At 35.8% G+C, this 72089-nt stretch overlaps 2 protein-coding genes and 1 long non-coding RNA gene across 4 annotated transcripts; all 3 read left to right on the plus strand.

Moving 5' to 3' along the window:
* The first annotated feature begins 13134 nt into the window (after window positions 1-13134).
* Window positions 13135-20327, plus strand: LOC123527911 (coadhesin-like). 2 transcript variants are annotated; one of them, XM_053522772.1, is made up of 9 exons: window positions 13135-13680; window positions 14485-14564; window positions 14875-14943; window positions 15232-15370; window positions 16168-16290; window positions 16580-16750; window positions 17177-17347; window positions 19078-19242; window positions 19611-20327. In XM_053522772.1, the coding sequence occupies exons 4-9, from the start codon at window positions 15277-15279 to the stop codon at window positions 20015-20017; spliced, it is 1131 nt and encodes a 376-aa protein (XP_053378747.1). In that variant the 5' UTR covers window positions 13135-13680; window positions 14485-14564; window positions 14875-14943; window positions 15232-15276; the 3' UTR covers window positions 20018-20327. The 2 variants fall into 2 exon arrangements, with proteins under 2 accessions (XP_053378747.1, XP_045163580.2); XM_045307645.2 differs by having other exon boundaries at window positions 15241-15370.
* Window positions 20328-27325: 6998 nt separating this feature from the next.
* LOC128548289 (uncharacterized) lies at window positions 27326-34177 on the plus strand. Its single transcript, XR_008366920.1, has 3 exons — window positions 27326-27458; window positions 30843-30893; window positions 33862-34177. It is a non-coding gene; the product is annotated as an uncharacterized LOC128548289 (long non-coding RNA).
* Window positions 34178-34351: 174 nt separating this feature from the next.
* Window positions 34352-39632, plus strand: LOC123527910 (coadhesin-like). Its single transcript, XM_053522651.1, has 8 exons — window positions 34352-34479; window positions 34747-34869; window positions 35561-35731; window positions 36169-36339; window positions 37256-37420; window positions 37767-38123; window positions 38845-38907; window positions 39520-39632. Exons 3-8 carry the CDS (start codon window positions 35569-35571, stop codon window positions 39630-39632), a joined length of 1032 nt encoding a protein of 343 aa, XP_053378626.1. The 5' UTR covers window positions 34352-34479; window positions 34747-34869; window positions 35561-35568.
* The last annotated feature ends 32457 nt before the right edge of the window (window positions 39633-72089 follow it).

The raw sequence follows: 72089 nt of genomic DNA on the forward strand, positions 1-72089 counted from the left end.
GATTTCATAATACTAATGAAAATCTTTTTCCAATAACATTTATTGATGTGATACCTCTATAATTCGAAGGTATATCCTTATCACCCTTCTAAGAGAACATATTGTTTATTTTAACTTCTTATACAGAAATGGCTCTATCAAGATATTCCACATTTACAGCTTAATCACGTCCTGCATGAAATCTTTCATGAACGTATTTTGAGTATCATTTTATATATTGTGAAAATGATTTTTAAAGTCATCAAGGCTAACATTAGAATTGAAACCATTAGCAGATCTAAATTTTTGATATATTTCCGAAAATTGTGAGGAGATGTATGCTAATATTAGCTATCTTTACTTTTTCTCTATTAAAGAACGTCTTTTAGCCAATCTGTTTACTTTAATGAATTGTTTTCTACAATTTAGCATGAATAATTTATTTTCCTTCAATTTTATACCAACAAAACGTCTCCTCGAATCATAGATCAACTTTTTAGCATATTCACACTCATCATTAAACCATAGCGACCTTCGCTTCTTTTGTGTACGACGATTATCATATGTTTTATTATAACATGAAATGAAATATCATAAACAGTATCAGAAAAGCATTGCATACACTGATCAATATCGTATACACCTGAGCAATTAATGAACAAAAATGTTTTGAGACTGTTGCCGTCTTCTTTTCTTGAGTTGAATTACCTCTTCTCCTTAAGGGATTAATTAGTAAAAAGGTTTCAAAGTACTTTCTGTTCGGTGGTTGTTTGTGACTATTATAGGAAAAAACATGTAATAAATTATAGAGACAAATGTTCTCAAAACTGATAGCCACTTTAGAGTGGATTGTATGCTAATTTCCAGTCAGCAATATGCGGGTCTCCTATATATGAAATGTTGTAACATCCTTTATTAGGAATGTGGATGCATTGTATTATATAGGTTGCCAGCACGTTTGGCTTAGTCGAAGTTGCCGTATTCCCAGGGTGCTGGGAGTGTACATACACTGTACACGTTATGTGTACGCTTATTATGCACAAAGAAAAGGCGTATTCTTCCAAAAAACTCGAAGTCAGACGCTCTGTGCACGTGCCGGAAGGACACACTTTTTAATGCAATCGTATTCATCTCATTCGGTACATCGCAGGTTACCGTAGAGGGGTCAATACTGTTGCAACGAAAATCGCTAGCATCGATTCCCTAATAAAAGGTATTCAAAATTGATAGCCACTTCATTGTGTAGTGTATGCATACGGGTCTCCAATATATGCGAGATGTTAATACATCCCTTTATTTGGATGTTGATGTGGATGCATTATATTATGTAGGCTGTCAGCAAGGTTGGCTTAGAAGAAGGTGCAGTATTCTCACTGTTCCGTTGTGGAAAAACTTCGCAAGAATGTTTAATGCAAGGTTTAGAACAGTAAACTGGGTCTTTCGGTTTCAGCTGCATCATTTAGCAGAATAATAAAGATCGTCTCGATTTAAGGATGTTTTGGTGTCAGAAGTTCAAAGGGACACGTTCTACTTGTAAGTATAAGCAAATAATAAATTCTTGTGTATGTTTTCACGTCTACATATGATGGTTCACAAAAAAAAATCTTCATCGGGCCTAAATCGATTTAATATGAAATTGAAAATTTTGCACATGTCATGCACACAAACAAAGTTGCACTGTTTATAAAATCAAAGTTTTTATAATATATTTACAGGAAGGGTACCAATGTATATATATGAATGAATATATTAATATTTGTTTATAAATTCTATTTTCACAAATGCATACAATTACACATAATTTAACAAACTTGCAGTTCAATATGTCATTTCAATAGCACAATATGTCAATTAAGCAGTTTGTCAGCAATATAGTTCTTAGTAGTATAGGCGTCGGTTTGGGGGTAAACAAACGGGCGCCATCTTGGATGACCTAGTTACTATATAATGTAACTCATTTGCATATAAGAAACGAATTCACTGCACATGCGCAGCGGCCATTTTGAATTCTATGTTTAGAATGACATCATCTTTCTATTTTAAGAATGACCTCACTCTGCTATTTATATCTCCCAGAAGTATATAGAGCTGACTTATATACCTATCTAGGGCATGTTCGCGCACATTTTCTTGTTTATAATCGTATACCTCTATGGAACCCATTTTGCATGATGAAAGGTAAAGCACGCCAATCCTTCTTACAACGTTCATTCATCATCATCCGATTCTTCATCGTCATCACTTTCTTTATTATCATCCATTGAATATTCTTCTTTGCTTTTATGATCGGGTCACAACTCATCAAATAGGTCTTTTCTAAGGGCAATGGCTTGCCGAACAGATTCTTTGACAGTCATGCCGTGCTGACTTCTTAGTTTCTTAGCCGACTGTAGAATCTGCTGCTGAGTAGGGTCGTTTTGTAGCTCATAAAAGTCAATTAGAAATCGGGCATAATTTTGTCTCAGTCTCTTTCTTAATTGAGGCAATTCATCATTAGCAGTGCGACGGTACGCTTCTTTAAAAGAGAGCCCTTGTTCTGTATAGTTGTTAACTTTAGCTTTAAATTGTTCTTTAATAGATTGTCTGAGAGGATCCTGAAAACGCTTATCCCATATCTCACGGCGTGATCGCTCTTCTATAATCTCAACTTTTCTACGTTTACCTGGAGGTCCCTTGATCAAAGATTGTTTCTTTACAAAAGTATCATTATTTCTATTTTCTGTTTCATCATCACTATCATCATCATCATGATCATCAGAATCTTCCTCCTCATCTTCAACTTTGTCATCATTTTTATCAGATAAGTATCCTTCACCATTGAAATAGTCTTCTTGTTTATATTCATCATCTGTTCGTTTTCTCTTTTCTGGAGTGTTTGCCTCGAAAATGTTTTCACGTAAACGGTGTTGTTCTGGGGTGCTTGATTTTAAGTCTATTACCAAATAACCGTGAGGTCTTGATGTCGCTCGTTCAAACCGTTTCATAAAGATGTTACTAGACGAAGGATATATTCTTCTTGCCAATGTAGCCACTTGCTGTCTATCAATAGGATTATTAAATAGCACCAGATACTGCGTATTCAAGCGATATCTCTGCAGGCTTTACCTTGAGGAAACAAATTTTGGGTGAGATATACGACAGATATGTTCCTGTGGTGACTGCCCTTGGTAAAGAGATCAGCAATTCGTTGATCGCATTTAGCTTCAGTCATCAAGTCGTCAAAGACCAGCAGGTTCCTTTGACTAATATTTATATATTGGGAATCATTCAAGTAGTCTGGAATACCGTGTACAAATTCGACACCGGGGATTTCACGCTGAAGTTCATCATACAATGGTTGCCATTGTCCAAAACACCATATGATACGCTGAGGCTGAAGTCTTACAAGATTTGATGATAGCAGTTTCCTTGTCCATTCAGTTTTTCCACTACCACTTGGTCCAGAAACGACCATAGAAAATGGATGTTGAAACGTCGTCTCTCTTGAAGTGTTCAATATTTGAAATGATGGTGAATAGTTCCCAGTGTGGTCGTCACTCCAATGCTTATTACGTTGATGTCTCAGCATGGCGTCGCGCCTAGAGAATGACTGGTGACATAGAGGGCACTTATTCATTTGTGAAGAAGATGTAAAATTATTTTCATACAACAAGACACTTCTTTGTATTCTTACAAGTTTTAAATGTCATTCTTACGCTTTTAAAACATATTTTGCTGTCAGAATTATTGTCAGTAATGGTGGTGGTGGTGGAGGAGGTGGTGGAGGTGGTGGTGGTGATGGTGGTGGTGGAGGAGGTGGTTGTGGTGGTGGAGGAGGTGGTGGTGGTGGTGGTGGTGGTGGTGGTTGTGGAGGTGGTGGTGGTGGTGGTGATAGTGGAGGAGGTGGTGATGGTGGAGGTGGTGGTGGTGGTGGTGGTGGTGGAGGTGGTGGTTGTGGAAGTGGTGGTGGTGGTGGTGATGGTGGAGGAGGTGCTGGTGGTGGAGGTGCTGGTGGAGGAGGTGGTGGTGGTGGAGGTGGTGGTGCAATGATTGTTGTTATAGTATATCTAGCCTTTGTGTCGATATGTAATATTCTGAATGCTTTGTGCTTCGATGATGGCTGCGTCGATTTTAGGAAGAAGTTGTATGATTGATTTCCACTGCTTAAGGTAAAGTTGTATTCCAATGATACTTGCGGTGTGATTTATGAAACGTCTCAAATCCACTAGGATTTCACTATCTCTGTTGCAGACAGTAATATATACGTTTTGCTGTATATCGAACTGTTTCATATAGTGGCAGGCAGTCTGGTTTTCATTCACTTTAATTTCATAATCTACGTGTGTAGTTGAATTCTTAGTCGCAAACGCTAAAGCGAAAGGCAAGGTAAATATAACAATAAGTATAATCGTGCATAAGATGATTGCTTTTTGTCGTTTGATGTTGACATTTAAATGGCGAGAGTTTTCCATACTGTAAGCGTTGACGTCTAAAGTCAGACTGATTTGACTAACTAAAAGCATGCTCTAATATACACGTTTCGAAGGGACTCATTTTCAAAGCAAGGCTTATGTAGAAAGGGGAGCAATTTCATTGGCTGGTTAAAAATAGAAATTGTAGTCAGGAACAGCTTTGAACCAAGCTATCGCATAAATGACAAGTTTAAACATGTAAGCTAGCCATCCTTTGAGAATTTAAACCAATCAGAATGCGTCATATCGCTAGCCAATCAGAGCATTGCTATAAGTTATACTGACTAATCAGAACGTTGCTTTGGCTCTATTTATTTTACTTTACCCCGTGAATTCGTTCACTGTCATTTTTGATCTCAAAGTGTAAGGATCAGGTAAGCTTACTTTGACGCATTTTACGCGTGAGTGACCTCATATTCTTTTAGTGCAAACAATGTAATAGTACTAGTCAAAACCTTTCGTAGGATACCAAACACAGATATAGTCAGTTGAGTAATAAAGGAGAAAATCGATATTTTACGCATGAGTGATTTCATTTCCGGTTGTATGCTACCAACACTTAGTTCTCGTCAAGCGTTTTGATCTGACACCAAGATCATTAAAATAAGTCCTCAAATAGAGGAGAAATTACATTTTGAAAATTTTGGTTGCGAAATTTGAATTTACCGCTCAAATACGTTTGCAATGACGTCACTTCAATCTTTAAAAGCCAATATCTTGAGAACGGATCTAGATAGTAACTGTCTATACATTTTCTGAACCTATACGAGGAGATCTTTCCAATGCTACCTGTTTCAAGACTTTATTGCAAAGTTTAAGAAAGAAGGTTTAAAAATCGCTGTTACGTCATAACTCGATAACGGTTGAAAATCGAATCGAGAAAGGGGGATGTAAATGAAAGATTTTTATGAATTCTATCACATGAAATTAACATCTCAGAATTAATGAATAGAAAGTGTGTCACAAAATGGGGAAAACTGATTGTTCAATGTAAACTGTATTTCTGTTCATTGAAAATCTTGACGATTTCCTAGAATGGTCGAAATAGGCTTTCTAGAACCTATCTGTACTTAAGACAGTATCCTAAAGGACTATAAAAGTTTTATAACACAAAATATTCGTTTCTATAAGTTTCTCCTAAAAGTCATAAAAATGACCGAAATTTAATCCGCTTTTACAGTTTCCAAAGTATTAGTGTCAACATTGGCCAGTTCTCTTTCATACATTATCTTAAGCCGATCTCAAGTCAAAAAAAAGTATTAATACTTAATATCCGCTGAAGGTTGAATTTCATGCATAGACTTGTACGATTATATTGAAGTGTATACTCTGTTAATTCAAAATTCTGGAAAAATGTTCCAAATTATATATATGAAATATTGTGTGATGTGTTGGAGTATCTACACCGTAGTGGAACTGGCATGTTCAATTTCGGAGACTATGATGTTGTTGTAATAACTGTAGATGACAAATGTAATGTTACAAAGATATTATTGTGATACCTGTTAATGAAGTTGCAGACACAATCTGTGTACTAGGGTAATAGGCCCGAATGATTTTGATAATTTTGAATATTTTGATGATGTTACATATATTGTTTAATGGCGCGTACATGTGTGCGTGCGTGCATGTGTGTGTGTGTGTGTATGTGTGTGTGTGCGCGCGCGTGTGTGTGTATGCGCGTGTGCGTGTGTGTGTGTGTACTTGTGTGTGCGCGTGTGCGCGTGTGTGTGTGTGTGTGTGTCTGTGTGTGTGTGTGCGTGTGCGTGTGTGTGTGTGTATGTGTGTGTGTGTGTGTCGAATCGTCTTGTAAAGACCTTTCCAACGGTACCTTACTTGACCAGGTTCGAGTCTAGGGACGTGCAGAAAGTGTGAATTTTATGCGTGATTGATTTCACTTCCGGTTTGAGTGTACCAACTTATAGTACTAGTCGAGACATTCGGTTAGATACCCAACATGCCTAGGTTATCTTTAATAATAAAGGCACGAAGCCGGGTGTTTCCGGATGAATGATTCTGGTTTAAACCTCAATATCTGAAAAACGGATAGAGATAGACCCGTAATTGTACATATTTTCTGAATCTACTCGGAAAGATCTTTCTAACGGTACCGGTCCCGAGTCTGTACGATGACTTTGAAATTTTAATGACTTCATTTCCGGTTGGCACATAGTTTATGGTAAAGTACACCCTTTGGGCTTTTCAGAAATGTCAGATACCCAAAATGTAAAAATGGACCCTAAAACGTCTTATTTTGATGATTTAGCAACCTTCTTAAAAAGCCCTTTACTGGTTTTAAAACTCTGGATGGTCATTAAAAATGTTGGCAATTGTTTAAGAAAAATGTTCTTTAACATCATATCATTGATGGTATGAAAGAGGCACTTCGGTCCATATGCGACCCAGACCTGATGTCACCTCCCTTCCCGTACTCAATACACGGATTAACTTGGACAGATCAATAGGCTGTAGTTAACGCATCCGCTCTTAAATAAATACACGCCAGACTTCGTGGCGCATTTAAAGGGATTAAATTTGACAATTGAATAGGCTATTGTTAACGCATCCGCTCTTAAATAAATACACGCCAGACATTGTGGTGACTTTAAAGGGATTAACTTTGACATGTTTACTTTTTATTGTCCGTCTATCCGGCCTTAAATCAACACACGCTAGACATTCTGACCATGATCACGTTTGATGCACTCATGACCTTATCTAAATATAGCTTATGAAGTCATTATGAAAAATAGGTCCGAGCATGCGCATTTAGGGATAATACGCTTATGATTGCAGTCATTTTGTCAGTAGACGCCATGTAGCAAACATCGTTGACAGAAATGTAGTATTTTATTTTCAGTAAATTATACTTCTAACGTGACTTTTTGAAAGAAAGCTTAATGTTTCAAATCTTTTTTGAAATAAAGCTTAATGGTTTTAATTACAAATATAATAAATATTTTACATTAAATTATTTTTAATAAGCTCTTTGTTTACCGTACAATGTATTTATTCATTTAGGTTATAAAAAATTTATATGATTATTAATTAAACATTATTAATAAATAGTTTTTGTTTTCATGTTATCTCCCCGTCTAAGGCTGAGCACCTGACCCTCAATGTGCGCGAACACGCCCTAGGTAGGTATATAAGTCAGCTCTATATACTTCTGGGAGATATAAATAGCAGAGTGAGGATATTCTTAAAATAGAAAGATGATGTCATTCTAAACATAGAATTCAAAATGGCCGCTGCGCATGTGCAGTGAATTCGTTTCTTATATAGAAATGAGTTACTATATATAGTAACTAGGTCATCCAAGATTGCGACCGTTTGTTTACCCCCAAACCTACGCCTATACTACTGTTCTTAAATGTAAATCTATGTGTTTGTTTGTTTTGTTTGTTTGTTTTGGGTTTAACGCCGTTTTTCAAGAGTATTTCAGTCATATAACGGCGGGCAGTTAACCTAACCAGTGTTCCTGGATTCTGTACCAGTACAAACCTGTTCTCCGCAAGTAACTGCCAACTTCCCCACATGAATTATCAGAGGTGGAGGACTAATGATTTCAGACACAATGTCGTTTATCAAATAGTCACGGAGAACATACGCCCCGCCCGAGGATCGAACTCGCGACCTCGCGATCCGTAGACCAACGCTCTTACCAAATCTATGTGTACCTGTCTGCATGTTTTTAACAAAAGGGAGAGAATAGAGCAAGGAAGTTTGAAAGATAGGAAACGGAGGGTGATAAGAGTTATGTCCTATTGGAAACTAGAAAGTGTCTGTAGGACACAGGGTGTGCCGCGCACACCCGCCCCCCCCCCCCCCCCCCACCCCCACTGGTACATTTGTCAAAAATAAGGGGAAATCATTCAAATGTTTGCTGTCTTAATGGGGTATAGCCTAAAAATTATGATACTGATTCATTATTCTATACCATATACTTTTTTAGCTATGAGCATCACAAACAATCAAAATCCACTATTTTGACTATTTCAAGGGCCATAACTCTGTAATAAACGTTAAATTCTCAAGAAGAATGCCAAGTGTGCAAGGTCACATTACGATAAAGACTCAAGCAAGGTTTCATGAATTTACATTTATTTAAATACTTTTTGAGTGAGGCACATAATCAGGTGAAAATGTGCATTTTTGACTATTTCACGGGCCATAACTCTAGAAATAGGGGGGCGGACCCAGATGAAAAATAGGAGGTGCGCAAGCTCATATCATGATAAAGCTTCGTGCAAGGTTTCATCAATTTGTATCAAATACTTTTTATCTAGGCGTGTCAAAAGGCGAAAATGTGCATTTTTGACTATTTCAGGGGCCATAAAATAGAGAAAAGTGGAAATTTAACAGCTCGCTCAGCACGACAAAAACGAAAATGTTGCAGGCTCGGTTTGAGATTGGGCCTTTTCATGGACGGTAGTGGAAATGCATGCTACCGTCCACGCCCTCTAGCCCCGGGTTGAGCAGAACTCAACATTTACACATGCTAAAAGTATAAAAAAATTAGAAAAAAACAATTTAGAGACATCCGCAGACACGTGTTGAGGCGTGTAATTTCATGAAGAGCGGCATTTGGTCCCCAGGGAAAGTAAAGGGTTTGTCCCAAACGAATAAACAATGGGAAGAACTAAACAAACTGGAATTTAGATAGGGGATCTGAGGTTATGGAGCCTGCGTATCACAGGAACTGTCAAAAGATGAAATTAAAAAGCAGGGAACATATCCAAGGGGTGATTAAACAATACCCAATGCTATAAAAGAAGAAGTATTGGAACCACCCATGCCGAAATTGTAAGTTTAGAAACTAAACAGTACCAATAACACGATATGAAAGTCATGCTGAACGATCTGAGAAGATCGATATATAACAGCCCATATTGGATGTACAGGGAGACTTTCTACGGCCGCCACACGACACAAACAACGCTGCTGTGATAATAGAATAGAGAAAAGTGGAAACTTCACAGGTCGCTCATCACGACAAAAACGAAAATGTTGCATGCTCAGTTTGATTGAGCCTGTTCATGGACGGTAGTGGAATGCATGCTACCGTTCAAGAACTCAACATTTACACATGATAAAAGTACAAAAAAATGTTTAGAGACATCCGCCGATGTACTCAAACGGCGGTGAACATGGAATCTTCAATGATACACGTGTTGAGGCGTGTAATTCCATGAAGAGCGGCAATTGGTCACCAGATAAAGTAAAGGGTTTGCCCCAAACGAGAAAACAATGTGCTAAACAAACTGGAATTTAGATAGGGGATCTGAGGATATGGAGTCTGCGTATCACAGGAACTGTCAAAAGACAAAATTAAAAAACAGGGACCATATCCAAGAGGTGATTAAACAATACCCAAGGCTATGAAAGCGGAGGTATTGGAACCACCCAGGCCGAAATGGTCATGTTGAGAAACTAAACATAGCTCTAAAAATAAGGGGGGGGGGGGGGGGGCAAATGAAAAATAGGAGATGCGCAAGTTCATATCATGATAAGGACTCATGCAAGGTTTCATGAAAATCTATATCAAATATTTTTTGAGCTAGCCGTGTCACAAGGTGAAAATGTGCGTTTTTGACTATTTCAGGGACCATAACTCTAAAAATAAGAGGCGGAGCCAGGCGAAAAAAATAGGAGGTGCGCACTTCTGGTTTCATCAATTTATATCAAATACTGTTTGAGCTAGGCGTGTCACAAGGTAAAGTTGTCAATTATGTCTATTTCCGGGGCCATAACTCTAGAAGTAGGGGGCGGATCAAAATGAAAAATAATAGGTGCACAAGTACATATCATGATTAAGACCTATGCAATGTTTTATGAATCTATATCAAATACTTAACTAGGCGTGTCACAAGGTGTAAATGTACATTTTTGACTCTTTCAGATGCTATAACTCTAAAATTAGGGGGCGGAGCCAGACAAAAAATAAAAGGTGCGCAAGTTCATATCATGATAAAGACTCAGGGAAGGTTTCATTAATTTATATCAAATATTTTTTGAGCTAGGCGTGTCACGAACTTCGGACGGACGCACGTACGCACGGATGCACTCAAGAGCATATCTATATGCCTCCACCACTCATGGGTGGCACAAAAAGGTTAAGCTATTTTTCTCATTTATTCTGTAATGTTCCTTAGATTAATGAAATAAAGAAGAGAAGAAAAGTAAATAGAAGAAAAACAAATAAAAAAAATGTAAATATTCATAACATCTTCTGGGACAGCTGATTTATTTGTTTTTAACATAAAAATTAAAGCTTTAATAACGCTTAGCCTGCTGGCAGCAAGTGGTTTTGCCTTTGCGACCAGTGCAGCCTGCATATTTATTCAGTCTGATCACGATCTGCACTGTTCCCTATTTAGTCATTATATTTTTAGCGAACATCCATCTGAGTAATAACTGATACTGCCCAAATTAAGTAATGGACCAGTCCATTTCAGAAATTAAGCAGAGTATGGCTTAACACTGAACAAAGCTCAATTTATAAATGCTACTTCAAAATCTACAGAAAGTGAAGTTTGCATTGAGATAAATCAAACACTATCATAATTAATTAAAAAATAATCTGTAACATTACCACATAATCTCTATGATCAAGGATATCCTATTGGTATGTAAGATTTATTTTCTAACTTAAAACTGCAACTTATGTAAAATATTCTCTGTCCACGAAAAAAAAAACAATAACATTTTTACCAGATTACCATGGAAATTGATTAGAAGTTTCATGGATCTATAAAATATCAATGAAAAATATCTGAGAACTGATATCAGTAAAAGCTAAATTATAGTAAATTTTGCATATATGGAGTGCCACCTTGCCTTTGATGTTATAATTCATAGCAGTTATTTTGTTATGCTGATGATATTATTCCGGTGCTTCTCGGCGGGTTTCATTAATGCTATGATTTTAGTTGAAAACAACGAAAAAGACCTAATCTTTCGAATCCCATGTACGTTTTTACCTTGCTTTCTGTGCGAGCGATGGCAAATGCATCGGCAAGCTGAGAACCAGCTACTGTAATATATAAACCAAAAGAGAGTATTTCTAAATGAAAGTAATTTCCTTTCTTTCGTAACTGGCCAAAGGTACACTAGTATATGTACATCATGGATCTTACAGTCTCAGTTTAGTTTTAGTTGAACATTAGCGTCAAACGAGCCACTGAGTAGCTTTTAAAAACGCTAACCTTGAAATTAGTGTGAGATGATTTGGGCACGAATAAAAATCATATGACAGTTTCCTTATATGATAACATGTAGTCATGTCCATTGAGATAACGCATGCATTAGGAAACCGCTCCTTTTCATAGAGATCTCAATTACGTCTTAAAGTGCTGTACACTCTTTCAAACATGTGGCAAATGCAATATGTTTCTCACTCTGAAAGTGAGATTGACATTTTTGGACTGTATTCGATAATATATAGAATGGTTATTGTGCCTTGTTATCATTTACTGCCAGCTTTTGCTTTGTATTTGTACTATTTAATCTTATATAAATAATATTTAACATATGTTTTCCTCCTTTATTATGATTTATTTACTAGTATGTGAGTTGATTATTACTGAGGAAGCTGTTCTCGTGCCAGCTTTGCACCGCACAGTGTGTGCATAAAAACATACTTGATGCGTGTACAGCCTCTTTGAATGTATATATATCTGAGCTAGACACTGCCTTTACAACACTTTAACATGTACATGTACAAATGTAACATATATACATCAGTAAAAATGTATGTGCAGATATTGTAAAAGAAGTCACATTTGTTTTGACCTCTAATAGGAACATCAACCTAACGGCTGGGGTCCAATATCTTACATAGCACAGTGCTATGGTTTTTCAATTTTCAAGATATTTTGCACAAATACACACATTACCGAGTTTGAAATTACCTCATTTATTAAAACGCTATAGTATAAAACTATTAATATTTCATCTGTCAAGTGGTTGGGTTTATGGTGTCCAACTGTCAAACTAAAATACTAGCATATGGCGGCGTTTGTCAGTCGACGTTTTATTTCATCTAGTCTTCAAGATAAAAATTGCAGCGTGAAAGAACTGTAAATTATTATCAAAACGATTTCACACAAAGAAAGTATAAAATAGCTCAAGATAGCTACACAATGCGTAATACTATCCTGATATAGACCACGGAAAATAAACGTTTGAACGTAAGAATTGTTTTATTGCATCAATGAACTGCATTCATAGGCAACGTACGGAAACGTTTTGCGCACATGGCAATGCTTCCTTTGCTAAATCGTTATAATTCTCTACTTAAAAGAGACATTTACTGTAACGAGATAAACATGAAATGGGCTAGGTCATCGGGAAGGGTCATGGATTGTACATATCAAATGTCTGTCACATTTTCATTACAAATACGGCAAATTTTTCATTATCTTGTCTCGCAGAGCGGCAGCCATCAGCAGACAGGATGATACAATATAGGCTTTTTAACTTTCGAAAGTTGTTCTGAAATTGTTTTTAGTAAAACCTCTTTTGAGTGAACAAAGCTAGGAAGACTGGGATATGTTTGTTGTAAAGAGTTTAATTTACTGAACATTTCAGCTATAAGCAGAGGAAATACATGTTTTGATAGTGAGAATTTGCTAACCAGAGGTTTTCTTATTAGAAGTTACAAGTATTGATATCCGACAGGATTAAAAAAAATATATGGAAACGTTTTATTATCATTTTACTTTATTAATTAATTGTGGACTCTTTAATAAATGAACACGCGTAAACGAAGATATTTTCGTATTTGAGAATTATATGATTTTATTATTTCTTGCTCTTAAATCGCAGGCGCGCTGGACAATGCCCAGCTATGCAGACAGTATTATTACTCGCTTTTATTCTAAATGTATATATTTATAGGCTTTTAAAAAACATACGGTTTGTTCTAAAAGTGCCTTGATCTGAGACGCATCCGTCTTGCACGCCCCGTGTGAGAAAGGCTGAAGCGAATCAATCTGCTGATATAACCACGCTATTTTATCTGATTGCAAGATCTGTGGAATTTTGTATAATGCCAAAATTATGACCAGCGTACATAGAAATCCAAGACAAACCCCATTCGGTACAAGCAGATTGACTTTACAACTTTTCAGTGTATTATATATTTTTTCCATCGTAGACTAAATTCTAGTTGATTACTGATTGCCATTGACGCTATTTTCAGCTTTGCTGGTATGCTGTTTCATACTTTCAAATTCAAAATACGCAGGTTTGTATTGAATTCTAACATATTGGTCTTTTGTTGTTGTTTCTTTTTCAGTGTAGTACCTCTGTTTACATTGTAGCCCAAATCTGTGACTCATATTGGAATGATTATGATAAACTTGCTTTTCTATTTAAAGGCCTTTTTAACATCAACACTTCAAAGCATACCGAAATAGTAAAGTTTTTGTATTCGCCAAAATAGAACACTGATTCTGTCATTTTATCAATACTTAGACGAATGATGGAACAAAATTCATAGTACTGAATACCGACAACAGACCAGAACGTAATAACTGTGGCGTTGTGTACATGTCATAAACTTTAAATATGTACAGGGATATATTTGACATGTTCTTTTTAGTCTGATGTCAGTGGTACCGAAGTCTTTACCAAAGCACCAAAGCACTAGAGGGAAATAAAGCATAAAAGAGTATTTAAAAGGATCCTGGTGCATAAAACTATGCTAAATACGTATTTACCATTATAGGGAGTATTCAAGCTGAACGCATCTGATCTTTGGGCATCTATTCAAACATATTTTTATGTTTCATTTTCCATTTAATTTAATAGTTTAGATAAATGGAACCCAATTAAAAGACCATGTTCCAATCAATATGAAAATGTGGTAAAAGAATTACCTTCCCAAATTTATCAGTAGTGTTTCGATCGAATGAACTGGATTAAATTACAGAAATATGAGTTAAAATCAAAATGCATCGTATACTCGCAGAAAACTACCTAGCGCTATATACATTCTGTCCAATAAAACATGAGGGGAAATCATTACCTTATAGTTTTCTGTTTGCAGCTTCACTTGAGTGTTACAGTTGTTCCAATATTGAGGATGTAAACAACTGTTCCCGCACTGTTCAGTGCAGCGCCGGTCACGTGAGTACACTTAAATGTAAATATTTTAGTGGTTTGGTAACATATTTTGTAAAATAACATAAAAGCTATTTATGAATTACAACAGGGAAAACAGGAAAAGACTACAAATCAAATATGGATTCAAATTATATTTCATCTTATTACTTTTGTTTTGCTTTCTTGCATAACTACAGTTTTATTGGACAATTGCGTCTTTATTGTGCTAAATCCAGATATAAGCCATTTATTATATTTTATGTCTTGTAGTAAGGGTGGTAGTAGAGTTATTTTGACTTTAAGAACTCTTTAGTGGTGTTTGTTATTGTTTTAGTCATGTTACAAAGACACAAGGACTAATGGACAGTCTCGGATTTATACACTAGGATGCATAGACAAGCATGTAAATACCAATTTCCTATTAACCACATCTCGCTTAAATCAAAATTAGAAATGATTACATTTCTATCGGACAAAAATCAATATGGATCGGAAACATGTACACAGATAAACAGACGTGTCTGTTGCAACAAAATTATATTTTGGTAAAAGTACATTTCTGATGGTACGAATCGCGTACGTTCATAAAAGATTTGAAAAAACGGTGGTGCTCATGATTACATTATCCTGAAACTTGAATATGTTTTGTGAAAAAAATATTTAAGTTTCTTCTTACACTTTTATAAAAAAGTTATTACAGCAATGCAGTACGCATGGGAGTGGTGCCTCCGAACTAATGGGTCGAGATTTACAGGAACGTGAAACAGACAACTGTCATGAATGTTGCAGCACGGACAATTGCAATAAACCTCTCTGCAATCACCCCAAACGTAAGGAATCCTTTCTGCAATGTTTTCAATTTAAAGAGTATAATCTAAGACGAACACTTAATATTTCATACATTACAGCATCATTTCTGAATACAAGGGTTCAAAAATTGTAGTAATATTCCATTGATGAGTATGAGCTTTTATAAAACTAATAAAAAACCTCGAAAAGCTACGTTTAAAAATAAGCAAACATAAATATATCAAAATCGAATTCTTAAAAGTTATAGGGCAATTTATGATATCGACGTACCAGACATACAAGGTACGACCCTATATGACCTACACATTTCCTATAATTTCATCGAAAGGACCTTATCTGAACACAAAATCATAATATTTTTTGACCCTGTTTATTGGGCCAAAAATGACATTTTATTACTAAAAGATCGTTTCTGTTACTTACGTCCAATTGCACGGTGTGTTTTAGGAATATCTACTGAAATAAAATGCCGTATCTGCCACATATGACCTTTTGGGATTGCATAATTATTATTTGGTTTTGGATACAACAATTATTTAGTTAATAGTTCGTAACTAGCAGATGCGACTTTTCATTGTTGACGATTGTACAAATGCATATTAACAATTTCGCAAGTATCATCAGATCGGTAAATACATGACAACCATGGCTGTTGGTAATTAAAAGCGTTCGTTTATAAGGTCTTTCAAAAATGTGCAAAGCAAAATATACAGTTTTTCAATTTTCTCGAAAGTTCTGTTTTTTACTTACGACCGTTCATTTCTGGGACGTCGGTATAATTGATATTTTGCCTGATAAGTGTTTCACTTTTTTTCAGCTACTACATGCATAGATGACGTTAAAGTCGACTGCGCTTTCATGAACACGGTGGCAAATATATGTGAAGACATCCAGCATGCAAAATCAATTTGTCCTCGATTTTGCGACCTCTGCACTCTGGGTAAAAATTCACCTAGTGTTTTAGACAGTTGATTGTGTACATTCAACTTATCATATAGAGCACTTATGAAAAGAACAAAACTAAAATGTTTTTCACAGATAAAACAGAAGTGTAGTTATCTGGCAAAGCAAGCATGTAGTAGCCATTTTTGTATTAACGCATACGTTTGAAAGTTTAAAATTCTCTCAACATTTAATATATACTTTATATCACATTTTAAATTTCCTACTATCAATTTACCTATCTATTACGTCCAGTCAAATGTATATATACGCCATTTTCATTCTAGTTGACGGAATGTGGTCTGAATGGACAGCATGGTCCACGTGTGACGTAACGTGCGAAAATGGAACACAGACACGGACTCGAACATGTACAAATCCTCCGCCAGCTAACGGGGGGTTAAATTGTTCTGGCAGCGCAACAGATATGAAAGCATGTCACAAACAACTTTGTCCCGGTATGTATGTCTCACACTGTGGCTGGCTATTTTTTACATTTGAAAACAATGCATTATGCTAACTATAAAACGCGGCATTAACAAAACACTATAATATTTTCACCTCTCCTCATAAATTGAGCTTTTTTTCTCTCTTTATTGATTAATATTCTCATGTAATAATATCAATGCCACCAATCACCAAGTATTATGTCATATGTACGATGTAAGTTATAACACATTCACCATCACTTTACACAATGTTAATCGAATATTCATACATTTATTGTAAACGTTCCATACTATTTTAGAATTTGGGTCTTTCCGGTTACGGTGACAAATTTATGAAGAAAATGTACTGTTGTCTATATCTGTGTGTACGGAAGTATATATTGAGAAATACCTATAAAATATAAATGGTAAATTTGTCCTTTTGTGTATTTCAAGTGCATGGCGGGTGGACAAAGTGGTCTGACTGGGAGACATGCTCTGTCAGCTGTGATACTGGAATACAGAAACGTCATCGTAACTGTACAAATCCTTATCCTTCAAGGTTTGGGGATCATTGCTTCGGGGACCCGGTGGATGACAGGCTATGTATGCCAGGACCATGTGCAAGTAAACACTCTTCTTATTTATAGTCTAAAATGTGTTGTGTATTCCATAACCTGTGATGCAGAAAATTACCAGTCATCAAGCATTTCATTATGACAAAAGAAGTGGGCACAGATTCGCATTGGCACGGTAACAGCACTAAGTAAAATTAGTTCTCACTCACGCTATTAAATGTATTCGTTACAATTGTTAAAGTTGTCATAAATGTGTAGGCACATGTTTTCATCAAGTTGAACGTTGTTCTGCTTTACCTTCTAACAGTGGTTTATCTAACCAATACAAAACTCCATATTGCTTTTTACAGTATTCACTTATTTAAAAGAATTAGTTCACATTTCTCGATGCAAAGTTAACAATCGTTTTTATTACATACATATCTTCACATATTGATGTTATATAAATATTATTAGTTTGTTCAATAGCTTGAATAAAATAGATAATACTGACCTAGATAAAAAGAAAGTAATAAAGTAAATTTACGCTTTGACGTCACGGATCCGATTTTTTAGACGTCAATATGGAAAACTAGTGACGATTCCGATTCCATTGCAAATGTATGCAATGATCATTCGTGGACTTGGTATATAATCTTATAGTATTGTCTCAGTACTGTAAAATAAGCCGAAGTATTGTACTAAGGTGATTAAGAAAGTTTGAAATGGGAAAGGTTGCATGATTAAATCTATTGTAAGTGTTGCTGTAAGACTGTGAAAAATCCAATTCCGTCACTTTTAGTTTTTTCATATTCGCATATTTTGCACGTAAAATGAAGAAAGAAATATATATTTCTGAATTCAGTTATGGAACATATTTCTAGAGACACTTCATATTTTTGGACAGTATATTCTGCGAATGTTTGCTGTAATGCTGCTCTTCTCACATCACTGGACATTTCTCAATCTGACTTAAGTACTTGATCTTCTAAACGAAGATCTGAGAATGACCCATTCACATACGTCTTCTGTATATCTTGGATTTCCAGTATTGCCATTTTTATTTTAACCAATCGTACGACTTGTTCGAATGTCAGAAAGCAAGAAAAATGTGCAGTCATTCCAGGGCTCGAACCCGGGACCCCTCGCTTACAAAGCAAGTGGCCTATCGACTGAGCTAACCGGCTATCTGACACATTACGACATAAGAATTGTTAATATAAAAAGTCAATGCTACAGGTAGATTTGCAAAATGTTGTAAGTTAAGCTCCGATTGGCTAGCGAAAGGGTCGTCAGAACGAGGCTATGAATAGGTCGTTCTCAGATCCTGTGCGTAGCGTAATAGGAGATGTACTTTAATCAGATTGGGACATTTCTCTACATGGCATTCGATTCCCTATCTCTTGCCACAGAAAGAAAATCTTTAAAATGTATAAATTCAAATCAGTTTCAACAAAGATAGAAGTTGTTTCGAAAACGATGACGCTTTTAATTTTAGTCAAGTATACCAGTAAACTAGGACTGTAAGAAAGTCTTTCTTATATGAGCTACACAACGAGAAAACCAACAAAGTGTGTTTGCGACCAGCATGGATCCAGACAAGCCTGCGCATCCGCGCAGTCTGGTCAGGGTTCATGCTGTTAGGTAATGGTTTTTCTAATTGCAATAGGCTTTGAAAGCGAACAGCATGTATCCTGACAAGACTGCGCGGAAACGCAGCTTGGTCTCGACCCATGCTGGTCGCAAACGCACTAAGTTGGTTTTCTCATGGTGCGGCTCATATTTAAATATATCATCCAGACGGTGGATGGTCTCAATGGGGTACATGGAACAGCTGTAGTGTGTCATGTGGCGGAGGAGTACGTTCCCAGACAAGGACGTGCAAGTATCCCAGTCCTTCCTTAAATGGCAAATATTGTGATGGCAAAAACATGCAAATTGCATCTTGCAACAACAATTCTTGCAGTAAGCCATTCAAACTTTAAAAATGATAATTACATATACCAGTCTAGAATGCATTACCGTGGAATAAAACTAAAACTTGAAAGACGAAAAGTAACAAGAAGATATAATTCGAACAACTGAAATCAAAACTGTCATATTAATGAAAATAAATACCGTGATCTATCAATTAAACCACGTTCAAATTGATCATGTTCCTGAAATGAAAATTCCTGAAATACTGGTTGGTTTTTACATTGTTAAAAGTAATCTTAGATCTACTTAAATTTATTTTATAATAACAAAATAAAATATGTGTCATTACATGATCTTGACCATACAGTAGGTATAACAATGTGTTTTCTAACAAATTATAATATGTATATTTTTAGTTCCAGATATTGTCTTTAATGCATACAATGTGACAGACACAGGTCCTGATATTGGTCAGACCATGATATTCAGCAATATTGTCGTTAATGAAGGAGGAGCTTACGATGTTTCTACAGGAGAATTCACAGCACCAGTGGATGGAACTTATTCTTTCAGTGCACAGTTATGTATTTTGAATGGAAAACATTTGTTTTTTGACATTAAGGTTGGAGGTAGAACATATGCCTCTAAATTTGGATACAATGCCGACTCATATATATGCCCTTTGCTTCAAACTGCTGCTAGAGTAACAAAACATGAAAAGGTAATTGTACAATGGACGACTACATCATACAGTGGCTATAATTATATCGTTCAGGGTCCTTACTTGAGGAATTTCTTTTCAGGCATGTTAATACACTTGTAAATATGTATGCATGGTGAAACTAAATTCTAACCCTAATGTGGTCTCAGACAATATATGAAAATTATAAATTTCAACTTCATTGAATACCGGTACATCCATACATTAAACAAAACATATACGTATAAAGTTCAAGTCGTTGTTAAGGACAACCTTCGAGAAAAGACCGGGACAATATATGTAAAATCTGCTTGTATGACAATATTTTCTTTCCCTTTTAATCATAAACAGTATAAATTCATCTATTTTGAGAGACCACCTGGGTCATGTCAACAAAAACAATTTCTTTTGAATTGTAACATGTAAGACTTTACACAAAGGTTTAACTGTATATGATTTTGTATTAAAACATATTGGGGAAACTAGATGCTAGATGTATGTGAATTTTAATTCACGCATAAGAGAAACCATTATTTTACTGTTTAAGGAGCTTGAACTAGCTAATGTGCTTATAATTACGCAACTGTTTGATCCACTTTTCATATGTACAATTGACTATACAATATGTCAAGTAGTTGAACAAAACATGGACTTGTACGAAATCTGAACCAATTTCATTGTCCAAAAAAGGGCCATAATTCAGCCCAAATATTGGACAGAGTTATGTACTCTTGCCTACAGGAAGAGACTGTTTTAACAAACAGGTGTTTTATGTTTGAATTTAATATCTTTAATAGTATACAAGATATTACCATTTCATAAAAACTTTTACCGACGCCGACGCTGGGGTATATAGTATAGCTCTCCATTTTTTTTCAAATAGTCGAGCTAAAAACGTAATAGGGATACTAGATTTATTTGAATTTAATGCACGCATTGGTGAAACCGTTACTTTACTGTTTAAGGAGCTCGAACCAGCTATTTTGTTTATATTTACGTAACTGTTTGTTTCGGAATTAGTATATGCAATGCATAATAGCAATAAAACTAAAACACGTTAATGTTTACCGCATATGCTTTATTACAGTTTAAAAGTGCTTGATAAACAAATTTGCTGCATTTTCTCATTAGGTCTATAGAACGAAAAAATATATTTATTAAACATGCGTTTAGAAATCTCAAAAAAAAATTCTATCGCTTTCTTACAGAAAACTTAAACGGACACACCTCTAGATTCATTTCATTTGTTTCGAAATTAAAAAGTGCGTCTATTAGTAAGTATAAGTTAGTGTAATTTCGGTCAAGGAACTGAAATTTTCCAAGTGTATCCCATATATATGTATAAAGCGTCTTTGAATATGTGTTTGTCATGAAAATGGCGCTATACAAATCTGGTATAATTTATTTCAAATGAAAACAAACAAGTCAAGTTATTCAGCGGCTTTTTAAGGCAAACTCTTATTTACATAAACACACGACCCGTTTGTAAACATTGTCGATTATTTAGAAATCTCTCTAAAGCGTTAAACGGTCAGTCGATAGTTCTGTGATCTAAAATACAGTAAAACCTGCAATAAGAGACCATCTAAGGAAAGGGCAGTAAGTGGTCTCTTTATGCAACTGGTCGCTTTGATTCTTTAACATTACAAAATGGGACAGAAAACTGGGCTGTTAATGCAAGTGGTGTTTTAACAGACGTGGTCTCTCGAGCTAGATTGTATATTTAAACCTAAGGCTCAAACAAGTTTAACAACCATATTCTCCGTACAGGACGGGACAATTCTTCCGATTCCTTAGTAAAAATTACTTCCCTTAACACAGCGGTACCTTTTGAAACATAAACGCGAGAACTTCTTATTACTGATTAACTGAACGATAAATGTGAGTGTGAGCACTAAAGTTCTTAAAGAGAACTTCTTCTATTCGATCTTAAGTATGATTTTGGTTCAAAAGTTGATAATGATAAAAAGTTGTTTGTCGTACGGGGAAAGTTTGTCATGGAACTCGTTCCGAAAAGGCCAGATCGTGAACCGCGAGCTAGTTAAATGAATGGTTACTGACATCTATCCGCCTGGCGTCTGGCATAGTGGAAGGAGTTGGGAGGTATTTGGTACGCACAATAAAGGTGTCTCATATGCCAAATTGGCTGGTCCTTTCAATAGGGGTGACACTATAATAAACAAGACCTTTACCATATATGTGTTATTTAAATAGATGCATTTATGTTCTGTAGAAATAAATGATGCTATATTTTGGTGATATATGCGCACTAATTTTAATAATGTAAGGGTTGACTAATCCGCTATCGTGCAACATCAGTGGCTTTCCGGTTACGGATTAATTTGTTAATTTTTTAGTTCACACTCTTGGCGGTAAAAATATGAGAAATCCGAGCATACATTTGCCACGCCCTTAAACTAGTTTTCTAGCTGAGATCGTCCGAACAACATCGATAGAAAAATTGCTGTATTTTGTCTACCTCTTTGTATGAAAATTAAGCTGTTACGTTGGTTGGATGGCATTCTGGATACTAGATGGATAGAGAATGGTTGTTGTGACACGAACATGCAGATAAGTATTATGTAATTTTGTTGTTGTAATGCATAAAAAATTTATCTTGGAACAAAGAGAAACATTGGTTGTTCAGCGTTGCATAACTATTCATTCACAAACCTCTGCACATATGTATGATTATTTACAACTTGACAATTATCATGGTACAATGAATAATTTACTGTAACTAGAGATAACAACTAAAAATGCTGGCAATGATGAGAACGATGATTACAATTACCGATATCAAAGGTTGAAAATTAAGGGGACTGCACTAGAGACACTCTTACATTTTGTCGTTTTATCCCCCCTTTGACATATTAATTGGGGAGTTCAGTCAGTCTAATTTATTATAATCTGTAGCGCATTGTTTATGTCTGTTTAAGTATTCACAATGCAAGGGGGAGGGGTGTAATTTAAAAAAATCGAAACTGAGTTGCAATAACTTTGCCATTTCTTGGACAAAATTGATGTGGTTCTTCACAAAAGAACTTTCGGTGAGGTATGATATAATCTCAGATAAAATCATAGACATTGTCTTAAAACAAATTGTATTTTTTTTGTTCTTTTATTACTATATTTAAGGTTTAGGTAGTCATCGTTGTGTTATCTATGTGGCTTCAATTTCACAGATTGATGTATACTAATGACTTGCTTCGTAAGTGATGATGGAGATATGTTGATTATATGAAAATCTTATTACCATGGTGGTAATTGTGGTATAATGTGATGATGTGACGAGGAGGATGATGATGATTACATAATAATATGGTGTTACGTTGTTTGTGCTTATATAATCATGATACATGTAATATCATGTTGATGGTATGATGACGATGATGATGATAAAGATGATGATGATAAAGAGATGACATGATAACAACATGGCATCGATTGCACGGTTTGACAATATGATCATAACGATGATGATAATAATCATAGTTATGATTATGATGATGTTATTAAAGAATAACTGCGACTAACAAAATGTTCATCGCTTTGTAGTTGCGAATATGTTTTAAAAAAAGTAAAACGGTAGCAATTTTAAGGAGGTCCACAGTATAGTTTAATTTTTCGATATTTAAGTCCTTTATTAAAGGAAGTTGCAAAACTGGATCTCATAGCTTGGTCATGGCAATCAGCAGGGCTCGCAGCACGATCGCCATTGGATTGACCATGTCTTATATTGGTGTTGGTGTTGGCGTGCCGTGCCACCATTCGTTAGAGAAAGCCTTTTACTTTTCGTTGGTCGACCATTCAACATATATCCTCGAACTGGCTGTGACTTAGTTTAGCAGTGCTGCGGCCACCCACCGGCCATTCAGCATCGTCGGGGGAGTTGAGCTTATTACTATGTACGAGAAAGGCCGTACGTTTGTTTGCTTATGTGGGCCACCTTTGCTACATATCTATAACACATGGGTTCGTTGTTGCCATTCAACCATAGCCCCCCTGCTATGTGAATCCGATTCCAGCTTCTAATTACCTGTAAGGTAAGTGCAGCATTTTACTTGGATTGTGTCTAATGCATTAACAACAAAGCGTTGCTGTACCTTCCTTTGAAACTATTCTTTTTTGGCCGTATTTGTTAATAACAACGAACATAATATTATTTTTCGCGGTGTATAAAATGTATATCGGTTTTATTTCTACAATTCGAATATATTATAATCGCAGTCATTCTTCGGTATGGCAAAATGTAACTTTTAGCTTCATTTAGATACCTAAGTATATATTTTTGCGCATGTCTGCTGACCAATCTTCTGTCTGTATAATTTATTTTTCCAATGCTTACAAGAGAAATTGTTGAGAATTTTCGCCTTCGTTAACTTCAAATAAAGTGTTTAATCCCTGCAACTTGCCGGATTTTTCATTCTGAGCTTATCTGGATAGCTTAGAATTTCGCGTTGCTATCCTATCGCTATGTATATTTGCTAGTGATATTCTGCAATTATTGTCTTCACATTAGTAATGAGTCTTGCATCATGCCATCATTCATGTATTTGATAATTCTGTTTCATAATCCTATTATTATTTTTTTCCAGTCTTATCTAATTATCCAACCAGACGGGTATGATTACGATTATGATATAGTAGGATGGAGATTATAGTCGTGATGATGATGATGATGATGATGATTTTGTGTAATTTTGAAATGATAATGATATGATTTCATGTTGGTACATTATGGTATTATGATGACAATTGTGACGTTGATGATGTGATGAAAATGTTAGTGATAATATTCAGTTGACGATATAACGACGACGTCGATGATAATGATTATGATGATGATCCTGATGCTGATGCTGATGCTGATGATGATATTATGATGATCATGATCATGATGATTAAGATCAGTTACTTATTTGAATACAATAATTCATTATTAATTTAATATTGCTAATTCGTTTTAATGCCTTGTAATCATTAAGTAATTTCAGTTTGTAACTGATATTTAGATATTCTACAAGGCGGCACACCAGGTAAAATGAATTTAAGGTAAAAGGTAAATGACAGGTAAAAGGTAAGATTACATTTTGCTTGATTTCGAAGCGGTTTGGAACTGCTTTGATGGACAAATTTTTGAAGAACTTTATTTCAAAAGAAATTGTAATATATTTATTAACTTTAAATGCATTTCAAGTAGGCCGCCGTTGTGTAGAGATGATTATTATTATAGTACTGTAATAGTTATAATAATAGTAATGATAAAATCGATTGTTCTACTGAAGCACTCGCTCCTGTTTTGTTTCTTGTAAAGGTAAGGTTGTTTCAAAGGATATTTTCTGTAACTTCAGTACGCAGTTATGAAGGTGCAGACATTCGGATTTGAGCTTTAAGAAATAAAAGAAAACATAAATATAAAGGTGTTAAAGATGGTACTTCATTATAAATGGTAAAAAAGGCGTCTTGTTTAAGTCTTTATTCAATCAAGGTTAGTTATTACTTTTATATACTTTTCAGTTCATACAATTTTAAAGCATGTAATTTTGAAAAAAGAGCTTGAAAATGATTGGATGAATTTTATGTCACAAAATATTTAGTGGCCCTCAACACACATGCGATCGCATGTGCATTTCGGTATGGCATATAGCAATTAATAAATTAAAGCAAACCTTGAATAATTTGCCTTGCTTTCTCATCAGCTATTTATGGCCAGTTTCTGCATTGTCAGCTAATAACATAGGCTTCTGCATTTTCGCGTTGCCTGTAAGTTGCTTAGCAATTTAGCTAGTGAATAAATTCTGTTTATATTCATTTTCTGTAATTTAAACGTGCTCTATACCACAATATTGTTGCGCGCTAGTGGGGGCACAGGGTGGAGGGTGTCGTTGCCTCGCTGTGTGGTGAATAGGTGGAACGGTATTAATTAATTATTACTAAAGATGAGACAACACCTTTCCACTCTTAACAATTTTAATTATTTTATTAACAATTTTAACAAGAGCATATATCTGTATAAGTGGCACATACACTACCTTAAACCTATATCAACAGCATATACACTACCTTAAATTTATTAAAAATACCCCTGAGGTTCTTGAAAGCCTAAACAATAAAGTTACCTCATAAAATACCCGACATTATGCAAACCTTTGACTTGTACACATATATAATCCTAGTATTAAATTAAAGCATCACTTTGATAAAGTTCAAAGCACTAGAAAAATGATGATAATTTACTTGTAACCTGTCTTTGAAAAAAATAGTTATAAGGAATTATGCAAATAACACAGAATTTACTTAGTAGCCTTAGATGAAAAATGTAAACCTTGTGTCTAAACGTCACAGAGTTCAGGTTTGACCTAAATATAAACCTAGAGGTAAAAGAACAAACCTAACTCAAAAATTTGCGTGACCCAACCCAAACAAATTTTCAACTGAAGTCCCTGAGCACAGCGACGACCGAGTATTTATACCCAAGACCTGTGCAACAGACGCCGTGTGCAGCAAACAATGCACTAGCGCAGCACTGCAGCGGCATTTGCACCAAAAAGCTTGCAAATGCACGCAATGTGCAACACCAAAGCATCGCTGCTGCACTGCAACCAAAACAACGCAGCAAAAATGCAGCTCGACTGCAAAGCACACAAAAACTCATAAAAATACAAGCACTGTGACGGTTATACACAGGAATTAATATTGCAAAACATTAATATAGAATAAACACCTTGTGATTACGCTTTCTGCAGTTCAGTAGGTGAGCCAATAATATGTAAAACACAACTTTCTTAGCGATTCTTACACAACGCACAGAGAATGCAGACAGTGTTACCGGTAGCAACGAACCGGAAGTAGTTAATCCAAAATGGCCGCTCCCAGCAAAACAATAACTGTAGACTACATATTATCGGAAAAAATTGAGTATTACACAAGGAATAACTTGAAATTACCTGGCAGGAATACAAACAATGATTAACATAATCGATTCTGACAGGATTCAGCATAAATAGTTTATTACACAAGTACACATGGAGCGGATATGCAAGAAATCATAACAACATGTACATTGTTTACATCAGAAATCGAGTGATCGTGTGATACCGGGAAATGCTAGAGACTCCTGGCGTAACGCATGAATTAGGCAGGTTGAACTGAATTTTAAAAACAGTACAACTGTCGAAATTTGTGTGGTTTTCCAGTGAAAGCTGCAAAAAAAAAAAATACAACAACAATAATAATAATAGAAGAATCAAGACGGGAATGGAAAACCGAAAGTGAAAGTAGAACAGGTAAACAATACCATAATGCCAGGGCATTACAATATCAATAAAAAAGTCGCGGTCATTTCCCATCAAGCTCTTTGTGTTTGTTGTTTTGTGAATAGTTTCAGAATATTTGTTCTGATGTCTTGCAAAGGGTGTCATAGATATTGCGAATTTCCTACATTTCTGTACGTTCTACCTTGGTCCTAACCAGTCTTAGGTTCTTCATAGTATCGGGATTTAGGCAGCCACCTGCCTTGGCAGTCGCAAAGGTTCATTCCTAAGTGAGCTGCTTGATACAGGTTTGGCTGTATATTTTTGTAATAGAGAGGTTGCGTGTTTGTACTTACGTGGGTAAACATGCGTGTAGGTTCAAAAAGTACCTCATGTGACAAAATCAGAAAGTAAAAATAGTTCGCATACAAGTGTAAATGATCAAGTCATGTATCGTGTAAAGATTATCTGATAGTCTTTGGCAAACGCTGGATATTATGTATACATGTAAAAGGTTAATTCATATTTTGCGTGCCCATGCACATGATGTCGTTATACATACTGTCCGCTATTCATAATAGGTTCTACCATCACTAGTGATGGGCAAATCGGTTAGATTTGCCAACCGATTAATCGGCATAATCGGACAAGCCAACTGATTCGATTAATCGGATATAATCGGATAATCGGTTACTCTAGTTGCATATCTGTAAGTTCACCTCACATTGTATGTTTTATGTCACCACTTAAGAAATGAGCCACACAGACATCAAATATCCTATTTCTATTGTATCCCTTCATAAACATAAGTTAGTTAACAGCATAAAAGTAAACTTCAAATCAGGTACTGGTCACAATTTCACCAGAGACTCTTATCCAGTGATATATTGTGTTATTAATTTAAAATCATATGGAGCAAAAACGTATTAACGATTTATTAATTCTTAATAACGACTGGAATGATTTCAATCCCACAAAATCAAAAATTGAAAATACCTTTGCTAATATGCTTGCGTAATTCTTACAGCATGCTATGCATACTGCCATACTATTGTCAAGAGTTTAGGTTGATAGTTTTTCCGGCTTTATTTTGTAAAAGCCATATATCTTCCTAAATCTGGGTGATCACAGATAAACTCAATTTCTTTCGAGATTTTGGAGGAAGCCATTTTTACGTAGAGTAGTTTCCCCTGGCGTAATTGCCCCAAAGAACAGTAAAGACCAGAAAGAAAAAGGTCAGAAACAACTAAATTATCCGTTTAGGGTTCCAAGTAATTAATCGGTCAGGGAAAAGTGAATCCGGCGATCGCGCTCATGAATGCAACGCCGACGATTATTCGATTGTCGCCGATTGTCGGCCCATCATTGACCATCACCAATGAAATAGACCACTGATAATCGTGAAATACAAGTATTTCATGTACGTGTATTAATTTTACTATTCTTTTGTTGTAGATAAAAAATTTAATTCTAACCAATGTAGCTTGCTTGGATCAAGTGCCAGATTTGGTATGTTTCTAGTGAGCCGCATCTTCTTGTCTCTACACATATTCATGGTTTATTTTTAAATTCCACTGCATTCGTTTAAAATGCAAAGTCAAATCAGATTTTAGAGTCTTATTTATACATGTACACAGAAATCCATGATTTATTTTAATCAATTGTTGAAAGTCTCGCTTTAAATTTTGTTTCGTTAAACTGTTTTAGATAACACTCCTTTTCGTAAAAAACTATAAATACATTTCTTAATTAAGTTTATACCACAATTTTTTACTTAATTTTGTAGTACGGGCCAAATTTTCTTTGTTTGTTTAAATGTGTCACATAATTTGAGTATGTCGATAACATTAAAGGTCTCCCTTAATCAAAACTAAGATTCATTAACGAAACATTGGTATCAGAATGGCAAGCAGTTGCAGAAAAAATGTGAATACTAATATTAATCTGAACGCTTTAGTGAAAGAAATAAGATCTCAATAGTCTAATTTATGTTAAAGTTGCTTACAATCGGTGTATTTGAATTAAGGTAGTTCTGCAGGTTTGCTAAACTGGAAGTAATAAACAACGGTTGACGAGCGGACCGCTAAGAGAGCATTACTGTTACACAGTATGATGTCAATTGTGACGTTAAATTGCCTCATGGCGTCCTGTTCATCACTGCTCGGATAAATAAAGCTAATCATATTTTTATCAAAATATTTCAATGAACCCACGGATCTAAAATCAGAGTAAAGTATATAACTCAAAACCAAACACACGGTCTTAGATAAATTATTGACTATGTAATAGAAAATACATTGTATATTTACGACTATGACAAGTTTCATTAAAATCTATACTTTAGGTCTACGCGACAATGTCATCAAAATTGTGATTTTTCTATAGACTCCAACTCTCAAAGTATGAAAACTTACTTCAGATAAAGTCCAAAACTGCCAATCTCGCTGTCAGTGTGGAAAAATATTGCACTCGCCACATGTTTGAAATTATGTTACAGATTTAGACGCAATTAAGTTCAAACACGACGAGTCAAGTGACCAATATAGATTTTTATGAAAAGTTTCCTAATGCATGCGTTATCTCATAAGACATGACTACATGTTGTCGTATAAGGAGACTTTCATATGATTTCTGTTCGTGCACAAATTATCTTACACTAATTACAATGTTAGCTTTTTGTAAAAGCTAGTTAGTGGCTCGATTCTTACGCTAATGTTCAAAATAACTTTAACTAAAAAAAACTAACTTACTTTCATTTAGAAAGATTCTCTTTTGATCTATATATCACAGTAGCTGGTTCTCAGATTGTCGATGCATTTGCCATCGCTCACACAGAAAGCAAGGTAAAAACGTACATGGGGTTCGAAAACTTCGGTCTTTTTCGTTGTTTTCAACTAAAATCATTTCATTAATGAAACCCGCCGAGACGCATGGGAATAATATCAGCAGCATGACGAAAATATCGGATATTACAAATTTCATGTCTATGAATCATAACATCAAAACAAAGGTGACACTATATGCAAAATTTACTTTTCTGTTCTTTCTGTTTTTAAGATAGTTCTGTATATTCAAGTATTTTTTCTACAACATAAAATTCGAGTAAATCCTTATTTTTTTTAAAATATAGGATATACTCAGAAAACTTTAAGACGGCAAATAAAAAAGTTTTGGTGGTGTGCTTGATTATTTTGCTAAGCTGAACAATTTGGACCTAAAGTAAATGTATAGCGTTGTGATTGTGTATTTTTGTTATTTACTATCAGCTTTTACTATTCAATTTTATATGAATAATTTAGTACACATTTTCCTATAGTTATTATGATTTATTCATGCGAATATGACGCTTAAAGATAGAATTTGCAGCGTGAAAGAACTGTACATTTTTATCAAGAACGATTTTGCGCAACAAAGTAAAAAGTAGTATCTCAAAAGCACAAGAGAGCTACATTATGCGTAAGATCCTGGTATGCAACGTACTAGAACATTTTCTACATCAAATGGCAATGCTTTAAAACGTTATTAATCTCTATCTGAAAGAGACATTTAATGTTTCGAAATAAACACGAAATAAGCTAGGTCAGCAATCCCTGGGAAGGGTCATGGAATTTACATTTCCACTTATCAAATTTGTGTCATATTTACAGTATAAATACGGCAGATTAACATTTTTTCATTATCTTGTCTCGCAGAGCGGCAGCCATCAGCAGACAAGATGATACAATATAGGCTTTCTAAATTTCGTAAGTTGTTCTGAAATTGTTTTATGTGTAGAGTAAACCCGCTCTTGAGTGAACCTAGCTAGGAAGACTGAAAAATGTTTGTTGTAATGAGGCTGTTTTTTCTTCAGAGTTTAATTTCATAAGCAATTCATCTATAGGGAGAGGAAATAAATGTTTAGATAGGGAGGATTTGCTCACCAGGGACCGTATTCATAAAGCATCTTAAGTATAAGTATAAGAAATTGATTATTTGCTTAAGTATTACTTAGGTAAGAAATTTATTTTACTTAAGTATATTTGTTATTCATAAAACAACTTAATAAGTAGTTCTTGTCTTTTATCGTGGACGAAAACATTAAAAAAGAAAACATTAATTTCAGACAGATAAAACATGCACAATTACTGTGAAATCATTGATATTCGTAGGGGACTAATTTTCGTGGATTTCGTGGTTGAGTCAATCCACGAAATTTAATCCCGACGAACAAGTAAAATTCCCATTCATTTTATGTTCAAAAGTTGAAATCCACGAATTCATATCCCCACGAAATTGCCGTTTTGACCAAAACCACGAAATTTCATGTCCACGAAATTAAATGATTTCACAGTATGTTTAAAATGCTTTCATCTGAAAAACAACACTTTAATCGTACTCACGACGCCATTTTGTTTTCTGACTTAAGTCATTTCTTACTTATTTTAAGTTTAAGCTGTTTTATGAATAGGACTTAAGTTTTTTACTTAGACTTAAGCTGAAATCACTTTTCTGTGATTGAAATTTATACGATTTTTTCTTGCTCTTAAATGACGGTTGTGCTGGAGAATGTCTAACTATACCGACAGTGTTAGTATGCACTATTGTTATCTATCTTTATAAAGCTTTTTTAAACAAAAATGGTCGTTTATAATAGTACCTTGACCTAAGATGCATTTGGCTTGCGCGCCTCGTGTGAGAAAGGCTTCAGCGAATCATGTTGCCGGTGTAATGAAGTATTTCGACCCCCATAGAATAATGACCCCAGGTCATTATTCTATAGAAAAAGTGACACCCCAGTCATAGTATTATGACCTCCAGATCATAGTATTATGACTCCCCCACGTGAAGTAAACTGAACCTCACGAAGAATATTGACTCCCATAAAAAAACGACCCCCGGTCATTTGGTCAAATTTAGTGATAACTCATGTATCTAAGGCCTAATTGCTGCATTTTATGCCCCCACTCGGGGGAGGGGGGCATATAGATTTGCCCTTGTCCGTCCGTCCGTCCTTCCGTTTGACCATTAGCTCCAGATACCATCACTTGACACAGAAATCAGAGCATTCCGCAATGGGAAAAGGGATTCTATTTCTAGACGCTGTATCTTGGTGTATACATTTTTTCCAGGAAAATAACAATTCACAATTCGTTCACAAAACACACCAGTGTCAATAATCCCTGCAAACTTCGGTATGAAGTAATTCTTCAGAAGAAAACTGCACACGAAACTGCTAGCATAGAATTTAGTATTTAATAGAAGTTGCAATACTTAGCAGTGGCAGTAAAGTACGGTAGCGGCAACAATAGAAAGTAGTAGTAGTAGTAGTAGTAGTAGTAGTGGCAGTTGCAGTAGTAGCAGCAGCAGCAGCAGCAGAGGAATAAGTGACAGCAACAACAGCAGCAGGAGAAGAAGAGGTAGATGTACAAGACGTATTAGTGGAAGCAGGTATAGTAGTATCAGTAGTAGCAGTTGTAGTAGTAGTAGTAGTCGAAGTAGTAGTAGGAGTAGTAGTAGTAGTAGAAGCAGAAGAAGTACATGTAGTAATAGCAATAGAAGTAGCGGCACCAGTAGTAGTAGTAGTACAATCAAAATGTTAACTATTGGCAATGGAGGGTATTAGAGTTGTAGATCCAGTAAAATTGTCCGTTAGGTTTGTTGGGGATCACTTTTTAATAGATATTATCGTCGAAAGACTTTTTAGGAGCCGGTGTTTTACACGGAAAGAGTACCATTTTTAAATAGAATAATGTCCGGGAATCGATATTGTATGAGAGTTCGAATGTAGTAATTTCGGCAGTGAGTATTTTACATGGAAGGAGTCACTTTTTCTATAGAATAATAACCGGGGTCGTTATTCTATGAGATTCGAAGGGAGTCATCTTTAGGGAGTCAGTATTTTACTTGGAGGGGTCAGTTTTTCTATAGAATAATGACCGGGGGTCGTTATTCTATAGAGTTTTCAAAGGGAGTCAGTTTTTTATAAGGGGAGTCAATATTTTACAGGAAAGGAGTCACATTTTCTATAGAATAATGACCGGGGGTCGTTATTCTATGGGGGTCGAAATACTTCATTACACCGGTTTTCTGCTTTCCAAACTTTTATATCTGATTGCAAGATCCGTGAAATTTTGCATTATGCCAAACTTTTGACCTTTGTATACAAAAAAAAGCATGACAAAAACCATTCGTTACTGAGTCATTCAAAGTTTTAAAAAAATCAGTGTATTATGTAGGGATAACGCATGTTTTTTCGTGTTATAACATCTGCAGAATCCCGAGGGATTGGTCGGCACCCGAGCCCGTTAGGGCGAGGGTACCAACCATTCCGAGGGATTCTGCAGATGTTATAACACGAAACGAACATGCGCTAACTCTATTCTAGCATAAAACGCGTTAAAAACAGGAAAATGAATATATTGTCCCTCAACGTTATTGAATTTCCACGAAATGCGCGGTAAAGTCTACGTTGTTTTGTCACGTTGACGTAATCTCATTTTGAGTTATCCGTTTTGGGGCCGTAAATGCGTTTACGCTCTGCCATGGAACGTGCATATAAAAAGGTGTTATAAGAGCACGTGAGCGCGAGAATCTCTCTGTTAACACACGTTTTCTCTACTGTTAAAACACCCCCGAAAAGTGACAAAAACAGCAGTTTTATGCTAGAATATATCTTTTCCATCGTAGACTAAATTCTAATTGCTTACTGATTGTCTTTTTTGATTGTTTCAGCTTTGCTGATATGCTGTTTCATACTTACAAATACAAGATACGCAGGTTTGTATAGCATTTTAGCACATTGTTCTTTTATTTTTCCAGTGTAGTTCCGCAGTTTATATTAAAGTCCCAGTCTGTGACTCTAGTCACCTGCCTTTGCGTTTCGTAATGTTTAAAGTAATACCTTTGGTGTTCCGTTAGGGCTTGCGTGCGCTCTGTATATAAACGCAAAGCGCGATGCGACTATGGAGAATCGAGAACACTTTATTGCTTCATCAGCTTACATTTGAGCTTCGCTTTGATAACTGGAGTACGTGCTAGCCCTAACAGAAAACCGTCAATATCAAACTGAAATGAAAACTTTTTAAAAGTGATTATCATGACTATATTTGCAAGCAAATTCATCATGTATGGGCGTGTTTTAAAGAAATCATTTAGTTTATTATCTAATCAAAAGTTTATATTTATGATAGATGCTTACTTTTTTATATAACGTATTACAGCAATGCGGTACTCACGGGGGCGGTGCATCCGAACTGGTGGGTCGAGATTTACAGGAACGTCAAACTAACCATTGTCATGAATGTTGTGGCACTGACGATTGTAATAAACATCTTTGCGAACATCTCAAACGTACGGAGACCTTTCTGCAATGTTTTCAATTTAAGAAGTATAATATAAGACAAAAAATTAACATTTTATACATTGCAGCATCATTTCGGACTACAAGGGTTACAAGAATGCAACATTTGTATTTGAACGAACATTCCATTGACGAGTACGAGCATTTATAAAACAAATGCAAAAACAAATATCTCAAAATATCGTAATCGTACAAACGATACGAATTTATGACAGTATCATTTATAGTTTGTCCTAAAAGCGTTTCCTTTTTTTCAGCTACTGCATGCATAGATGACGTCAAAATCGACTGTGCTTTTCTGAACACGGTGACAAATATATGTGAAGACATCCACCACGCAAAAACAATTTGTCCTCGGTTTTGTGACCTCTGCTCTCTGGGTAACAAAGTTTAGTCTGTACATTCAGGTTGCGATCTCATATAAAACATTTATTGATAGAATTAAACTGTTTTGGTTTGGGTTTTATCCTACTCTCATACAAGATATAGCCCAAAATCGGCCGGCCTTATAAACTTTGCTATATCTAGTCAGTGCCAGAATATAACTTTGCGGGAACTTTTGAAATCACGTTTTTATTTTATTGTTTGCTTTAAAACCGTCACTATTGTATTGGAAATGTTGGAACTTAGAAAATGAGTGGTCAGATCAAAGGTTTTTATCCAGAAACAAAGAAGTTATAGCTATTTTTCACTTTTACAGCACTTCAGTCCGAAATTTTGAAAAAAATGTTTTTTTTCCGAAGTTTTTTATTGAATCCGTTATCATTGTATTGGAAATGTTCTAACTATGAAAATAAGTGTTAAAAATCGAGTCTGCATGCTGTTGCTCTTTCCAACGACATTTTCCCCATTTTTCTGAGCAGGTAGGGTAAATAGAATAATAGATAACAGTCTGAACATCTTTAATTTATTAGTCTCGCCTAAAAAAAATTAATTTATCAGAAAGTGACCTAATATTATCTATATCCGGTGTAACAGAAGTATAATTATCATGTAAATACAAACGTGTAGTAACAATTTTGAATTTACGCATACGTTTAAAAGATCAAATATACGCCATTTTCATTGTAGTTGACGGAATGTGGTCTGAATGGACAGCATGGTCCGCGTGTGACGTCACGTGTGAAAATGGAACACAGACACGGACTCGAACATGTTCAAACCCTCCACCAGCGAACGGGGGATTAAATTGTTCTGGCAGCGCAACAGACGTGAAAGAATGTCATAAACAGCTTTGTCCCGGTATGTATGTATCGCCCTGTGACGTGACTGTATAGTACATTTTTGAAAATGCATTATGCAAATTATGGAACGCTGAATTAGTAAACACTGAAATGTTTGCACATGTATTCGTAAATTGAGCTTTTCTTCTCTCTTGTTAGATCAATATTATCATGTATTAATATCAATGTAATCAAGCATTAAATTGTATTATTTCATTCCTATGTCGTACTAGGTTAACACAGCCACCATTACTTTACACGGTGTTAAAGGAATATTCATAAATTAAATGTTACATTTCTTAGCAGTTTAGAACTATGGTCCTTCCAGTTACGCCGACTGTCTTATGAAGAAAAGTATTGCTTTCTATATGTACGGAAGTACAAAGTGACGGTAGTACAAAGTGACGAACAGCTATACAAAATAGATAGTAAATATGTCCTTTTGTGTGTATCAAGTGCACGGCGGATGGACAAAGTGGTCTGACTGGGAGACATGCTCTGTCAGCTGTGATACTGGAATACAGAAACGTCATCGTAACTGTACAAATCCTTATCCTTCACGGTTTGGGAACCATTGCTTCGGGGACGCGGTAGATGACCGGCTATGTATGCCAGGACCATGTGCAAGTAAACACTCTTCTTATTAATAGTTTTAATGTTATAATTGTGTTGTTTATGCCAGAACTTGTGACAAGGCAGAAAATTGCCAATCATCAAGCATTGGTTTAAACATACTTTTATTTCTCAATATGCACATTTTAAATAATAAGATACATACATGAATGTTACATTGGACTGAAAGCCAATCAACAAGCATTGCATTGTGGGAACAGAATTTGAATTGGAACGGCAACAGCACCAAGTAAATAAAATTCTTACCCGCGCTTTAATTCAGTATTCATTATTATTGTTAAAAGTTGTCATACATGTGTAGGCGCAGGTTTTCATCAACGTGGTTCTGCTTTACCCTCTAACAATGGCTAACCTAAACAATAAGAAACTCCATATTTAGAGTACTATAGATATTATTCCGTTAAATAGTGTGCATGTTCCTCGATGCAAAGCTAAAAATTCTTTTCATTACATACGTTTCTACACATACTGATATATAAATATTATGAGTTTGTTCATTAGCTTGAATAATATTGACAATACTGACGACCTAAATAAACAAATTGACACAAATTAAAGCAACGACACATTGTGGAAAATGACGTCACGCAGTCGTCAATATGGAAAAAACGACGTTTCCAATTCCATTGTAGCTATATGTAATAATCATCCGTGAACTTGGCAAATAACCTTGTAGTATTGTACTCAGCACATAGTATTATGCTAAGGTGATTAAGACAGTTTGTAAGAAAGTCTTTGAAGATTGAATACTGCTTAAGCCGGTGCTAGGGGACGTGGGCAGTGTTGCATTTTCCATTACTGCTCATGAACAGACTCAATCAAACCGAGTCTGCAATTTTCACTGTTTGCATTGTTCTCGGTGCTTCCGTGGGATCTACTTTTCAGATTATATTTATTATATTTGATCTAGACGGTGGTTGGTCTCAGTGGGGTCAGTGGAGCAGCTGCAGTGTGTCATGTGACCGTGGAGTACGTTTCCAATCAAGGACGTGTACAAATCCCAGGCCTTCCTTAAATGGAAAGTATTGTGATGGCATAGACATACATATTTCAGCTTGCAACAACAATTCTTGCGGTAAGTCATTCAACCTTATATTCCAGTACTTTAAAATGATAACTACCTATCTAGTATGCATTACCATTAAATATAACTATAACTTTAAAGTAAAAGCGAAAAGTAATAAAAATATATTACTCGAAATAACAATTAAAGTCAGATATGCCAAATCATGAAATATCAATGAAAATATTTTCAGAATGATCATTGCTGAAATTAAAATTCCTCAAATACTAGCTACTTTTTTACATTCTTACAGATATATTTTACTATGACAGATAAAATATATCTGATTACATAATCCTGCCATTGCAATAGATATGACAATATTTATCTTACAAATTAAAAAAATGTTTTATTTCAGTTCCGAGCGTAATCTTTAATGCATACAATGTGACAGACTTAAGTCCTGCCGCTGGTCAAACTATGATATTTAGCAATATTGTCGTTAATGAAGGTGGGGCTTACAGTGCTTCTACAGGAGAATTCACAGCCCCAGTTGACGGAACTTATTCTTTCAGCGCACAGTTATGTATTGTGCATCAAAAAAATTTATATTTTGACATTAAGATTGGGGGTAGAACTTATGCTTCTACTCACGGACAAGATTATTATGGAGTTGAATGCAAACAGATTCAAATTGCTGCTAAAGTAAAGAAAAATGAAAAGGTAATTGTACAATGGACGACTACAACATTCACAAGCTCGTCTTTACAGCAGGGTACTGTCTTTAGGAATTTCTTTTCAGGCACGCTAATTCACCTGTAACTTTGTTTGCATAGTTTAACTACATTCTTAAGCAGTCTATTGAGTTCTCGAACATATATGAAAATTATCATGATTTTACACTTTCACTACATACAGGTATAGCAACATATAAAAACAATAAAATATACGTATGTACAGGTAAACTTGTGTTAAGCACTACCAAACAAAGACAGCATTTTTGAATTGTCATAGGTTAGTCTTTACAGAGAGGTTTAACTGTATATGTGTTTGTATAAATAATTTTGGGAAACTATATTTATGCAATTACTTAATGCAGGCATATGAGAATCCGTTCTGCTACTGTTGCAAGGGCTTGGACCAGCTCTTTGCTTAATATTTACGTAACTAGTGCTTTACTATTTATATGTACGATATGTATAAACAATAAAACATAATACCTTAATGTTTACCACATACGTTTTTGTTTCATTTTAAAAGTGCTTGATAAGCACATAAGGCTCGTAGCACGACATATATTTCTATTACACATACGTCAAGGAATCTGAAACTGAAGATCTGTCGATTTCTTAGAGTAAACTTTGACCGACAAACCTCTAGATTCATGTTATTTGTTTCGAAATTTAGAAAGTGCTTTCATAGTTAGTAAGTTTAATTTCGGCTCAGGCACTGGCAATTATTACTGACATAATATTGAGTGTCTCCCACCTAATCAGAGGGCAGTACTGGTTCTTTCCAGGAAGATGGCGTCCCGTGTATTGGTCATTCATTGTGGGCAGGTTAGAGAACCAGACTGACTATTCTCAAAGAGCGAGGCATGTCTGTATCTAAATGATTTTTGTCTCTCTCCCTGTTATGGTGGATTTCTGTCCCTCTGGTCAGATCGATCTGCGTTTGTAATGGTAGAGGATGAACTGACGCCCCAATTGGCTAGCCCCTTTGAACGTGTGTTTGTCATGCAAATGGCGCTATATAAATCTCATATGATATATTTTGTAAATAAAACAATTAAGAGCTGTTATTCAGTGACTTTTCAAGACAAAAAGTGGTTCATATAAACACACGACTAGTCCGTGAACATATTAAGGTATTTAGAAATCTCTCTAAACCGTTAGTGTAACTCGATAGAAATGTGATGTAAAATATAGTACAACACTTGCATTGAGAGACCATCTAATGAAAGAGCAAAAATGTGGTCTCTTATTATAGCTGGTCTCTTTTGTTCTTTAACAACACAACGTTGGACTAAAAAGTGGTTTGTTAAATCAAGTGGTCTCTTAATAGGCGTGGTCTCTCGAGCGAGATCGACTGTAGGATTTTACCTAAACTTTATGCAACACTAATAAAATACCAATTTAAGTAATATTGATCTGTGATGTTTTGTAAATCAGGAGGCGTGTCCCACAAAGTTGTAGCTGCTGGACCTTACAGAATCAAATTCTGTTACGACAACATGCAAACTGCAGCAGAGTGCACCACTGAATTCTTTAGCACCATAAAATGATTGTGGCGTTATGGTAGAATGCATATATGACGACTTATCCACGACCTGTGTGCTTTTAAGACTTCAACAAAAAGCAAAAATAATAAATAAAATCAAACAAATATGGGGAAATATTTATGTATATTCAAGTGACCATAGAAGCGAAAGAACAAGGACGAAGCGAAATATAAAACAAAAGTTCTACTTGGATCTTGACAAAATGCATTGCAAAGGCTGGTGTCTTTCTTTTATAGGGATGGCAGATAGTTTTTTAGCATTAGTTGGAATACAATAAGACGTAATTATTTAGAGTCTTCAAACTTCTGTTTTAAAATTTTATTTTGACTTATAAAGGTAGTAATGACACATTATACTATGCCCTTTTCAATACGGTTATCCGTGTAAATGTATATACTGTACACGTACAAATGTATTTACCGATATATATTTTGATGGGTCGGCCAACAATATCGACAGAGAAATGCAATAAGATAGTTCTATTAGGAACATATTCTGTCACGGCACCACGATGGGTGCGAAATGTTTATCGTTGAAAAACATACCAGGTCCTGTTGAGCCAGACCTGCTGAAGCATGAGTCTCGAAATATTGTTCCGATGATTTACCGGCTGCGCCTTTACAAATTTTGTCACGTTTAAATCATAAAGTATTCCTCGAAAAGCAGCCATCTATGTACTTACGTGTGTATGCGTTTAATTTCCATGTGCAAGACGGTTGTGTCATGTTTGAGTGTATTCGCTTGGTCACTAAAGATAAGCCTCTAATAAAAGTGTTGTTTGTATGGCACATATGCTCCTCCGCAGCCACCCGCCGAATGGTAACCTTTTGCGGTTACAGTTATTCTTAGTATCAAGTATGCTGTCACCATGACATTTGATCAATAACCAAAACAAAAATATTAGCTATAAAATAACCATAACCTCAAGGTCAGTAATCTTGACTTTTGACTAACTTATTCCAAAAGCTATAGGGCCATCTACGAACCGCATACAATTGTCCTATGAAGTATGTAAGTCTTAGGTCTTAGCATTCTCCAGTTATTGAATGAAAACCAATTTCAGCCTAGAGGCCACCGTGGCTTTGACCTTTGACCAAAGATCCCCCCAAAACCATTATTGAGAAATTGACTGATCACATCCAATCATCACATTAAATTCAACAGGATCATCTGCTGAGAACAAGTAATCATCCTATGAAAATTGATTGTTGATGCCAAGGCGTTTTTTCAGTAATTGTTTGTTGTCTACTGAGAATGTTATTACGTTAAAAGCTATGTTGTCTCGTTAAAGTATCGTGTGATGTAGGGAGGGTCGTCGTTTACACAACACATCCAAAACAGAATCAGGAGTCAAGATTGACCTTGCTATGATAATGCAGCCAGCAAGGAAACCTTAGCAGCTCATTCTAATCCCGAACGATGCACAATAGTACTATATACTATGACACTGTGCATTGCTCATTCACATGTGTTTTATGCTTTAACCAAACACACAAGGTTTATGGTGGCTTATGTAGGACATTTCGTTAAGTCCCGTTGCGTGTGAGCGCGACGTAACTGTCACATTTTGTTGTGTGGTCCTGGCGCGCGCCAACGTCCCATAATGAAATATTGGAAGTTTAGTCCGTTTTGGAGTGCGTGTCTGCATGGAAAAAACTATCAACGCACTGCAACGAAATGTTAAACGCAACAAAATGAAATATTCTTTTCTCCGTCGAAAGATTTGTTCAGATAAAAGGTGTGTTAATGTTCTACATTTACTCTACTGGTTAAATAGAGATATTAGTTCTAGTGAGAAAGTTGATAATCTGCACCCCTCTCCGTATCTTTGGTATTCAATGCAATTTTACGTTTACTGTGTGATCCACAAATCCATTAGTAACAAAATCTTCCCTTAATTTCTCTTAAATACAAAACAATGACATTCATATCTTATTGCCATTCTAAAGACCTACTATGTTGGTAACAGGAATCTTCAAAGTATCTGATCTTGTTTCCAATTTATCGTCTAAAAAGATTTTGACAGGGAAGTTTTCAATATTGATTTCAGGTTTCAGACTGAAAATGTAAAATTCACTTTCTATTTGTTTATGAATTGCTATAAAATGTTCATGATATGTTGATTATTGTAAAATGTATATCTTCCACATAAAATGTTGAGAGAAACAACAATGCATTTTTGGCCTCAAAATTGACATGATTTAAGATATCTTAAAATTTCATAAAAATCTACCAGTCCTGCATACTGATGTACAACCTTATTCTGGATCTTGCAAACTGAAACCATACCTTTTTGTACCTATTACGGACTTGATAGAACGGACATTCTACTTTGTGACCCACCTTTTCCGTAACAAGGTTTTCCTTGATTTCTTTTTTAAATATAAGACCATAATTACCACTTTTTAAATAAAAAACACGAAGAGTGGTAAAAACATTTTTTTAATTTTCAAAAAATCTTGTTAGTTTTGATTTTATCATATAAAAAGATTTTAATCAAACTTCCCTCCTGGGAGGCCTTTAAAATGCTGCATAGTTTATGTCTCGATATTGCAAAAATAAAGATGTAATTTACGAAATAACCCTGTTTCGAGTTAGGAAGATTAAACATTTGGCTCTTGTGAATTCGACACTACGATTTTAAATTAGGGACATTTTGGAATGAAAATAGTGCTCTTGGTGTTATAGATATACACATATAAATATCAGACATTTTCTTTACCATGATAACTTGTACTTACACTACTTTGGATCATGCTAGGTATTAAGAGTGAGGTTTGTGCACCATTAACTGGTTTAAACACTCCGGTATTGCATTTACCACTGTCCTTTATTTCGTTTCGTCCTCGATGTTTTTATGCTGTACCCTGTCTATGCATTTTTGGTATATGTACACCAAGAATACACATCTATATACATCCTGCTATGAAATTGTGATTTTTTTGTATGGTGGCATATTCATCCTTGTTTTACTATCAGATGGAATCATGCTACAGTGATTGGATAATTGTTGCGTCATTTTTATGACAATAGTCTAATGCATTTTACACAGGTGTATGGTAGACTTTCATATCCCCATCTTAGGGACTTGAAGTATGCATATTTTGAAAACATGATCAAAATCGTGAAATAACCGATTTAAAAATTACAACTATACTTTGACGCCTTGAAACTTTTCACAACACTTTAATTTCGTGATTTAATAGGCAATAGACATATTCCTTCTTTGAAATATTCTCGTTCCGTCGTGGTTTATTCTTTTGAGGATACTTCTGCATGATAATTTCAAGTGTTTAAATCGAGTGTCGGTCTTTTCGTGAATATTAGCTGCATTACCATGTATTCATCATAGTTTTATATTAACCGCAGTGTATGCCATGCATACCCTGTATCTACTACAAAAAGGTATGCTATGCATACCCTGATCCTTCTTCGAATAGGTACTCTGCTTACTAGGAAAAGGTATGCAATGCATACTATTTATCTGCTATGAAAAGGTATGCTATGCATACTCTGCTTATAGAAAATACTACGAAAAGGTATGCAATGCATACCCTGTTTATACTACTGATTATATTAGGAAAAGGTATGCAATGCATACCAATTATCTGCTACGAAAAGGTATGCTATGCATACCATAGTTATACTATAGTGGAAAAGGTATGCAATGCATACCCTGCTTATACTAGGAAAAGGTATGCAATGCATACCCTGCTTATACTAGGAAAAGGTATGTAATGCATACCATGTATCTGCTACGAAAAGGTATGCTATGCATACTCTACTTACACCACGAAAAGGTATGCATTGCATACCATGTATTTACTACGAAAAGTATGCAATGCATACCCTACTTAAACTATGAAAAGGGATGCCATTCATACATCGTATCTACCAGGAAAAGACCTGCTATGCATACCCTGTTTATACTACGAACAGGTACCTCGATCTTACAGTGTATGCCGTGCATACAATGTACCTACTATAACTATTTACGCCATTTTATTTGATCGCTAGGACTAAACATTTGTATAGGACACTACTCACTGACCTATCGTTAACATTGTCTTAATACATAATAACTTAATTCTGCTATTTATTATTTCTTAAACTGCAGTTATAACAGAATACAATTCTTGAATCTATACATTTTTATTAGTTTTGATTTATACATAACATGTTACACAATATACAAGTCATGGCATCATAACATACTAGTAACTATTAATTTTATCAGACATTAAAGTCTAATGACATTATTAAGGAAATGGGGGCAAGGGACAGTAAATTTGAAATTTCTACAAAGCTGCGTCGATACCAGTGCGAAAATCATAAACATAAGAGCTAAGATGACCCTAGGTCACTCACCTGAGAAACACACCATAACAGTATAAACATGTTTGACCTAGTGATTTCACTGAAACAAATATTCTGACAATTTTCATTAAAATTGGACCAAACATCTTGAGGGTAAACAGGTATTTTCTCTGATTTGACATAGTGACCCCACATGACCCAGATTCATGTTTGTCCAAGATTTCATAAAAAACAAATATTCTGACAAAAAGTTTCAGACAGAATTGAGTAAAAAAGTGACCTCTAGAGTGTATACAAACTTCCTTTGATTTGACCTAGTAACCTAGTTTTTTGCCCCACGTGACCCACATTCGAAATCTACCAAGACTTTAAACATCAATATAAACATGTTGACCAAATTTCATGAAGATATGGTCATAAACGTGACCTCTGAAGTGTTATCAAGCTTTTCCTTTGATCTGACTGGATGACCTAGTTTTTGACCCAACATGATCCAGATTCAAACCTGACCTAGAAGTCATCAAGACAAACATTGTGATCAAATTTCATGAAGATCCGGTGTTCTTTGATTTGACCTTGCGACCTAGTTTTTGACCACATATTACCCATATTGAAACTTGACCTAGACTTCATCAAGGCAGCCATTCCGACTAAATTTTATGAATATCCAGTGTAAAATGCAGACCCTATTGCGTACAAAAGGTTTTTCTTTGATTGACCAGGTAGCCTAGTTTTTGACCCCAGATAACCCATATTCTAAGCTGACTTAGATTGCATCAAGACAAATATTCTGATCAAATTTCATGAAGATCGGGTGAAAAATGCAGTCCATGTTGCTTACACAAGGTTTTTCTTTGATTTGACCTAGTGACCTAGCTTTTCTCCCAAGGTGACCTATATTCAAACTTGACTTAGATTTGATCAAGTAATTATTTTGACCAAATTTCATGAACCCCAATTGAGCAAGAGCTGTCACTAATGGTGACAAATGCCCCCGCAGCACCTTGACCTTTGACCCCAAAGTCAGTAGGGGTGGTGTACTCAATAAGTACCATCAGCATGTGAAGTTTGAAGGTCCTGGGTGCAGTGGTTCGCGAGTAAAGTGCCTTCATGCAAAAAGTTAACGTTGGCCCCTGTGACCTTGACCTTTGACCTGATGACCCCAAAGTCAGTAGGAGTGGTGTACTTAATAAGTACTATCAGCATGGTAAGTTTGAAGGTCCTGGGTGCAGTGGTTCGCGAGTAAAGTGCCTTCATGCAAAAAGTTAACGTTGTGACCTTGACCTTTGACCTGGTGACCCCAAAGTCAGTAGAGATGGTGTACTTAATAAGTACTATCAGCACGTGAAGTTTGAAGGTCCTGGGTGCAGTGGTTCGTGAGTAAAGTGCCTTCATGCAAAAAGTTAACGTTGGCCCCTGTGACCTTGACCTTTGACCTGGTGACCCCAAAGTCAGTAGGGATGGTGTACTCAATAAGCACAATCAGCATGTGAGGTTTGAAGGTCCTGGGTGCAGTGGTTCGCGGGTAAAGTGCCTTCATGCAAAAAGTTAACGTTGGCCCCTGTGACCTTGACCTTTGACCTGGTAACCCCAAAGTCAGTAGGGGTAGTGTACCCAGTAAGTACTATCAGCATGTAAAGTTTGAAGGTCCTGGGTGCAGTGGTTCGCGAGTGAAGTGCCTTCATGCAAAAAGTTAACGTTGTGACGGACGAACTAACGAACGAACGGACGGACAGTTGAAAACTAATATGCCTAAAAATACAGCCACTATCGCATACACAACGTTTTTCTTTGATTTGTCCTAGCGACCTAGTTTTTTACCCCAAGATAGCCCATGTTCGAACTTGACCAAGATTTCATCAAGGCTATCATTCTGATTAAATTTAATGAATATCCAGTAAAATGCAGCCCCTATTACGTACTAAAGGTTTTTCTTTGATTTGACCAGGTGACATAGTGTTTTTTAACCCAGATGACCCATATTTGAACATGACCTAGACTGCATACGCTCAAACATTCTGGTCAAATTTCATGAAGATCCTGTGTAAAATGGAGTCCCCATTGCCCTTGTATCATATGATGTGGGTGGTGATGTGGTACAAAAATTTAAAGTTTGAATCAAATCAGTTTTGTTTAAAAATAGATAGAGTGAAAGTTCATAGAAACTATAACCTGAAATGTTTAGTAAAAAGGGGGATAACTCATAAAAAACAGGTGTGACAGCTACGCTCATTGTGTCAAATGATGTAGGCGATGATGATAAACAATTTTTAAAATGCATCAAAATTAACATAAATTTCTAAGTAAAAAGGAACATAGTTCATGAAAATCATGCCAGAGTTATGGACCTTGTGTCATATGATGTAGGTGATTTTGTGGAACAACTATCTTAAGTCCGAATCAAATCGATTCAGTGACTGAGATAAAGTTAAAGTGCCTGAAATTCTAAGTAAAAAGGGGTATAATTCATGAAAATTAATATTTGTGCATGAGTTATGACCCTTGTACCATATGATGTGGGTGGTGATGAGGAATAACTATTTTAAGTTTGAAGCAAATCCATCAAGTAATAACAAAGATAAACAGAAAGTGTAAACAACTTTAACCAAGGCGAGGACGCGGAAAAAACGCCGGCGCCGGGTCGAATAGGATAGCAGTCGAGCTAAAACTGATATACACACTCAACTTCCAACGTCGATCGCCTGAAGGCTTTCCGGGTATTATTTAAATGTTCATGTCATTCAATTAAAAGAGCACATTTACAGTTAAACGAATGTGGAAGGAAAGTTTCAGTACATTCAATAATGAATACTGAACTACCCGCTTACATGAAACATTTTGACAAAGAAAATATCTGTTAATTCATTTGGATATCGGCATAGCGCTTTCTGACAAGAATAATTCTAGAATTGATCGATAGGCATGAATAGAAAATACATGTATATAAATAAACCGTTTGTAAAACAAATGCGTCCTCCATAATCCGTGTCGACTCATTTTCAGCCCTTAGATCATCACGAGTTACTAACCACCAAAAATAAAGGGTCATCTACTGACCACGAGGAATTATCCTATAAGTTTGTGAATGAATTCAAAAGCGTTACTGAGCTGAAACTGTTTTCAGTGTAAAAGTTATTGTGGTCTTGACCTTGGACATATTGACTCAGAAATGAATAATGGTCATTAACTGACCCCCGGCAGTCAACGTAAAATGTTTGAAGATGTCGAAGGGTTCATACGTTTCCGAACGGAAACCAATCTCAGTTTCGCGTTCACTGTGACCTTGACCTTTGGACCTACTGATCCCCCCTCCAAAAAAGGATTCATCATCTGCACATATACAATTATCATGTGAAGTTTGACAACTGTTGGCCAAAGTGTGCGTTAGTTACTGAGCGGAAACCAAGTCCAATCTCAATGTCAGTGTGACCTTGAAACTTAAACAATAGACCTATTAAGGGTTATTATTCTATGAAGTTTTACCGTACATCGTTTTGATTTGATCTAGTGATCTTGTTTTTTTTTACCGAAGTTAACATGTATCCAGCATTTAAGAATGTACGAGCGAATTTTTTCTAACGTTAAGAATTTTTTCATACCCTGTGAGCTTGAAGAACATGAGTTTCTAAGACAAACAAGAGCCGAAAAAAAACATAGGTCACCGAACTTGTTTTAATTTTATAGGGTATTTTCTTCACCCACTTTTTACGCATTTCTGCAATTTTGTAAAATTGAAAAAATGTTGGTTCTTTAAAATATCCTATTTAATCTTACAGGGATTTCAGGTCTTACAGGTTAATATGAATATATGGTGATGTCAGTATTATATAAGCATATATGTCACTAACAAATCTTTTTAATTTTTACATGTTGACATAATTACCCTACCCACTTTATTTTCAATGGAAAAACGTATTTAGATCTACAAAAAATTTCTGACGTTAAGATTTTCAAAATATTTTGCAGCATTAATGACACACAAAAATGCTTCAAAATGGAAAGAACAAAAGTTGGGGTCACCGTGCATCTAAGAGATTTATTAAGAAAAAACTGTTAAAAAGTGGTGAATTTTGGTATTTTTTGTTCTTTTTGTTTTAATTTATATTTTCTAGATAATATAAAGTGCTATCTTGAAAACTTTTATTTTATTTATAGCTTAACATTATATGTATCAGTCAGAAAAAATATCAAAACCAAACCTGATCTACTTTAATAGATATTTGAAATTACCTACCCCTACCCCATTGTAAATCTTACGTCAATTTTAGACAAATGCCAGCCAAAAATAAGGGTGAAAATTTTATTTTCGCAAAAAGCATAATATATTTGGTTAAATGGTACATTATTAACCATATTTTAATTATTTAGCATTAATTTTTGGCAAAACTTCTGTTAGAAAGCAATATTCGACGAAACATTTCTTCAAAATGGCGGATACCCTTAAAAAAGCTCGTACATCCTTAAGTCAGACAAACATTATCATAAAGTCTCATGAAGATCCGATTGAAAATGATGCCTTTTTGAGTGGACACAAGATCTTTCTATTTTCTAAGGGCAGTTCCAGAATAAATTATATGGGGGTCGGAAGGCACTTTTTGAAAAACCCTACCACCCATATTTTTTTTATTTTCCTCCACTACCCATAAATAATTATGAATTTTCCACTAACTCCCACCACCTATAATTATTAAATGTACAAAAATCGAAACATGGAGAGGTCTATTGTTATAACCGTTGGCGGTAGTATTTACCGTTTTCCCTTTCTATATCTCAAAAACGTTGAAGAGTCACCAAAATGCTTCATTCCGCTTCGAAACATCGCCATTAGAATAGAAAAATGTTTATACCCCACCCACCTGATTTATTATAACCTCACTCGTAAAACATGTTCGTTTACCGGTGAAACAATCGTAATTACATGCCTGTTAGTGTATAAAGGTAAACATCCTTTCTTTTTGAAAGTTGAACTCATAAATATAATATTAAGAACTCGAATGCAAAATATTATATGAGCCTGTCACGGACGTACAGACACGATATAAATTAAAACTCTTAAGCATGCATTTTCATTAGGTTGTAGAGCATTTTGTTTACAATTAAATGAACGTTTTAACACAGTAATGTTTCTTGTGACGCGAAAATATACCGCCAATACGTAATTTTCTATAAGCGCGCGGTCATTACCGAAGGAGCATCCGGGAAGGCACGTGCAGTTTTCCCGCCTAAATACAAAGAAGAAACGTCTGCTTCTGGTTATCAAGAAGACCTGATTTTTACGCATATATTCATCTTTTATTATTCACGTTTCCATCTTAACGTTCACATCTGCAGGTGTGTTCAATCAAACATTAGGAAAATCTTCCGAACAATGTACGAAAATGTATATATCGATCCAGTAGTTTCTACTGAAATATCATGTTGAGTCATAAAACATACACGTATCATGCCCCACGCCGACAAGACTTGTCATTTCTTTGGAAATGATATATGGAATATTTGTCAACCGTTTTTAGAATAATGATTTCACGCAGTACATGTTTTGGTAAACTTGTTTTAAAGACACTGTCCTCCAGATCGTACACAACAACAAAAAAAAAGAAAAAAAGTTAGATATCAAAAAAACTATTGTTGTATTTCTTAAGGTTTTAAAACTTAGTTACTGACAGATTATGTTATAGAAACACCTAAGAATTAGTTGTTTTTGCGATTTTTTCCATTCAAAGTACTGGTATAGTGTAGGTAAACTGCCTTTATATTTATTAAACGACCGTTACGCGCATATTCCTCAGTGGTGTATTGGTCAGGACCGCAGGAAATTTTTATTGCCGCGGCGGCCTGTGTTTGATTCCCAACTCGAGCATGTTTTTTTTTCTCTCTCGCTCTTGATTTGGCATTTTAAGACAGATTAGAAACAAAATCTCATGTTCTATTGTCCAAAATATGACCAAACTTTTAGCGAAAATCTGAGGGTCAGTGCCTTTAAATGGCTAAACGCGAAAGTAACATCTTGTGATCTTTTTGTCCACATACTGTTTAACGTATAATGGAAAAAATTAAGAATGGTAATGTTTAGGAAAAGATATGTGTCATATTACGCAAGTCACATTTATTTTACTTCCACGTTAAATAAGTCTTTTAAAAAATGTTTTCATTTTACGATGCTGGCTTTGTCATTAATTCTTTAAACTGCAAGAATGCACTTATTTATGATAGGTCTGTCTATCATTTGCATTAATTTGGGGACAGAATATGACTGGAAACTAATAGAAGACAAGTTCCTTGCAAATCAAATCGGAACACGTGGCTTTTGTTTTTTATTATGCTCAACATAAATCATGCAAGTATATTTTAAAGAAATTGACGTTCACGATTTTTTACAGTTTAACGTTGGATTGATACGTAAGCGAATAAACTGAACAATTCGACAGAAAAATAGATAAACCGCGTGTGCAACAATTTAAATATACTCATCACATCTAAAAACGCAATGTTTTTACCGATTTTTTCATACTTTCCGTATACATGTATATTTGAATTTTGTATAGTAGTATTGTAAATTTGTGTATAAACCGGACCATCATCCAAAACCAAAGTGCAGGTTTCTTGTCAAACATAACGACTGTTGACCAAGTTTATAGATGTACTCAGTATAGTTTAATTACATGTTAGGTCACATATAACAGTGTGGCAACGTTAAATGTCGCAACGCCGCTAAATGTCGCAACCACCGTTAAATGTCGCAAGGTTGACGTTAAATGTCGCAACCACCGCTAAATGACGCAAAATCGTCTGCCGCTAAATGTCGCACCTTTAACTTTAAATGTCGCAAAAATTTGCCCACCGTTATATGTCGCAACATCAACGCTAAATGTCGCACAGCAAAATAAGGTAAGTTAAACAGTCTTTACAACTTAGAGATAAGACTGGGTAATGCATGCATGCTTGATTTGGGAAGGGCTGAATTGACCTTTCACTCTAATCTGCACGTTTGCTTTTCAGTGGTTCCGCACCATACATACGTTATATATTTCATATCTAAAGGTTTGAGCACTAACGTGGTACTCGCCGCAGTACTAGATTTATTTCAGGTCGGAACTATGTTATTCTATGGAGTCCTGTTTAGCTCATGAGACATTAAGCTCGCGCTCCGTATTGTCGCGCGTTGTATAGCATGTCTTTAGTCGACCTGAATTTCGTTACACAACAGGCCGGGGGCCAGAAATTGTTGATGGAGGATGGGAGGGGAGGGGGGGCACCAGTTTAAAACAAAAGCGTCACTGGCGACGTGCGGTAGGTACGGGGTTCCTCTGTCCGTATTTGTAGGAAAGTATTTTATATACAGGTATGAAATGTTGGCCTGTAGTGCATTTTTGTCTATTTTTAGGTACGAACTAGAGGGGCACTTCCCTTATTTTAGGTGGTTAGGGTCTTTTTCCATTGACAATTTTGAAATACAAGTATGGAATGCTCGATTTTTATTGCATTTTTTGTTCAAAATTTCGGTGTATGGGAGGGGTTATCCCTGTCATTTTTTCAGGGCTCAGGGTCTCTCCCGGGAAAGTTTGAAACACAGGTATAAAATGGTTGCCTCTGGTGCATTTTTTTTTCTTAATTTTAAGGTACTGGAGGGATACTCCCCCATTTTAAGGGTCAAGGGTTCTTCCCCCGGGGAATTTTGAAATATAAGTATAAAATGTTCGCCTCTGGGGCGTTTTGGGTCTACATTTTGAGAAAATATTATTTACAAAATAGTTGGGTGCAACTTTGATGAGTATAAGTCACTAGTAAGCCAACAAGGGTGGGGTTTGGGGTGTGGGGGGGAGCGGGAAATCGGCTCGGGCAACAATCCAGGCCTGTTACACAACAGGATGTTCAACTACGCGACACGAAGACTGTGTTTTGTACCAGCTGTAGAAAACGAAGATTTTCTATTAATCAGCCATGGGTTCTATTTCTTTGTTCGGAGGTTTACATTTAAAGTGATAAGGTAACTATCAAGCTTCAATGGCGGAGAAAGATCCTATGTGGCCCTTTGTACATTCTTTCAGGTAAAGCGGGAATTTTGATATTATTTTACTTTTAGTCTCTAAAAATTGTTTGGTTTAGTCTTATTCCCCTCGTTATCCTACTTTTCCGCCCACCCACACATAACCCCCCCCCCCCCCCTCTCTCCCCCCCCCCCCATCCCCCCCCCCCCCTCCCCACAGTTTCAAAAATGTAAATTTGTTATTCACCCCGTTCCCCACCCATACCCAACCCCCACAAACATACAACACTATTACCAAATCGTATTTAGTTAGAAGAAACCTCAGAATATTTCTGTCCTAAAACACTGGCCCTATTACAAAATAATTTCACAAATATTTTTCTTGCGTGACCCTTCAAGCAAGGTGTGGAACTCAGGTGAGCGATCTAGGGCCAACAAGGCCCTCTTGTTGCTATACGTAACAGCACTTATCATTAAGATAATTATTTGTATTACATAAACCTGTTAATTTTTCTTCCCTCAAAAAAGTAAATATACACAAGGAATTGATAGTCATAGTGTCAATTAGGAAGTGCGACATTTAGCGTTGATGTTGCGACATATAACGGTGGGCAATTTTTTGCGACATTTAACGTTAAAGGTGCGACATTTAGCGGTAGACGATTTTGCGACATTTAGCGGTGGTTGCGACATTTAACGTCAACCTTGCGACATTTAACGATGGTTGCGACATTTAGCGGCGTTGCGACATTTAACGTTGCCACAAACAGTAAAGAAAACGTTTGCAGTAAATATGATTGTGTGCGACATTAGTGAGAATATTATGATGTTGGTTTTCTTAGCGACTTACACAATTCATTGTAAAAAGGTTTCCGAATCGGCTAGTGCTTCATAAATATATTGAAATACCTGAGTCAGATATGTCCTTAATATGGATAATGACGATTATCGATATGTTATTTACGTCGGCATCGGATAATGAAATCGATACCATTGATTTATTAACATACGATTTTACGTGGAATGAGAACGCCAGTTTTTTGTGTATTTGTGCGAGCATGGAAAAATTCGACTGATCTTCATGCAAATAATTTTTACTCAATTCACGCATGTTTTCGTTTCGGCCTGCCTCGATTTCACATTCTATTTCTTTTCCCGGCGTATGCGAAACATCCTTAACTGGTGGCATAACAACGTAACGCGCCAGTCAGAATATACGAGTGTGAATGAAAGGCGGAAAAAAGGAAATATCAATCGGTCTTCAGGGATTTCATTGAATTCTACACAAGTGCGAGATATAGTACTGTACATAATCGGTGACACGATTATATTACGTCAGTAAATGTTGATAGACAAACCTTCGGCGTTTATGGACGCTGACTGCAAATTCAACGGGAATGAGACAGAAAAATGAAATATTTAATGAACAGAAATAAAAAAAAAAGATCATATTTCTTAGATCGGTAATGTCAAAATTGTGTTCCGTGTATCGCGGTCAGTAAAGGAAAATGTCCGTAAGTAATTAAGGTACTTCCGCCATCTTGAATTTAGAGTGACCTTCATTTGAGGTGTGAAAATATAGTGAACAAAAGCTTTCAAATGCAGCTGTTCCAGAGTACAAAAACAGCTCAGTTTGCAAGACTTGAACTAAAAGAAGGTGTATAAAAAGTAAAACTAAAATTTGGAAATAAACAAAGAAGATATTTTACCTGTATTTTTCCAAATTTTTGGTTAGATTTATAAATCCTTTCAAAATACTTTTTTAAAAATTCATGAATGGCAAAAGTTAGTTCAAAGTTTCAATTAGTGCATAGGAGAATTGTCTTACTGAATAGAACTAAACTTAGTACAAAATCTGTTTTCAAATCTGACCACCTCATGTATTAAAACGAAAATAAATCTGTACATATTGCTATTTTCAGCATACATAAAAGTAGTGCAATGTGCGGGCAATGATTTTTTTACGTATGGTGTACCAGACTGCCTAAAATTGTAAGAGAAGTCTCAGACTTAATGTTAACAAGATTTAGCAACGATCCAAAATTCTTTTCAAGGATTGTGCTAGTATCATAAAGGTTTAATTTATTATAGCGGAATTTATGTACTTACGCGCTGCTTATCTCACGGAAAATGTGGTGGAAATAGAATTTTCGGCACCCCCTCTGTAACTACCGAAATTACTTAACGTAACTTTCTCACACATACGTGTTTGTATATCTATAAATTATAAAAAAAACAATCAAAATATTTGCTTTATCATGATATATGCAAATATTTTAGACAATCTTGAAACATTCGGCCACAGTATTTCCGCATACTGGTCCGGGACAAGTTCGATGTGTATATTGATTCCTTATTAGATGTTTCATGCGTCGTAAACTAACCAATTTTGATCTATCGACTTTTTATACAATATGAGAATTTATGCAGCATGTTTTAAAAACACAGTGAGAATAAATCGCAGAAAAAATGTACAGCCAAATATGTTAGGAGGTAATACAATTTGTATACAATTGTAGATAACTACGAAACATTTTACAAAATGCAATCAGTTGAACTTCTCACGCAAAAACCTGATGATTAAAATCAGCAGTATCTCAAAAGTAACCTTTCTGTTTCTTGCTTCTTCGTTAAACAACGATATTTTTTCACACTTTCATAGATTTAAACTGATAATAAATGTGTATTGAAATTCAGGCATAGAAATGGACACTGACTTTACATTAGTGATTACTGCGGTGTTGACAGCGGAAGCAGCGGTCCAGTACTAAGACTGTCTATGAAACCAAGGATAACGAGCTCTTTATCATTCTGAAAATTACGAACATTGGGATCAGTTTCAGTATACTAGTATTATACTTGCTATTTGCCGAGTGCACACTTGTTTTCTATCGTCGTTAATATAAAGCAGACTAGTAAATATTCGTACAAATGCATAATCTCAAAACACTTCTTTAATGTATGTTCTCTGAAATTAACAAATAAGTGGCTCAACTGAGACACCATACTTTAAAGTAAATTCAGTTTATTCACCACGAGGTTCAAAATGCACGGGAGTCTCGTGATAGTACATGCCTTTAATTTCACATGGTTAAAGTGTAAACAAATAGTTAAATTTGCTTCGTTTTATTTATCACGGAAAAGATCGGACGGTTTTTGATATTGGAATAATTTTAGAACATCTATGCATTTAAAGTTGAAAGTTGATCGTTTTCTACAGGATGTAAAAACTGAAACAAGTAAGCACTTTTACTTTTTCAGCAATGTTCCTCAGGTGAACTTTGACACTGTTTACAAACTTTAAAAAGAGAAACCAGTTTTGTGTCATCCTGAAATGCGTTGTTCGGCTGAAACTTATAGTTCCCGGAAAAGTTCTAAAATGGTTTATTTTGGGGATTTTTGTTTTATTTATGTATTCAACACAATGTGCAATATTTCCAGTTTTTGAAAATGATTGAAATTGAACTTTATTTTAGAAAAAGTTCCGATCTTTCAATAATATTTTGCCAGCGGATGCTTACACATTTTAAGTGAAACGCCTTTCTTGTCCAAAGGTGGTGTGTAAAGCGAAAAACTATCATTACACATTGCGTTTATTCTTTAAATGTAAAGGATCGGTAACAGATCAAGGAGATCGGGCAGTGCTAAACTATACTAAATGGATATCTCTAACAATGAATAAGGAGGCATATATATTTCAGTAAGGAAATCTGAGGTAAAAGAACAATCATATATTTAATTCCTTGAAATAAACATGGCGGCGAAATATTTTAGAAAAACTGTGCACGTGTTTTGCGCATTAGAATGTTTAACGACATTTTCTTGAAAAAGTAACGCTCGTGTGCACTATTTTGGCATTTCTTTGATTTGAAAGTAAATATTTTATAGCAATTTAGGTTGCATACGATACCGAAATTTTGCACCAAAAATGTTCACTCATTTTCTTCCAAAGCACTGTGGAGATAGGGTTCAACGTAGCTTTCATGCTCGCAAGTTTACCTACAGATATATCTTTTCAACTTTTATCATATATTTTTTGCGTCATTGCATTTCGAAAGCTGTTTCGAGGATTCTGATTTTTCACATGAATTTCTAATTTCAATTTGCGGAAGAACCTTAAGAGAGATGATCAAACACCCCTTCCCCCCATATTTTACTCACGGGTTGCTATTAGTTTATGAAATGATTTTCGTTTCCGTACGCCGAATCAAGGCTTTATTCTACGTTTTCCGGATAAATGACGTTACATCACCACTTCCGGTTTTTCAAATGTGCAGAACTACCTTAAGGGTAACATTATGAACAATTAAATTAACATTGTGATTACTATAGTGTTAACGTTTCAATTGTTTGCTGACGGACACAGCGAAACCACAATAGCCCACACGGAACACTTTGTGCTCTGGTGTGTTATAAACTTAACAAAATTAATAGTGAAGCAATAATGTTTATGACACTTCTTGTGCTGATACAGCCAGTAACACGTCCTGGCATGGTCTTTTTGTACTGTTGTAGAACAGCGCTGCAAATGTTCGCTTCGCTTATTGACTAAACTATTATTGTCATAAAATCCATAACTTCTTCCTTATTAGCTAAACCTGGTTTGTTGAACACTATCTATACAAAATTCGCTGAAGATGGAGGACGAATAATCACTGTTTTGTTTTTGCTTTACAGAACCCAGTCCTGCTTTTTCATTGTGTGCTGCACTTTACGGGATTAATGACGAGTGCTTGACTACTTCTTTGCTTTTACCTGAAATGTAATGTGAAACGTTAACATATGAACCAATTTAACTGTCCTACTCTTGCAAATGTTATAACGTGTCATATACAACGGAATATTTTGTGTTCCACCACTAATCATTCACGCTTTTTCGTGTAATTTTTAAAATATAGGGAATGGCGACGGTGGCAACGTGCCCATGGCAAATACCAGGGACGGACTAATTGGATATTTGTCGCCCTTTTCTTTCTCTTAGTCATCCCCTTTATAGGTGTTTTCTGGGTGCGTACTGTGTGGGATCATATCAAGTTGCATTTGTTTATATCAGAACTACTCTTTCAAAACCCTTTGATTCCCTATGACAGCGTTATTTTGGATAAAAATAATAAAAGTTAGTGTAGATTCATACATGTGGCAAGCGGCACGCATCCGCAACACGCACGAAAGCACGCCCATACATACACATACCCATCATATTGTGAGAACCAATCTATATTGTATAAAAGAGCTATGCGGCACGCTACTGCACAGGGCGATTACACCAAACATAAGGTGAACTTTACTCATTGTAATTGAAAGTGTAGTCAAAAATAGATGTAGAAAAGAGGGGTTCCCCATGCTGATGTGATGAAATCTGTATGAGGCAATGAGGATTGGCAGTTTTATGATTTTGGCTTAGGTTGTTTATTTTGCTTATTGTTAACGAGAAAAGGGATATGAAACCATTATGTCGTATTGTAACTTTCCATAAATAAGTTTTATTCTTGGAGAAATGTCTACATAACGTCGTAATTGCTATGTTTCATGGGAGTATTTTTTTTTTTTTTTTTTGGGTTTGGGTTGTTTTTTTTTGTTTTTGATTTTTTTGTTGGTTTTTTTTTTTTTTGGGTTTTTTTTTTTTGTTTTGTGGTTTTTGTTTTTTTTTTTTTGTTTTTAAAAAAAAAATGGGTGATTGTTTCTCAGAACAGATTATTTTTCTAATATTGTAACCATAACATGTCGGAATATTTTTGTCTATGTTTGATAAGTAACGACCTGTCATTGAATACTAAATTGACCATATAGGTATTTACATATCATTGAATGCTCTAAAGTGCTGAAAATGAAGAGTCTAAAATTTGTAATGATATTTGTATATTTAAATAAATAAGGAAAAAAAAGTTACATAACTATTATACTAGTAGACATTCCAAAGGACATAGATGGAAGGATATTTGTTTTTTCAGTGCAATATTGAAAGCGGCCTTTATCGAGTCATATCAATTCTGGCTGCATCTATTTTCACGATGGAACCGTCGCGAGTGAAAATTTAAACATATGGGACTGGTTGTGCAAGAGTTTGAAAGAGTATTTTGATAGTTGTGGGGCCATGTAAACCCACACACTTTCTTTTTATTTTACCTTATAAAACTACTCACATGAACCCATTTAACACAGCCGGTGACTAGTTGAATATGTATTATATCTCTATATCATTCTATGTCTATTTCATCTATCCAACGTGAACGTTAATTTGCAAGCAGCCGGGTTTTCACTATGTGCATACACGTGTAAGGTTAGTACTGATAGTTACCTGATACCCATTTTATGCACCTGTGTACAAAAGGAGCCTGGATTGTGTTTCGTTTTTCGTAGGATTTGGGGACGGTTTCAAAGTGGAGGGTAGCAATAGACTGTCCAATTTAAACATACAAAAGCCGCGACTGATGACGGGGTGAAAACGCGAGAAAATGTTCCGAATGTGGTAAGATGGTGCCGGTGGGTGAAATCGGGCACTCTGATCGTGTTGTTGATTTTTGGCGTCCTTGTAAATCAAAGAAGAGCAAAGAATCATTTAAACTTAAATAAAATAGAGCTGATAGAATAAAAAAAGGTTTATTTAGGATACTGTACAATACGAGATATAATTTGGATTCCTAGCGGCTTCGTCCCAATATGGTTGTTTACTTCCCCCTCATCAATTCTTCCAAGATTAGTTCTCCGTTTGGTACGGAACAATGTTAATTAACCTAATATATTTTTCACAAACTGTGAAAATATCAGAATGTATTTCAACTCATATTTGATAATTGTCCACTTAAAGCATGTGTTAACATACGCTTGTATTGCACTGTTCGTTCTTGAACTGTTTTTTGGCTTTCTGATGTCCATATATATATTTATCACTAATACAGATTTTATCAATGAACACTCAAAAATGTTTTCAATTATATTTACCTTTATTCTTGTCATCGGCCCACACCTATTTTGATCTGCTGTATTGTCTGCACGGCCTTCTTTCAGCCAACAGGCTTGTTTCCTTCTCCTAGACCACACTGAAGAAAGGGAACATCCTTCTGCAGATCCAATGGCTGTACTTTAGAGGCGTTTACAAATAATCATTTAGAAAAAAATATTGAAATTGAAATAGTTAATAAAAAACACAATGATCACTAATTTATATTACGTTATATACTAATACTAATTCATAAATCATCAATCGGTATACATATATACAATTCTTTCTGGTTCTGATCACTGGAGCTCGATTTGATACTGTATTGAATAAAAATTCGTTTCTATCACATGCAAGAATCAGTATTGTGCAAAAAAATCTAATGTCAACACGTACTACTTACTGGAGCTTTGCTCATGTTTCCTGTTCTTTCCTTTAAACAAGTGTAGTCTGGTAAGTGTTCACCGATGGGACGTTCAGTATATGTTTATACGGAAATGCCCTTGGTGTGTATCATGTAATAGTTTACTTTTTCAGCCATCCATCTTAATTTCTTGCAATTCTCAGCTTTCTTTTCGTCCTTTGCACGTGTCCTATTCGATTCTTACTGAGCTAAGATGAAATAAAAAATGTGGTAATATTGTAACGATTCTTTTTGAAAATGTCTAAACACTTTAACTAGCCGTTATTTGTTTTTTTTTAAACAAGATTTCTTCCAATGATAAAATCAATTGTCTGGTTTCCTTGCAATCTTTGTTTCCTACGATACCTTACATGTGCGCTATCTTGCTACGACACAGGTGTAAATTCCCCTCGTCCGCCTCTCCAATCAAGTCAGGATAGACAGTGGACCTCACAGTTACCAGCCGTGCGAGATCCTTATAAGGTGAACTATTTTAATTTCATTTTCGGCAATTTTTTTTTTGCATTTATTTATCAGAAAACCTGCCATTGTGAGCAACCGTTGCAGTTTCCATTTACAAGTCCTAAGTTAAAGTCGAGAATTCCCGCATTTTCCTAAGAGGCCAACCCATGCCCGATTTTTGGCCAAAATTTTGTCACCATCATGTGAGTTTTCGCATTTTCGAGTGTGTTTACATTAGTTAAGCAAAAATGTGTTCAATGTCGCATGGAAGTTTTGACAAAGCGTGGACTGTGACGAAAACAGAATCAATTTCCAGTACAAGAAGGGGGCCGCATAATTCAGCCAAAACTATGCATGTTATGTACTCTTGCCTACAGGATAGACTATATATTGAACAGTGATAAAAGTTCAAAGGCTATACATTAAAAACAGTACACACTATGAACTATTACGAAAAACTTGTACCAAGATTTCTAAGTCAAAAGGGGCCATAATTCAGTTCAGGCAAAAATCCTTGATGGATTTGTGTACTCGTTGCTTATGAACTGGAACATGGTGAGGACAAAATGTGGCTGGGTACTAAATTTAACTATGGCGTGACGCCGACGCCGACACCCTAGGCCGTTGTGAGTTAGATAACCTCTACTTATTCTTCCGAATCGTCGCCGCTAAAGATGCCTAAAAATCGACTAGAAATTTGTGATACCATTGCCAACAAGAATAGTCTGACAAGTCATAAAACATGGAGTATAGACGTACATGTTTATTTTGGTTGATTGTCACAAACCGGTCGTTGTTTTCTTAACCAAATAAAGTCCTCAGAACGCCCAGAATGCAACCAGATGGTCCATTGTTTTCAACTTTTCCGGGGGGGGGAACATGCCCCCGGGCCCGGAACCCACCCCCATTTGCTCAATACAGTTTGCGTGCGCCCCCCCACCCCGCACTTCCACCATCCCTTAAAGGCTGTATTCGCCTCTTGATAACACTACTAGCTTACACCAAGTGTACCTTATAGCATTCTGCCATTTTTGCCCAATATATTATAACAACATTTTATTGTCATACATTTTAGTCTTTACCTTAAAGCTTGGATGTATCGTTTCACTTTTAAAGTTAGGTAACACTCCTATTCGACTTTCCATTTCTTTCACATTACTGGGTTTACATGATGATGTCATAAGTGATGTCACAATGACGTCATAAGCAAGTCTTTCTCGTTCTTTTGATCTAGGCCATGACAGTTTGGTGAAATATCCGACTTGTTTACCGCTTTGTTGATCTTGTCACAAAGATGTTGTTACCCGTAAAAAATACAGGATACCGGAGGGGATATGTACATCTATGCAGCAACCTTGTCTACGCTGGAATATCTTCTTAAGGTAAAAAATTATCCTACTTTTTTTAATCACAGCGCTTGAGCTCTACAATAATATTGTATCATATCCCTCCACCCACTTCAGGCAACTTTGATATACTTCACTTAGTGAAGAGATTTATTAAGAATGGCCTCATTTCTAGCTTTGGTCGCATAATATGGACAGAGACGCGTCATAGTATGGACAGACGATAGAAGTTTTCTTCAAGTGGGGGGGGTGCGGGTGGTACTTTATGATAAAGAATCCCGTACTTGACCCCAAAATGGCAGAAGGATGCAGATTAAATTAACCTCCTATTGGATTTTGGGTCGCTTCAATCTAATAATTTTCAGTGTCACGAGGGGCCTGAACATGGAACATATTTCGGTCAATGACTTAAGAACCCCTTGAACCCAGAATTTTGAACACTATACAGGAGGATTTGTTATGCAGAGTAGATGACCCTTGTTGCTTTTTGTTGGGGTCCCTCTTTTACTAAAGTCAATGTCACAACACAGCCATAAGGGGCATGAAAAACATGGCAAACATTTCCTCATTACTTGATAACACACTTGACCAAGAATATTGAAACTTCATAGGATGATTGGACATGCAGAGTAGTCTAGTTGATTCTCTATTGCTTTGTGGTCACCTATCAAAGGTCAAGTTTGGTCAGATGGACAGAACATGGAAATCGCATTTCCAGTCATAATCTTAGAACTATTGCCTAGAGCCTGTCAAATTTTATAGGGTGATAGGACGTTACAGAGTTAGCGACCCGTGTTGTTTTTTAGGATAATCCGTGAATGGGTAGGTCACGAGGGGCGGCTGAACATAGAAAACAACTTTTTCAATCATTAACTGTGGGAACCACTTAAAATCCCAAAATGTTGAAACTTATTAGGATTATTTGGACATCGAAGATTAGATGACCCCTTTTCTGTTGTGGGGCCACTTGATGCACAGGGTCAATGTCCACAGGGTGTACTGAACCATGACAAAAAGCCTTTCCAATTCATAATAACTTTGAGAACCACTTAGTGTCACTTATGACCCCGGAGCTGTTTTAATACTTATTGAGATGACATGACATGCCATATGTGATGAAACCTTATTGCAGCCCAACCATTCATGTCCCTTTGACTTTTGCCTCCTGTCCCATAACGACTTCTTGTCCTTATATGACTTTTCATTGGGTGGAGACCATGGTCTTTTCTACAAAAGCATCTTCTAGTTTATGAGGCAAATCTGCCGACATGTGTCATTTGGTTACCTTAACCTTATCAGGTGTGGGTGCGTTGGTATTTGTATTGTTATAGTTTGTTAGTTCAAACCAACACAGAGGGGAAACGTTTTCATGCTATTCTAATTGCTTTTCTGGAAAATGAATTTACAAACAGTTGTTTCCCCTTTCTATATTATATTCTAATATGGCTAACAATTAATGCTTTATCATCGATAACGATGTTATGTTGAGGTCACGTCAACGTGATATTTAGCGCATGTACGCATCAAGAAAGAGCGCTTTTCAATTTCATTAAAATATTTTAACTTTAAAACAGTTTTAAACGAATTCACATTGCGTCCCCCTGTTTGAATTATTTATCACATACTGAATAGTTTTTCGCTTTGCTGAATAATTCGCAATAATTTTTCGCTCGAAACTGAATTCTGTCGCAGACGCCATACCATTATATTACCGTTTCCGGTCTTGTTGGCGTGTTTAACAAACACCTACTATTGGCGCCCATCGTGTTATAAATAGTGATACAGCCTTATTTGGCTATAATTATTTCTAATAGTAACGACGTTACGCTCATTTTTGCGTAACTTAGCGTAACTGGCGTTATCGTCTTTTTAAAACCGCTTTGACGTTCACAGAGATACTTGGGTGTTTGGGCTTTTTTCAATATCATACCGTTTTCGATATGTTAAAAGAATATTGATTAGATGGTCGAATGAATGCTTATTTCAGGTCAGTCCAAATTATTTATCAGAAAGTGGAATTATATTTGCAATGTTCGGATACCAAATTTTTTTTAATAAATAAATCCGGTCAGGAAGACATAAAATCGTACGTTTTCAGATTGGAACTGCTTTCCGCTTCCGATTTGCCTTACAGAAAGTATTGAAAAGCAATGATTGAAATACGTCAAAATATAGTTGACGTCACGGTCACCGATTCTTCTAGTATTGACGGAAAAAAAAATTTTATGAATTAACTAAGCGTAATGCGTATTGGGTAAATTTTTGTTCCATCTTACATGACGTTTTTGTGTTCTTTTCTATTATAAACTATGTCGATTATTTTATTTTATGTAATTATTTAAAAACGCAGATGCATTCACATGTTTACTACAGTGGCGATTGTTTTGCCTTTCTTGTGATATCAGCATATAAACAATCGTATTTTCTAAAACCGAATTCACTAAACTCGGAGTTAAGAACTTACAAGTTCCGATGTTTCGAGCCAACAACGTATCACGTCATATATATATAGCCATAAAAATATGAGCCTATTGCTAAAATTCCATGGTGGACTCCTTGCATAATCTTATTAAGATTCAATGGCTTTCAAATATCTTAGTCAAATAATTATCTCACGAGATGAATGTCGTATAAAGTTTTTTACTAGTCGAGTAAAACAAAATGAAATATCAGAATATAAAAATCGTCTACCCCGATGTCTCCATGTATGTTTTGTAGAATACACATTGTGAGCACTTTTGGTCGACCAACTCCGTACTAGACATAATGGACTATTTTTATGAATTTTCTTCATGACTTTATAAATCCTTTTGAATTTTGAACGTTTCAGTATTCGCATTCCAGTTTCTTATTGATATGTAGAATTCATTTTGTTAATAGTGAACCCTCTTTTATTGTATTGTCCTCGGACATTTTTCATTGGACTTACATTTCCTGTCGCCCTCGATACCCTGGGCTGCATATTAGATTCTATAATATGACCCTAAACCTCCCTACAGCATCAATTTCTCTGTTACCCCGTTCTAAACAGTTACCGCTCGTGCCGCGAATATTCCCATTTTTAATTTACCCGCCACTCAGTGAAAAGATTCTTAGATTCATTATAAAATCGAAAATGGTTACAGATATTTCTCCCAGTTTTTTAACCGAGAGGGAAATAGATCAGCCCCTTATTGGAATTAAAATTTCAGCTGAAGTGTGTTTATTTGTTATTATTTAAACTTAAATGATTTTTAGTGGCTTAATATGTGGGTACTAAATTTCTGTGGGACTCTGGTCCTACGGATGGAAACGCGGGTCGTCCGAGCATGGGTCCACCGTGTTTGATGAAGTAAAATTTCATTTAACTTTTGTTGTTTTGTCAGGTCTTCTTGCGGATGTTTTGAGCGCAACGTAACAACACACGGTCTAAGTGTATCACCCAGGAAGCTACAATACATGTATTACATTGCTTATCGGAAGTGATTTGGCGAGGTGTTATGTCTGGTTTGAACAGTGTTCATGGACTTCTGTACCTGTACTAAGCTTTTCCATTTCCCAGCACGAATCCGGAAATAGGTTACGATTGATTTCTGACACAGAAGTAGTTTATCATCATCACGGAACTTGGGGATCACATACACTTTGCCGGAGGATCGACTCACACGAGCCGTAGATCGGTTCGCTTCCTACTGAATTTATGTAAAGCGGGTTGACTCTCATAGTATTCTTACTAGACAAGTCTGGCAATTTAGCCAATATATAAGTAGAGAATATTAGGCATGAGTGTCTTTTCATACTGCGTTTTATTAAACAGTTAAATTAAATGCGAGGCTCTGACGAGGCATTTCATCAATGTTTATATTCCTATTTAATAATTCCAATGTGGACAGGTCACAATGTTATATTCTTTATTATGTTTACTTTTCCTGTCCGACTCACAAAAAAATCTACTTTCTTACTCATATAAACCAGTCATGTTTTCAACAAACACACCAACGTCCCATACTATAAACGACGTCTACGTCAAGCTTTATTATACTATAGTGTATTATCATTTTAAAGTATGGCTTTATTGCACTCTCGCGACATCAACATGTGATATCAAAATAAACAAATGTTTCAATTCAATGAACATATCCTTTTTATATAATACCATTTTATTGACATGAATACAAGCAGGGCAATAGGATATTATCTGATGTTCCTAAACAGATAAGATGTAACCTTTTTTAGCTCACCTGAGTCCGAAGTGCTCAAGGTGAGCTTTTGTGATCGCCCAATGTCCGTCGGTCTCGTCAGTCGTTCCGGCGTCAACAATTTGACTGTTAAACGCGACTCAAGAGGTCCCAATTTGGCCCAAACTTAATGAAACTTGGTCAGATGTTTACCCTCAATAAAATCTAGACAATTTGATATTGGAGTCACTGGGGTTAAAACTAGTCACCATCAAAATCAAGGAAAGCTTGTTAACATTCTAGAGGTCACAATTTGGGCCCCAATCTTATGAAACATGGTCAGAACGTTCCCCTTATTGCTAATGCAAATCGTTGGTACGAGTTTGATTTTGGGTTTCTCTGGGGGTCAAAACTAGGTCACTAGTCACGAGCAAAGGAAAGCTTGTTACACTCTAATAGGTCACATGTTGGCCGCCATCCTTAATGAAACTTAATCAGATTTACCGACCTCAATAAAATCTTGAACGAGTTTGATAGTGGGTTTTCTGGGGTTAAAAACTAGGTCACCGGTCCAAATCAAGGGAAAGCTTTTTTAACTTTTTAGAAGTCACGATTTTTGGCCAGTCTTAATTAGAACTTGGTCAGGAATGTTACTCTCAATAAATCTTGGACGAGTTTTGATATTGGGGTCAACGGGGTCAAAAACTAGGTCACCAGGTCAAATGCAAAGGAAAAGTCTGTTAACACTGTAGAGGCCAATTATAACTGTTAGATTCATATCGCTAATGAAACTTTGTCAGAATGTTAATTAGATTCTTAGGTCATATGTCAGGTGAGCGATCAGGTGCCTTCATTGCGCTCTTGTTTATGAAAAAATTCGTAGTTGCAAAAGAAAACATGATTTCAGGGTGAAAACGATGCCCAGATTTTATTATGTTTTTGGTTTGCGCAGAGGGTCCCCATTTAATTAACAATACGGTGTCTCAAAATATTGTTAAAGTTAACATTTTTTTCTGGACCGGTTCAACTGAGTTCATGAACTTTTTCGAAGTATATAATTCATGTCCTCATTCATTCAAACCTATTGTCTGAAACTTTTACATCTCATTATTTGTGCACCGGATGTAAAAACAGCCATATTTTGTGTGGGGAAATGGAGTAGGCCGCCGTTTGCTGCGGTTTGCGTGGCATTTTACAGTAGGTATTTCAGTAACACTGTTTTTATATCTACGGAACTGGACCCGTATGGACAATCGCAATTCCTGTTTGTTTAACGTTGTGTATGAATTCCGTATGCGATGTTCGACAGTTTCCGAAGGTTACGTAAGTCATATTTTGCTCTGACCACCGATGAATGCCAGTAGCGTAGGCACCATGAGACCCGAAAACATTGTCCGAAAGTCATTTGTGTCGGCGATCTTAATACCAATCATATGGTATCGTGACCTTTTTTTACAATTACAATTAATACAGTCATGTAGTACCTTCAGTCCTGCCGTTCAATTCCTTAATTGGGTTAAATGGTTCTAAATGAACATTTTCTAACCCTATACATTACAAGACTGAGAGTAGATTAAATTAAACACACGGTAATATAATTACAGTATGTTTACGTGCGTCTTTAACTGTCCGAATTATTTTCAACTTAAAAATGGATTAGAGTCAGTATCAGCACCCTAACACCTGTCAGTTGGCCCCCTATTTTCAAAAAAAAAAATATCGTGACAACAAACATTTATTTGCTACTGCTGATAACAAATTTGAATCGCGAAACCTAATAATGTTTGTCCAACGTTTTGTTTTTTAGATTCTTTTATATTTTTGGAGTGAAGGTGGTAGCCTGTGATGTTTGAAACAATCTTCTGACAATAGCGTATGGAGTCGCTTTTTTGGTTCTGGTATAAGCATTGAACTAGCACCGGAACTACCCCGGATTCGATCCGGCCATAGGGCAGTTGTGATTTTCGGTTCATAAATGTATGCTTTTTTATTTTGTTACTGCTCAAACTCTTAAAAAATACAATAGTTTTATCAATGCATGCAAGATCTACCTGTGGCGAGTGAATTCATAAAATCGCATGGGGAACCTGCTGTACTGTAATATCTTTGCAACTGGTAAATCTAGCAATGCCCGTATTGAATTAATGCCCGAACATGCATTTTTTCGGCTTATATCGGACGGTCGATGAAGCGGAAAATGAGTATCTCAGTGGGTTGTAGCTTCTAATATAAGATTACCACCCCCTTTTTTCTTTTTCTGTACATGGGATGTATAATTATGTGAAAATATGATTTGCTAGAAATTGTTTTAAAAACGTATTAAGTAATGTTAGAGGCAACGCCAGATTTAATGGTGTCTAGATTGTAAGCGTGCACCGGGTCTACAACATACTAATTAAAATTCTTATCAATCAGATTTTTGTTCTATCTGTGTTTGCTGTCACAGCAAACGTCCTAGTAGGTAAACATTTAAATAAGTTCTTTAAACTCTCAGTTTACCCAAACCTAGTCATGAAGCAAAGTCAGATGTTCAGGAAGCTCTTCAGATAAGCGCCTTAAGCCCATTTGGGCCTCTTTTTATTAATCGTAGGAAATGTCTGTCTCGTAAGCTAATAACCGGAAGGCGGGCACACTAACCGGTTTTTAAATAAAGCCTAAAAGAAATTTGTTTTCTTTAAAATTGACATTTTCTTCTTTACATGATTAGAAGAATTTATAGCAAAACCTGCGTCATTTAACTTAATAACGCAATAGGCGTAATAAATTGCACGAGAGGCGCAGCCACTTGTGAAATAATTTCGAAACGACGTATTGCTAACCCATGTGTAATAAATAGTGTTGCAACACGGCTTTGCTATAGTTATTTCTTTTCTCTATGGTTTTATTTTATTTTAAAGCAGGACATTGTGTAATGCATTTTGCGTGTAAAGTAATCAAAAGTTGTGCAATGTCACCGTTCGTGTTTTTAACATGCTAGTATTAAATATTTGATCAAGTTTGAAAACTTTGAAAAGTTAGTGTGTTGCGGACACTGTACATGAAGACATGACACTTTCTAATGCCACATATTTTTCACAAAGATGGCAATTTTAGGTTAGTCGTGCTAATAACCACTTAAGGCGCACCTTACATTTGATAAAACTCCATTTTATTTTGTGTATATTTTTTTGTGTCATAAGGCATGTCATCTCTTAATACCATTTATCCTACCATCATACAAATATAGCCACAATCGCCTGCCTAAGTAAACTTTGCTTTAGATTATCTAGTCAGTTTTTCAAGATACAATCAATAGCCTCACTTTTGCGGGAACTTTTGAACTCACTATTTTATCAAAATTTTGCATTTTAATCATCACCACTGTATTGGAATGTCTGAACATAGTAAAATGAGTGATTCAAATCCAGGGTTTTTAATCCTGAAACAAAAATTTATTGCTATTTTGCAACTTTTTACACAGCACTTCAGCCGGAACTTTTGAAAAACATTTTTTTTTTTTTTTTTCCGAATTTTCCTTGAAACTGTTATCATTGGATTGGAAATGTTCTAACTAAGATACAGTAAATGGTAAATCACAAGTTTTTATCCGAAACAAAAAAGTTATTGCATTTTTTCGATTTCCCACAAACTGAATTACACTTGGGCAAACGTCATATTATGAGGTCAGTCGCCCGCTGTTACTCTTTCCAATGACCTTTTTCTCCCAATTTTTTCCTGCCAGGTATGGATAATAGAATATAGGATACTGTCGAAAAAATTTAAATTTATTCGGCTCGTCTACGACAAAATATCAGGCTCGGCAGAGCCGCGGCCTAATATATTGTTCTTCAACCCGCCTAATAAATTTAAATTTATAGACAGTCACTCATATGCTCTATTTATTCTCATGTTTGTGTCCAAGATCCAACTTCTTATTGTAATGTTTTCTTACATTTTAGTGTCAGGGGATGCAATAATCATATTCCAAATGGTTTTATTGTTATTAAAATTCCTCTTATATTTGAAAACAGGTCCGCAGTAGATGTTTTGGAAGTGCTATAAGCCAAAGCTATTATTACCCTAGCAGATCAAGCATTTCCGCCGCCGCAATCCAGAACATTCCAGAAAACAATGATGCATCATAGTTGGACTAGTGGAAACGGGGGGAACTAATCAGTGGACTTTTAATTTGTTGGACCATCCATATTATTCGTTTTTGACAATTGATTTATAAAGACGAACTTTCAAATGTTTAGGCAGGTATAAAACAAAATAAAAGGCTTCTATAATGGTCCACCCTTCATCTATGTAGCCTGCTGTCGGGGACAAATTCCTCTACATTATTTAGGTCAAACGTAAAGGTGACCGGTATCTCATTACGCAGACCTATCTGGAAGAATGGTATGTCTTTCCCTCGGACATTAAATGTAAAGCTAATTGCAGTGGCCATCGTGGATAAACCTTGTTATTCTAAGAGCGACCAGTAGGTTTTAAGGTCAAGGTCGATTAGGTATCGATGAATGTCCGTTGTCCGTCCGGTTAAATTTAGTCTTTTACAACACTCTAGCATCACCAATTTTAAAAGCAATTTTTTAATCAAAATCAAAGGGAAATATCTTGTAAGAATCCAGAGGTCACATTTATGAACATATCTTTCTGAAACTTGGTTAGAAAAGTTTATCTTGACGATCTTTGCAATTTCGAAACTGGTTCAAGTGAGGTCAAAACATGTCACTTGGCCAGATTACAGGAAAATCTTGTTACCTCTCGGAAACCAACTTTTTAAATTTGAAACTCATATAGTCATATTTTTTTTTGTCCTGATAACTTTTCGGGTAAATTTGATTCCTTGTCCGAATCAAGGAAACGTGGTCGGTGTGTGTGTAATAGGAGTGTGCATTTTACACTGAATCTTTCATGAAATTTGATCAGAATGTTTTAATCTTGCTGTAACAAGGTCAGCTTTGCATATGGGTTATCTGGGTAAAAATAACTAGGTTCACCCGATTAATCAAGAACTCTGTGTGTATGCAATAGGGGCTGCATTTTTACTGGATCTTTACTTAAAAATCTGATCAAATTTTTGTCTTGAATGCAGTCTAGATCAGTGTGATATGGGTCATCTGGGGTCAAAAAAATAGTAACCCGGTCCAAATAAAAAAGAACAAGCCTTGTGTGCAATAGAGGCAAGCATTGTTCAACTGATCTTCATGAATTTGATCAGAAAATTGTTTGTTTTAAATAAAATCTAGGTCAAGTTTTGAACACATTGTATCATCTGGGTAAAACTTAGTTCACCTGGTCGAAACAAAGGAAAAACATGTGCGTAAGGGCAAGTGTGGGGGCTGCATTTTATCACTGAATATTCGGTAAGTCGATCAGAATGTTTGTCTTGATTATCTTGAGGCCAAGTTTTGAAACTGGTCAATGATGTGGGGTCAAAACTAGGTCATGAGGCCAGAATTAAGGAAAATCTTGTTAACAACACTCTGGAGACCACATAAGTTTAAAACCTCATGAGAATTAGTTCAGAAATGTTGTCTTGATATACTTCCCGTGCAAATTTGAAAAGTCGGTCCCTATTAAAATCAACGAGAAAACCTATATATTCAATAGGGCAAGCATTTAAACTAGATGCTTCATAAGTTTGATCAGAAGGTTCGTCTTATAGGGAGTGTGCGTAGCTCAAGTATGAATCTGGGTCATCGGGACTAAAACTGAGTCACCCCTGTCAAATAAATAACATTGTGTTTGCAATAAGGTGTGGCAATTTTTTTCACTTTGATCCTTATGAATTGGATCGATCACCTGTGTGCCTTGAGGAAATCGTAGGTCAAGTTGAATATGGCTCAACTGGGTTCCAAACATGTACTGGTCGAATCAAGGAAAACGTGTGTATGCAATAGGGCTTGCATTTTAGCTCGGCCTGTCCACAATGTACTTTTGTGATCGTGTCCGTCCGCTTTGGCTGTGAACATGATCGAAGAACCTCGTTTGCGAATCAATTTTGATCAAACTATGCAACAGACAACTTGTAGTGTGGGCATAATATGGTCGGTTCCTCTTTAAACACTAAGGCAGATCCCATCATGGGTTCTAGAGTTAATGGCCCCTTACAGGGACAACATGTTTGCTATTTATGGCTTGTTGACCTCGATAGAGACCACATTTGCAACAACCATTTAAAAACTTGCATTGCACACAACTTATCTTGGCATAATTCTCGGATTCCTTTCGAAAACTGGCTATATTTCGTCAGTGGATTCCAAAGTAATAGTGCCCCTTAAATGGCAAAATTTGCTATTTTTGGCTTGTGAACACTATGGAGAGACCACATTTTGTCAATCATTTGATCAACCTAGCACACAACCTTGGTATTGGCATAATATTAATATCCCGGTTTCCCTTCTAAAACTAGACAGATCCATCATTGTTTTAGAGTTATGGCCGTTAACGAAGCCAAATTTTGTCGTTTTTTTGGCTGTGAACACGATAAAGACCACATTTTGCAATCCATTATTAATCAACTTGCACCCACTTGTATTGGGCATAATATTCTCGTTTCCTTCGAAAAACTAGGCAGATCACATTATGGGTTCTAGAGTTATGGTCCCTTGTAAAGGGCCAAAATTGCTGATTTTTGGCTTGTGAACACGATAGAGACCACATTTTGTAACCACTTAATCAAGACTGCACAGTCAACCAGCGCCATCAAGGGAGAAAGCTTGTATTGGCATAATATATTCCTCGATCCTTTTTCGAAGCTGAAGGCAGTCCCACCATGGGTTTCCAGAGGTTATGAAAACCCTTTAAAGTGCCAAAAGTTGCTGTTGTTTTTTTTTTTGGTTTTGAACACATAAAGACCACAT

The sequence above is a fragment of the Mercenaria mercenaria genome, chromosome 14 (genome assembly GCF_021730395.1).
Source record: "Mercenaria mercenaria strain notata chromosome 14, MADL_Memer_1, whole genome shotgun sequence".
Classification (NCBI taxonomy): Eukaryota; Metazoa; Mollusca; class Bivalvia; order Venerida; family Veneridae; genus Mercenaria; species Mercenaria mercenaria.

Excerpts from the sequence above, each read along its gene's own strand:
- LOC123527911 (XM_053522772.1), top strand. The coding sequence starts at position 15,277 with ATGGGTCGAGATTTACAGGAACGTGAAACAGACAACTGTCATGAATGT. Across the intron at positions 16,751-17,176 it reads TCACAAACAACTTTGTCCCG|TGCATGGCGGGTGGACAAAG; the intron begins GTATGTATGTCT and ends GTGTATTTCAAG. Across the intron at positions 19,243-19,610 it reads TTGCAACAACAATTCTTGCA|TTCCAGATATTGTCTTTAAT; the intron begins GTAAGCCATTCA and ends GTATATTTTTAG.
- LOC123527910 (XM_053522651.1), top strand. The coding sequence starts at position 35,569 with ATGTGGTCTGAATGGACAGCATGGTCCGCGTGTGACGTCACGTGTGAA. Across the intron at positions 38,124-38,844 it reads AAGCTCGTCTTTACAGCAGG|AGGGCAGTACTGGTTCTTTC; the intron begins GTACTGTCTTTA and ends CCACCTAATCAG. Across the intron at positions 38,908-39,519 it reads TGGTCATTCATTGTGGGCAG|GAGGCGTGTCCCACAAAGTT; the intron begins GTTAGAGAACCA and ends TTTGTAAATCAG.